At 43.0% G+C, this 70381-nt stretch overlaps 4 protein-coding genes across 4 annotated transcripts in view; 1 reads left to right on the top strand and 3 right to left on the bottom strand.

The window, feature by feature from the left end:
• Positions 1-2931: 2931 nt before the first annotated feature.
• On the bottom strand, positions 2932-23195 carry klhl8 (kelch-like family member 8). Its single transcript, XM_083657634.1, has 12 exons — positions 23110-23195; positions 15842-16067; positions 13101-13162; positions 12308-12473; positions 10284-10604; positions 8888-9074; positions 8052-8195; positions 7241-7352; positions 6076-6244; positions 5326-5485; positions 3803-4004; positions 2932-3069 (listed from the first exon to the last, which is right to left on the bottom strand). The coding sequence occupies exons 2-12, from the start codon at positions 16043-16045 to the stop codon at positions 2946-2948; spliced, it is 1851 nt and encodes a 616-aa protein (XP_083513760.1). The 5' UTR covers positions 16046-16067; positions 23110-23195; the 3' UTR covers positions 2932-2945.
• Positions 22727-48272, top strand: LOC310795324 (lymphocyte antigen 75; the record flags this gene model as incomplete). Its single annotated transcript, XM_083657374.1, has 39 exons — positions 22727-22766; positions 27722-27867; positions 28007-28119; positions 29030-29166; positions 29331-29493; positions 30536-30654; positions 30750-30885; positions 31033-31115; positions 31263-31382; positions 31499-31600; positions 31707-31865; positions 32080-32162; positions 32383-32530; positions 32632-32676; positions 33041-33208; positions 34425-34544; positions 34656-34766; positions 34858-34890; positions 35073-35210; positions 36014-36160; positions 36279-36413; positions 37604-37761; positions 37929-38073; positions 38426-38475; positions 38935-39068; positions 39195-39238; positions 39424-39597; positions 40218-40372; positions 41205-41320; positions 42125-42279; positions 42896-43101; positions 44245-44422; positions 44552-44776; positions 45800-45945; positions 46099-46156; positions 46933-46989; positions 47144-47263; positions 47504-47641; positions 48076-48272. The coding sequence occupies 39 exons, from the start codon at positions 22727-22729 to the stop codon at positions 48270-48272; spliced, it is 4902 nt and encodes a 1633-aa protein (XP_083513500.1).
• Positions 48273-55182: 6910 nt separating this feature from the next.
• On the bottom strand, positions 55183-60728 carry LOC310795325 (sodium-dependent organic anion transporter-like; the record flags this gene model as incomplete). The annotated part of the gene is made up of 6 exons (XM_083657375.1): positions 60460-60728; positions 59829-59947; positions 58529-58617; positions 58082-58257; positions 56347-56504; positions 55183-55340 (listed from the first exon to the last, which is right to left on the bottom strand). Exons 1-6 carry the CDS (start codon positions 60714-60716, stop codon positions 55183-55185), a joined length of 957 nt encoding a protein of 318 aa, XP_083513501.1. The 5' UTR covers positions 60717-60728.
• Positions 60729-63006: 2278 nt separating this feature from the next.
• sdad1 (SDA1 domain containing 1) overlaps positions 63007-70381 on the bottom strand; it is an 11735-nt gene continuing 4360 nt past the window's right edge. The window contains exons 7-12 of the mRNA XM_083657376.1: positions 69758-69779; positions 68310-68401; positions 67538-67728; positions 67231-67315; positions 64521-64682; positions 63007-63249 (exon numbers count right to left, since the gene is read on the bottom strand). Of these exons, the coding sequence (XP_083513502.1) occupies positions 63202-63249; positions 64521-64682; positions 67231-67315; positions 67538-67728; positions 68310-68401; positions 69758-69779 (600 nt within the window). The 3' untranslated portion in view covers positions 63007-63201. The remainder of the gene's footprint in view (positions 63250-64520; positions 64683-67230; positions 67316-67537; positions 67729-68309; positions 68402-69757; positions 69780-70381) is intronic.

The following is a 70381-nucleotide window of genomic DNA, read 5'->3' on the forward strand; positions in this document are numbered from 1 at the left end:
ACATTTCTACTGATTATAATTGAAAACGAGAGTTAATTTTAGGAAAAGTTCATGACAGGGTAGAAAATAATTCCAAACTACGGTAGATTATTGCGTTTAGTTTAGTTGTGTTAGTTTTTGGCTCCAAGATCAGATCTTTACTGACTGGAAGCTGACCTGCATAAAGCACTCAGAAAACACAGGACAAATATGGCTAGTGATCTTGATACATAACTTTATTATACCAATTCATACCAATATCATGTAAATGAACAGCACAGGATCAAAGCAGTCAAAAGGAGGAATTATAACACAAAATACAACCATATTACAAAAGCGTCTGGCACACAATGTGCTAACAAAACTGGCAAATAGATTCTGCTAAATTCTAAAAAAAAAAGGCAGATAATATCAATAACAAATCAAATTCTCCATTCAGGACAAAAATATACCGAGACTTCACAACTATTCTAGGAAAATAGTGCACACAGCAATGGATTAGATAATGTAGAAAAGAATAACACCAAAGATACACCAATTTCAATAAAAAATTTCCATATATTAAAAATATATCTGAACCATTTACCAGAGAAATCTCAGTCTACGCTCATTCACATCTGAAAGCACGCTTGATTAGGCTTTCTGACAGTCCAGCTATCGTCAAACACAAATTCTGAACTTGAAAAGCATTCCCTGCAAGCTTGGATAGACAGACCTCTGCAGAACCGATCTCTATACAACATTAAGCTTGGATAGACCTCTGCAGAACCCATCTCTATACAACATTGTCACTAGTGCAGCAGTGAAGAGGTGCACTGTATTGCGCTAAGTCTAATTGATGCAAGTCACTCAGGTGTATATAGCCTTGCTCAATTCTCTGAGGTCAAGGTGAGCAGACGACCTGGGATGCAGCGAGGGGGTTGGACCAGATTTCGCTCTCTTTCTGTTTGGCACTTGCAGCACTAACATTCCCCTGGGCCTGCCTAGGGCTGGGCATTCAATATCCATACCGGTACCTTGACTTCGATGCCGGTTCCTGAACGATACTCCCCCCCCCCCCGATATTTAATTCTTTCTGTAAAAAAAAAAAACAAGAAAAAAAAATGAAAATAAGTCCAAACTTCTCAATTTCAACATTTATTTATTTAGAAGATTATTTTGTAATCTCGCGCATTTAAGGACAACTTGAAAAAAACAAGAAGCTCATAGGAATTGGAATTTGACGCGTGAATCGATACCCGGTAGTATCGACGTAATTCGATACTACGAATTCGATACTCGACGTAAATTCGATACTCGGCGTAAGTTCGATACTCGACGTAAATTCGATACTCGGCGTAAGTTCGATAGATACCCAGCCCTGCCGTACCCTAACTAACGACTATCTGTCCCAAATCAGCCCAAAACGATTGTTCGAATGCAATTAGAGGCAACACCCGGCGATGCCGCTGCGGTGTGACCCAGCTCACCGCAGTTGGAACTGCAGATCAAATAATTCTGAAATCCATCTTCAAAAACTCTTAATAACGTGACCGATGCCTTTGCTTATCCTGACATGACACAGAATGAAAGGAAACGTCCGGGAAACGTAGATGAGGTCAAACGTCCCAGTTCAGATTGACTCGTGAAAATGTCCTAACTGCGCACGCTGCACTGCAAAAAAAGGTGTTGAGTGTTCCAGACCAGTATGAATATTTTTCAGGTTCTTGACGTGCCAAGCCATTTCTGGATAATGAAAACAACTATAGAGTCAAAGTGCAATCCAGAAACAGTCTCAAGCAAGAAGTCTTACAAAAAAACATTCACACTGGCCTACGGTTTATAATGTTAATAGTACAGTGCTGATTCGCAACTCACTTGTCCTACTTAAGAGGCCCGTATTGGATACGAGGCTCAGCTACCATTTTCCCTTCGAACAAAACAAAAGATCTGTCAAGGTGGTCAAATAAACGAAGCAAGAAAATACAGTACAAGATAATAAGTCTGAAATGCAAATATCACAAACAGAAGAGAACGTCTTAAATGCGTCGTTGAGGCTCCCAAAAGACTTCGGGTCTGTCGGATGTGCACATTATGAACTCAGTAATATCTGCATAATAATGTGTGCAGACTGAACGTCAACCTTGACATTCAGTTTGTATTGTGTGTTTTAACAAGTCTTTGCCACAGAGTTGACAATATGAATCACTCTGTTGTGACCGTGTGGTTTGGGTTCAGTGCTTGTGGATTGATTGGGTGCTCGGCAGATCAGACCTGGCGGTGTCTTGGGCGTGGCCTGGGAGCTGGAGATCAGACCTGGTGGTGACTCGGGCGTGGCCTGGGAGCTGGAGATCAGACCTGGTGGTGACTCGGGCGTGGCCTGGGAGCTGGAGATCAGACCTGGTGGTGACTCAGGCGTGGCCTGGGAGCTGGAGATCAGACCTGGTGGTGACTCGGGCATAGCCTAGGAGCTGGAGATCACACCTGGTGGTGACTCGGGCATGGCCTAGGAGCTGGAGATGAGACCTGGTGGTGACTCGTGCATGGCCTGGGAGCTGGAGATCAGACCTGGTAGTGATTCGTGCATAGCCTAGGAGCTGGAGATCAGACCTGGTGGTGACTCGGGCGTGGCCTGGGAGCTGGAGATCAGACCTGGTGGTGACTCAGGCATGGCCTGGGAGCTGGAGATCAGACCTGGTGGTGACTCGGGCATGGCCTGGGAGCTGGAGATCAGACCTGGTGGTGTCTCGGGCGTGGCCTGGGAGCTGGAGATCAGACCTGGTGGTGACTCGGGCATGGCCTGGGAGCTGGAGATCAGACCTGGTGGTGTCTCGGGCATAGCCTAGGAGCTGGAGATCAGACCTGGGTGTGACTCGGGCATAGCCTAGGAGCTGGAGATCAGACCTGGTGGTGACTCAGGCGTAGCCTAGGAGCTGGAGATCAGACCTGGTGGTGTCTCGGGCGTGGCCTGGGACCTGGAGTGTTGGTCACATGCAGTTGACCACGTTGCTGGAGCCCTGGCCCACATCCCTGATCTGGCTGACGTGAGAGGAGCAGACTGCCACCCCGGCGCCGGCCCGGCAGTGCGACACCGAGCCCACCAGCTCCCATCTGAAGAGACGACAAACAAAACATCACAAGGGTAAGATATAAACACAATGAGAGTCATCATCATAACGGTCTTCAAAAAATACAAAAGAAAGTAGAAAAGGTGGGAAAACCATATCATCAGTTATTTATTTGCTAAAACAAATATAAGAACTTCAAAGTAATAGATGAACACAGATTTGGTTTAGCAGCTACTCAGTTGCAATGTGTATCAGGCTTCCTCAGCCTACTTGTAAACGGAATAAAATAATGTAATGTTCCATTTCTAATGTTTTAAAAAGTGATGTCAGTTTGTTTCACTACAGAGGACAATGAGAGGAGAGCAACATGACAGTAACATGACAAGGGGGAGTGCAGGTTTGTTAGCGGTCGTTCTCGGCGCTTTTCAAACAAACTACTTTTGACCAGAAGTCCCCAGACGACTGGCAGGCGGATATCATCGATTGTCTGGGAGCCGAGACTAATATTTGGTAGCACTATTTCTAGCAAATCAATCGCTTGTTTTGTGCTTCATTCATAGCGTTTCCCACCTTTTCTTACTATGTTCTGTGAGCCATTGGGAACAGACTTTTCCGCTGACAACGGCAGACATCATTCAGAACCCGTTCAGAACGCGCAGTTTGTTCATCCCAAAATTAGTCTAGTTTGATTCCTTTGAACATGACGCATCATACAGTCTTCATGCATCTCCCTCTGCGGCTAACCTAACAGCTAACAGCTAACCTCTGCAGCTCACCTGTTCATTCGGGGCTCGAAGGCCTCCACTGTGTTCAGGTAGATGTTTCCATTGTGGCCCCCTACCGCAAAGACCCTCCCCATCACAGTGGCGACGCCCACTCCGCCGCGAGGCGTGGTCAGCTCCGACACGTACTCCCAGCGGTCCATTCGTGGGTCAAAGCGCTCGACGGAGCTCAGGGGCGAGTTGTCATCGAAACCACCTTTAGGAAAGACAGGAAAAGCAAATCGTTGAAAAAGAGCGGAGAGTTAGAGAACGAGTGAAGTGTGAGGAGGATTGTGAGAAGAAGGGGAAGGGCTCAATGGTGTTTTAAGAGGATTCTGAAATATATGTGCAGCAAAGGAAACAATGTCGTCCTCCGTCCGTCACAAAAAAGGGCCTTTCTGTGTGGTGTTTGCATGTTCTCCCCATGCCCCCTGGGGGTTTCCTTCACAAAGGAACCCCTCACATGCAATATCCTGGTCGCTGCCTCCTCTGGTCGTTCGGAGGGAGGGGGAACTCGTTGGAATAGCATGATACACCCATGTGTTATGTCCTACCGGTGAAGCTTCCCCTGTCAGGTGAAAAGAAGTGGCTGGCTAACTGCCCATGTCTCAGAGGAAGCATGGAGCCAGTTTCGGCTCTCCCCAGATCGGCAGAGGGTGGAGCAGCAACCAGGATAAATAAATTAAAATTAGCACTAATTGGGGATAAAGATTGGGAATGTCGTCCTCAGGTGTCAAATATGCCAGCATTCAACATTCAACTGCTTGGAGTAGGATTGTGGTACACTATTACGAATGGCACAGGCAGAAGATAAGGAAATACAGTCTTCCCTTATGCCCTGCTGACGAAGCAAAATGCCCCACCACCAGAGCACTCAACGGACCTTGAATGCCTCTTCAAATTCAAGTGGTACAATAAAGAAGTATCCTGTCCTCATGTCTTCTCTGTAATCAGTAACCAGATAGATATACATGAACTTCTGTCTTTCCTGATTCCTCTATTTGTGTATAAAGGTGGAGGTCGGAGGCATGCGAGCCGGCTGTCACAAACAATACCATCCAGTTAGGAGGAACAAACCCTAATAAAATACTACTGACACACTGGATCAATCAAAGTCTTGAAAATACTGCACAACTTGGCAGTTTATTTATTGTCTTTTTGTGTGATTCCTACTACAGATCCTTTCCAAAACATTCGAACATCATGGAAATACAATGGATGACCGTGGGCTTCAGCGGATTGTCAAGCAAAGACGAGTAAAACATTTGGAGGAGGTTTAGAGGGAGTGGACTGAGGCTGGAGTCATAACTGAGAAGTAACTGCTGATTTTCGAAATATTTCACTTTGTGTGTCATGAATCTATAATCTATGAAAGTTTCACTTTTTGAAAGGAATTATGGAAAAAAACTAACTTTTCCATGATATTCTAATTTTTTGGAAAGGATCTGTATATAAAGAAAATATATATTTTTTACAATAAGGATGTTGGGAATCCAAATGATGAATCCTCATCTGTCTAAATTGCACGTTCTTCTCACCCACTACATAGAGGCAGCCGTTGAGTTTGCTCACTCCATTTCCGGCCCGTCGTTGGCCCATCTCCTTCACCTCTGTCCACTTGTTGAGGTGCGGGTCAAAGCGCTCCACGCTGGACAGCGACGCCACGCCGTCATTGCCCCCGACCGCGTAGACGTAACTCTGGCAGGGAGAGAGGGTGTAAAGCAGGTAAAGTGCAGAGTATACAGCATAAAACAATCACAACAACAGCTGATGTATTCCTCTGTATAAACCACTCTGGTATGGTGACAGGGTTATAAAGAGAAGGAAAAATGAATGATCCCATAGAGAGGCAAAATGGAACGTCACTTCCTGCTTCAGCACTGTACCAGAGATTTTCATCCGCCATTTATTTTCCCATAGATATTTCGTAAAATGCTTATAAAATAGTTTTACTTTGTCAAACCAAACGGTTCAGCTAACGCTATAATCGGGAGAGACCATAGAACATTTCACTCGGACCAAAACTTAAAGAAACAACATCGATTTTTTTTTTTCTTTAAACCCGCATTTTTTTTAAACGTTTTGGTCCCAGTGAAATGTTATGCGATCTCTCCTGTTTCTAAATATATCTGTACCGTTTGGTTTGAACCAGTAAAACTATTTTTATACGCATTTTACGAAATGTGTATGGGAAAATAAATGGCGGATGAAAATCTCTGGTACAGTGCTGAAGCAGAAAGTAGGTTTGCCTCTCTATTCAGTGAATTGGCTGCCCTGACCAGTCTTACCCCTAATGCCACAGATCCCACCCCTCCTCTGGGTGTGTTCATGGCAGCTACAGCACTCCAGCGGTCACTTTCGATGTCATAACGCTCCACGTCGTTGAAGCACGAGTTGTCATCCAGACCTCCGATTGCGTAGATGGGACCACCAAGAGCTGCCAGGGCGATACCCCTCCTAAGACACGCACATGCATCCTTGCTCACAGCAGATCTTCTCAAAGCGTGGTAAATAGATACAGTAGCTCATAGCAGATCTTCTCAAAGCATGGTAAATAGATACAGTAGCTCATAGCAGATCTTCTCAAAGCGTGGTAAATAGATTCAGTAGCTCATAGCAGATCTCCTCAAAGCGTGGTAAATAGATACAGTAGCTCATAGCAGATCTTCTCAAAGCGTGGTCAATAGATACAGTTGCTCATAGCAGATCTTCTCAAAGCGTGGTCAATAGATACAGTAGCTCATAGCAGATCTTCTCAAATCTTGGTAAATAGATACAGTAGATCATAGCAGATCTTCTCAAAGCGTGGTCAATAGATACAGTAGCTCATAGCAGATCTTCTCAAATCTTGGTAAATAGATACAGTAGATCATAGCAGATCTTCTCAAAGCGTGGTCAATAGATACAGTAGCTCATAGCAGATCTTCTCAAAGCATGGTCAATAGATACAGTAGCTCATAGCAGATCTTCTCAAAGCGTGGTAAATAGATACAGTAGCTCATAGGAGATGTACAGTAGAGGTCGACAGTGTAATAGCTAAAATGATACACAGAGAAATGTGTCCCAAACGTAGCAATTTTACCTGTTCCTCCAAATTGGATGCCTTTCCCAGAGAATCTTTCAATGTAAAACTTTAACAACTGTCAAGAGTGTAAAACACATTTTCTTTCCCCGGTGTCTGAGCCTGTTCGTCTGTTTTGTCTTGTTTGTGTTCTATAAAAATTTAAAATATTTAAATAAAATATTTTAAAAAAAGAGTGTAAAACACAGCATCAAGGTTTTCTTGTCTCTCCGTATATTTGTTGTTTTTGCTCCATGAACCGGTTCCTTTCCATTTGCCATGTCCTGCACTAAACCACAGACTGATGAAATCCATCAAGTGCACTCTCTGCCACAAACAGGAATTGTAACAAAAGAGACCCGTTCATATTTAGCCTGTGCTTCTCTCAATACCTCTTGGTGTTCATGGAGGCCTTCATCATCCACTTGTTGGTGAGGGGGTCAAACATCTCCATGTTGCCTAAGTGTTCACTGCCATCATGGCCCCCGACAGCATACACCTTGCCTGCAGATACAAAACATCAAAATGCAGCAGTTTGTCAACAGCTCATTTTGGTAAAGCTACTTAGAACAGGAGTGCAGATATAAAGTTGAGGGTATATATATGATCGTGTGACCTGACTGCTGATTCTACAGGATCCATGATCCAGAACACCGTTGATTGCTGAACAAGCGCAAATAGCTTGAATTTTTTTTTCTTCCTTCTTCTTCTTTTGCAAAAAAATTGCAATGGATTTGCGAAGTTTTGTGGTTTTTTTGTGTGGTAAAATTGCAGGAACTGGCCAAAATTGCAAGTTGAGGAAACTGTTTTGCCACTTTTGCAGAGAAATCGCGGGGATTTCGGATAAATTGCAAGCCCCCGCAAATATTGCGTAGATTGGTTGAATTTGCATTCATTACTGCCATCGCAAAATTTCCTGGAGGGACTGACTTTTGGCGGTGCTTCAACAACACCGTTAAATTGTTTTCAACACAGAAAACGGTCCTACCCCTAACACTACCCTAACTACCTAACCCTCCGGTTGTATGAAATAGTTCAAAGTAGACAGGGAAGACTGGGAGAGGGTGACAACAACATGCGACAAAGGTTCGAAACCCAGGATGTCGCAGTTCTATGGTATGCCACCAGGACGGCCCTTTAAACCCATTTGTTTACCTTCCCAACCTGCTCCGACACTTTGTCACTGTCCACAACGCCTCTCACCTCCTACTGATATCACTCCCACGTGGCGTCGTCTGCTGTTCATCTCCGGGCCAAAGAACCAGCTGTTCTTGGTGATGGAGTAGCACTCGATGCTGCGAAATGGGTCGCCAGAACCACCTCGACCGCCCACGCAGAACAAAACACCTGAGGAAATAGTTGGAGAACAAAGAGGAGGCACAGTGAGAGAACACTCGCCATCATTTCTACCCGCACAACTTCACACTAGAAGAAAAAAAAGTACTTGCTTACTTGATAAAATTTGAGTGTATTGTTGAAAGTAGAGTTGTCAAAAGTATCGATAGTATCGAAAAGTATCAATACTAAAAATTTGAAACGGATACAATACTCATTTGCAACAGTTTTGATACAAGCAGTGCTTTCTTTTAATGAAAATCTGTTGCTTCAACAAGCTAAACGTGTTCTGATGGCTATAGAGCAGGGCTAATCTGCTGTCTAAATTCAAAGTTTGATCAGGTCTAGATTATGGAGAAGTGTGCGTCTGTCCGTCCATCTGACTAACTTTATTTTTATGCCTCTTGTTGTGTCGTCATCCTCCCCTTCCCGTGGTATCGAAAATGGTATCGAGTATTGATATTTTCCTAGGTATCGGTATCGAAGTAGAAATTATATTATTGTGAGATCCCTAATTGAAAGTGTACTGAACTCCGAAAAAGGAATTTGGTTTCATGAAAAGCCTTTATAGGTTATAGTTGTTCATGTAGTATGTTTTTCTATTATGAACTAGAGAAAAAATGCTGACCGTTACTGCAGATGCCATAATATCAAATGTTAGATGTTTGTTAGATGTTCAGAGAACTCCACCTCATGATTGTTACCTGCAGTGTGTTTCCTGGGTGTGGTCCGGACTGAATACTCAAAGTCTGGCACCACCTTGTTGCTGAGGTGGAGGTGGTAGTTCCTGGCTTCATCCAACAGGTCACGGCAGCTTAGATTACCTTTGATCATCTCCTCCTTGGCCACCGTTCCCGTCAAGAATTCTACTGGAAGCAGAGGGAGGCGCACCTGAAGGAGAGATGGACGTATATGACGCAATTGTATATGTGATTACATAATGGTCTAAACACGTAACGCTGTCTGAGATATACATACACACAGACAAAGCTATTAGCTAATCTTTAGCAGGGTTCCCAGACTTTCCCGGACATCAGGTTCAAGCACTTTTCCAAGACTTTCAAGGTTGTTTGGTGAAATTCAAGGACATAAAATTGTCATGTTTTGGTATAAATTAGAAATCACAGAGGTCTCATTTTTACTCATGTTCTTGTCAAGTCAATAAATTCTGATAAAATCAGTCATTTTAAACTGCTACTGTATGAGCACAAACACCAGGATGTGAAGTATGTATTGCTACCGAGGACAGCGTCCAGAGAACTGAGGCATACTGATGATGATTCAATCAAACTAAACCAAGTACCTTCAAGGCAGTGTAGATGATAATGGAGCAGCCGGCCTTTTTTTTTTTCTTTAGCCGGAAGTCGTGACACGACCACAAAACCGGGTCAAACGGGCGTGGCTACATAAGGTGAATAGGCCTCGCGGATTTTGATTTTTATCCCGGCTCTCCCCAAAATTTCAAAAAACCTTTATGGCATATTATTACAATACAACAATACTAATGTTGACAGTAATAGAAGATGCCAAATCATTCAAAACAATAAGCATTTTGCTTTTAGGTGCATTGTGCCACCGTGCAGCGCTGTTCCAAAACGTGTCAACGTGTGTCGTTGCCTGGGAAACGCACATCCATAATACAACTGTTCACATCGCATCCCATAATAGTATGATGATACTTGAACATAGATGCGAACAGGGTAGCTAAAAGTTTAGCGTCGCCAGCGAGGGCCTCCACCGTTGTGGTCGGGGTACGTTTAGAAATCCCTCCAGGCCTGAAAAATGTTCTAGGGGAAACACAGCAAGGCCATCTACTCTTTTTCAAAAGCTTAGAAGAACTTTTTTATTATTTTATTTTCAAATCCATGTACTTTCGATGACTTTCAAAGCCGATGGGAACCCTGCTTCAGGAAATCACAAAATCAGAATCATAAATAGACAAGTCAAGTCCAACTTCACGAGACCACATATACTGTTACTGTACAGGCACCCTCCACACACGCACGCACGCACGCGCACGCACACACACACACACACACACACAAAACACAAAGATTATCATTCGTCCTCCCAACCCTTGTAATGTATGTATTGTTGAACCTGAGACATGATCTGGTCCAGCCAGGCCTCATGGTGCTGGGGGTTTGCCTTCAGCCATTTGACGGCTGCGTTGTACACCTGTGTCTCTGAGTGGATGTTGAGCTCGGCGGAGGACAGCAGCGTGCGCAGGTGCTGCGGGGACACGCACGGGAAGTCCTCGCACTCCACCACCTCGCAGAAGTGCTCGCAGGCGTAGCGGTCGGCCATGTCCATCAGGTCCACGCGATTATGGCTCTCGGCGAAGGTGCGGACTGCCAGGCAATTGGTGGGGTGGAAGTGCGCCTTCATGTACTCACAGCAGGCCCTGGCTACCAACTCCACCTAAAGGATTCAGACAGCAAGGAAGGACTTTTACAGACTCTCTCAATGTATTCGAGAGGACATTATCCCTGTCATAGTCTCGCTGGCCAGCCTCCTCTCCCTTCCATCCGAGGAGTCTGGCGCCGCAGGTCTCCATAGTGCCCTTGGAAAATAGTTTCAAACAATCCAACTTGCCGTTTTCAGTGTGTAGCAAACGAGCTAGCGTGTAGGTTTCTGCCGTTAGCTTGCTAGCTAGTTAGCGTTGTTGTTTTCACTGAGGCAGGGCACTATTTACAGCGACAAACAGGGAGGAGGGAGCGGAAGCCGCTCTGATTGACATGGTCGGAGCCAATGACAGAGTTTGTAATAAGCCGGGAGCGGACATCCGGCTGCCACTGAAACAGTCGCTCCAATGGGAGAGCAGAGTAGAGCAGGGGAGGGTTTATCCCAGTTATGGAGACCTGCAGTGCCAGACTCCTCGGACAGAAGGGAGAGGAGGCTGGCCAGCGAGACTATCCCTGTCCAAATTGTCCTATCATTTATTATCACTAGATTATCAGGCCGCTACATGGCCTGATAATCTAGTTTGGTGTGTGTGTGTGTGTGTGTGTGTGTGTGTGTGTGTGTGTGTGTGTGTGTGTGTGATACGTGCCAACATTGGGCTGTGAAAAAGAAGGAGATTTTCTGCGGTATCGGTGAATGGCCTACCCTCAACGTCCCCCCGCCCCATATACACCACAAATTAATAGAATAAATACAAGGATGTAAGAAAATGACTTTTAATTAGTCTTAAATTATTCAGAGCTCACAGTAAAATATATAATAAAATAAACATAGAAAATGTAGGCTACAAAAGATGTGATCAAAAGTCAACATCTAAAACGACAACTTGCAAAACGCATGGTGTTGGCTGATGTGGCTAGCGGTTAGAAACGGGAAGCTCTCGCACCAAGTGGACTGAAATTTGGACCATATTTCTTCTCCTTAGGACCCGTTTCATCCCGTTTTTCAGTGGCAAAGCAAGCGGAGCCCCATCAGCCCATTGACTGTATCTAGCGGTCCTCACACGAGAGCTTGAGTCATTTGGTTTGTGGTGCCAGGTACCACGACCCACATCCTGGACATATTACAGGAACTGTGAAACACCCATTTGAGTTGCTGTATCACTATAGAGAGGCAAAGTGGAACGTCACTTCCTGCTTCAGCACTGTACCAGAGATTTTCATCCGCCAATTATTTTCCCAAAGACATTTCGGAAAATGCTTATAAATTAGTTTTACTTTGTCGAACCAAACGGTTCAGCTAACGCTATAATCGGGAGAGACCATAGAACATTTCACTCAGACCAAAACTTTAAAAAACAACATCGAAAAAATATGTTCTTTAATCCCGCATTTTTTTAACGTTTTGGTCCCAGTGAAATGTTATGCGATCGCTCCTGTTTCTAAATATATCTGTACAGTTTGGTTTGAACCAGTAAAACTATTTTTATAAGCATTCTACGAAATGTCTATGGGAAAATAAATGGCAGATGAAAATCTCTGGTACAGTGCTGAAGCAGGAAGTAGGCGGTCACTTTGCCTCTCTATGAAATCGGGAGATTAGCGGGAGAAATTACCAATCGGGAGCGCAGCGGGAGAAAGTTATAAAAGAAAATAAGGGAGACTCCCATGTAAATCGGTTGGCAGGTATGGTGTGTGCTTCTGACATGTGTGTTTCTTCACCTGAAGGATGCAGGCAGCATAAAGTAGCGGCTGAACATTGTCCACAGTCAGGGTGAGCCTGGAGGAGTAGGCAAACTGCACCAGGTCCTGGATGGCGTCACCGTCAAAGTCCTTGATCTCTATCAGCTCCTGCTTGGCCTCGGACATCTCGGACAGGAACATGGCCCTGGGAGGAGGAAGACACAGCCTCTCAGACAGGAACCAGGGGTGGACTTCAATGTTCTTCCACAAATAAGCTTTAGATGAACCATTTTTGAGATACAGTTCTGTAGCAAGGTTATAAATGACTTTGTCCTCCTACAGTTTTCAACAAACTAGATCAGCGATGGCCAATCGTGTGCCAGCCGGAGCGCCAAAGTGTATGTAGAATTTCATTCATTAGTTCACTCTCCTCTGGTCTGAAGGTGTGCTGCTCATCATGTAGTGTTTGATATGGATGAAACCTGTATACTCTTGACCCCCCTGTAACTGATTTGAGGCCAGAGGCCACTGCACTTAATTTCAGAAAACACAGCTCTCTAGACCAACAGAGTGCAACCAACCATTATGGAGACAGCTTTCAAACCACTAAGAAAAAAGTACTAAGGAAAGCTGCTATTATTATTAATATTAATAATATTATTAATAATAATAATAATAATAATAATAATAATAACAATAACAATAACAATAACAATAACAACAACAATAACTATAACAATCATAATCATAATATTAATAATAATAATAATAATAGTAGTAATAGTAATAATAATATTATTATTATTGGTTCAAGAAATAAAACTATTTTTACCTGAAGTACGGGATGACACAGGCGAGCACCAGCTTGTGACATGGTATCAGCCTACTGCCCACCTACAAAGAACAAAGAGGAACAAAGTAAGTAAGAAAAGTATGAAGCAAGCCACACAAGTATATTAATAAGCTCACATGCATTCATTCCCATAGTCTAGCGCTGTTAAGACAGGACTTCAAAGGAATAGAAAGTCATCGGTAGCGAGCACACTCAAAATAGATTAAAAACTCACTGGGTGCAGGGCAAGCAAAGAGTTCAGTAGTGAGAGAAAAAGCCAGCACATCAAAAATGTCATTTCACAGGTTTTAATAGTTCCTCAAAACCGGGCAGCCGCAACAACGAACTTCCTCAGCGTTGTGCTGTGTCAGGAAAAAATGGCGGCTATATACAATCATGCCGGAAGTACAATCAATTATTAAATAAAACATTTTGACTAAAACACAATATGCCTCACCAGTAGAAGCAAGGATCTAATTGTAAAGAAGCAGTTAGAAAAACAATTAGAAAAACAATACATTTGTAAAAATCACAAGTCATGAAAAGTTACCGTACATTAAACAGTTGTATTAAAAGTGATATACAGTAACTGTAGCGTCAGGTGAATAGGACCAAATTTTTATACTTTTTACTACAAGTATGATTTACCAACCTCTCTTATAGTAATTATACTAAATAGAGGTTATTGCTCTAATTTAAAGTACCGTAAATTCCGCACTATAAGCCGCACCGGAGTATAAGCCGCACCTGCAAAGTTGACTGTTTTTTACATATATAAGCCGCACCGGACTATAAGCCGCGGGTGTTTTAATGGTATTTTTTTGTGTTTTTTTTTTTTGTGTGTTTTAATGTTTAATTACCATATGTAAGGGTTCATGCACAGAGGGGATTGTCGGGAAAGAGATGGCTGTTTGAGGAAGCTCCCATTTATTAACATTTCAACAAAACAACATAACACAACACCACCTGTGTTGTGTTATGTTATGTTATGTTGTTAAAAGAGGGCAAGAGAGGAAATTAAAACAGAAGTGGATTTATAGTTAGAAAGAGTGCTAAAAAAGAGAGATTTTTTTTTTTTTTTTTTTGAAAAAATCCATAGATAAGCCGCACCGTTATATAAGCCGCAGGGGCCAAAAAAGCCCAAAAAACGGGAAAAAAGCCGCGGCTTATAGTCCGGAATTTACGGTAATATGGGATCTCATTACAGAGTCTGTGCATGTGAAATTGATCTAGTGCTGCGTTGCTGTCTTGAAAGTAGAGCACCAAGTGTTGGAGGATTGTTTGTTTATTTTGGATCTGAAAGTAAAATGGTGAGATTATTTGTTTAGTTCTGAAAGGTCAGGGCATTAGAGTGTGAAAGTGGAGTGGAGTGGTGAGGCCATGGATCTTATCAGCTCTATTGTAGAGAGCCAAAGTGGAACGTCACTTCCTGCTTCAGCACTGTACCAGAGATTTTCATCCGCCATTTATTTTCTCATAGACATTTCGTAAAATGCTTATAGAAATAGCTTTACTTGTTCAAACAGATATATTTAGAAACAGGAGAGATGGCATAACATTTCACTCGTAAAAAGAAAATGCGGATTTAAAGAACATATTACATACTATGTTGTTGTTTTAAGTTTTGGTCCGAGTGAAATGTTCTATGGTCTCTCCCGATTCTAAATATAGCTGAACCGTTTGGTTTGACCAAGTAAAACTATTTTTATAAGCATTTTGTTATTGTAAGTGGCTTTGGATAAAAGCGTCTGCCAAATGACGTAATGTAATGTAATGTAATGAATGGAAATGCATACATTGTTTTCTTGACATTGACAGTTAGATGATTAGATTTCAACCAGTCATGCAGATAATGAAGATTGGGAGTTCTGAGTTTATAACATAAATAATTAGTGTCGTCATATAGCAGAAAATTAGAGTATCTACACACATTGGGAAGGTCATTGATATACAGAAGAAAGAGTAGAAGAGCCAAAAATGCTGCCTTGTGGAACTCCCATATTGGCTTTACAAAAATCAATAAATTGGCTCCAGTGACATGAGCTGTGATGAGTGAGATATTAGGGGTGGGGGAAAAATCGATTCACCTAAGTATCGCAATTTTTAATGTCACGATTTTTTGAATTGATCTTTTATTCCAGAATCGATAATCGCAAAAAAAAAAAAACTGCTGGCCTGACTGCAGTCAGGCCACTCACTGAACAGCAGGCCAGACGCCGCCTACTGGTTTACTAGTGGTTTTATTACTTTATTATTAGTCTGAAGTAATAATTACACTTCAGGGTTAAAGTGGGTGCATCTCATTGTAAAATTGGACTTCAAACGGCCCAAATTGGGCTTCAAACGGCCCAAATTTCACGCGCGTCGGCCCATATCGGCCTGGCCTGCTTGGTATCTAATGCCCGGCCTGAATTATGATCCAGGTCCGCCTCTGTTTTTAACTATATCGCCCAGCCCTACTCATGATATAATATACAGTCTCTAGTGTATGATTCAACTTTTCCCATGTTCTAATCTAGTGTAAAAAAGCAAACAAACTGAAAAAAGAAAAGAAAAAAATAAACAAAAATCGCAATAAATCGTAATATCGAATCGCAATAATCGTAGAATCGCAATACTTAAGAATCGCAATATAAATCGAATCGGCACCCAAGAATCGTGATAGTATCGAATCGGGAGATAAGTGAATCGCCACAGCCCTATGAGATATGTATTCTTGTGTCCAGACGGAGTGGCCCTACCTTCAGCGTGACGTCACACAGCTCCCCTACTTCATAGAAATGCCTGAGGGAGTTGTGGAAGTCCTTCCAAGCCTCATGGGCCTCGAAGACAAAGGAGCCATCGGGCTCACAGTCGGCCTTAATGGAGGAGGCCCTGTTTCCGGGCCGCTTCTCCTTGGGCTTGGGCTGCTTGGCATGGTCTGGCACCCCATCCCCTGGTGCCATAGCTGTCTACGGGAGCCAACACCTTCACAGAGAGAGGAGAAAGGAGAAGAGGAAGGAACATGAGGGTGAGGGAAGGAATCAGCTAGATCAGGGATGTCAAAGATAGGTTGCAGGTTTCATCCAGCCCGCGAGATGTTTTGGAATATTAAAAAAAAATATATATATATATATATATATATATATATATATATATATATATATATATATATATATATATATATATATAATTAAATTTGCACCCCATTATCATGAACTACGTGTGGCTAATAAGCAAGCTAAGAGTTCATTAATAAGTTAATTAACCTGCACTACAAGGAAGTATGTCAGTTGGTCATCAGGTGTAAACAAAGCCGCCATGATGCCACGCTGGAATTGAATCGCACGTTCGGCTACCTACCAAAAAACAAAGGAATCAACAAGATGCTGTCGAAAAAGAGAAAGGTTGACACGGAATGCAGGCAGTTTCAAGAGAAATGGAAAGAGCAGTATTTCTTTTGTGAAGTAAATGGGTAAATGAGTCGAATTGATTTTAGTAAAAAAAAAAATCCGGCCCCCATGAGGTCTCAGTTGAACAAATCCGGCCCTCTACCTAATATGAGTCTGACACCCCTGAGCTAGATAAAGCGGTTTAGAGACGCCCCCTTATTCACCTTGTAGCCCCGCCCACTTGACCCGTTTGCGTTGCGACTTCCTGTTCAAAACGCCGGCTGTTGCACACCTGGTCAAACCAGAGATCGTCTCTCTGGTCAAAGCTATTAGTGACTCACTGGAAACAGGCTGTGGAAATAGATCAGCTCTGCCACAGGAAGTGTAAACACAATCGGCTCCGATTGTGTTTACACTTCCTGTTAAGTCTCTCAAGCCAGACTGTCTCTTCTACATAAGGTGAATAGAGTGGAATCAGCAGCCGGAATTTTAAAGGGACAGGTCAACTTGCCATATTGCCTATATTAAAACTAGAATGTACATGGCTTTATTTTCAATCTGCATTCAGTACAAACTGTGGTAGAGGCGTCACTGCTAATAGCTTAGCGCTACAGTCTATGGGATTTTTGCCTACTCCCGTTCAGTCGCCCAAAATGCACATTCCAACAGCGCTAAAAACACTCACATGTACATGTTGTGACTCGTGTGCTCACCACCACGTGATGAAATAATAATCCAAAGTTACGTTAAACGGTCATTTTCGTAGCAGATCCACACACCTAGACCTAAACAAAGAGTAACCGAACTAACAGGAGTATACCCGAAGTGACTTCCTTGTTTGCCATATGGCACATGCGCTGTGTGCAGTGGGCATGCGTCAAGCATGCAGCAGTTGAGGACTCTACCACCCTTTGTACTGCACACAGGTTGAAAATAAAACCATGTACGTTCTAGTTTTAATAGAGGCAATATGGCAAACTAACAAAAAGTGTGCCTATCCCTTTAAGTGCCATCGATCCCATTATGCACTAACCACTCACATCCAAAGCCCAGACTGTCGAAAGTAGAAGTTGCAACTCAGAGAGGTGCAAAACTGCAAATAATGCACAATTCTAAAGATATTCTAAAAGGTAAATCCCCCTTCTGGAAGATCCAGAAGAAGAGAGGGGGGATACCGCGTGTACCAGCAGAGCAAGTCTGGTCACTATTCCATCCACACCCCACCCCCTTCAGTGTCACTTCCCCTTTCCACCCTCAGTAGTACATGGAGCCTTATGCAGGGTGGGGGGGGGGGAATTAGGTCAGGCACATTTCCTCAAGCTACTGTAGCTCACTGCTGAAAATGCAAAGCAACCCAACCCATACAAGGGCCTACAGAACAGTATATCCTACCTATGGGCCTACAGAACAGTAGATCCTACCTATGGGCCTACAGAACAGTAGATCCTACCTACGGGCCTACAGAACAGTATATCCTACCTATGGTTGAGCGAGGAGAAGTCTCTGTCATCCGCGGTTGATGTTGCTGCACTTGAGAGAAGTGAGGGACTCAAAGCACAGACAGAAGCACAGAAGCCACAGCTCCACCCACACCTTACAGATGCAACTGTCTCTCTCTTTAAAGCTGCCGTTCTGCCCCTGAATAGGCTCAGTGTGTCGGCCCCTCATCACTAGTCCCTGCAGCTAGAAGGGCACAAGACATTAAGGCCGATCACACGCACGGGTGGTCCAGGGTTCCCTTCTCGCTTTTGTGTACTCGTCGTCAGTACAGTTCATAGGCTGATGGTGGCTATGGTTTGTTAGCTTCCTCAGAACATATTAGAGACTTTGTGATATCTACTACTTGATCCAAAAGTAGAATAAATCAGGATCAACTGTGGCACGTGCATTGTCGTAAGATGGCAAAATCCTCCTCAGACATGGTTGTATTATTTATAAAGACTAACTAGAGTGACTACGTTTACATGCACATAATATTTTCCGGTTTTTGCCCGTATTCGGAGAAAGACAATATTCCGACTGAATGAATAATCCACTAATATTCCCGTTTACATGCAGCCGTAGCTCGCCCCTCCACAACATGTCAGGGAGGGGGAGAGAGAGTGAGATGCATGCAGGTAGCAACAGCGGAGTTTTTCTGTTGAGAATAAACAGAGCAGCCCTGACTCTATTTTTACCACGATCATCTGGTCCATTTCTAGGGATGGGGCCGATCCGATCCAATATCGGTATATATTGGCACTAATTCACGAATCGGATCGGAATCGGATTTTTTTTTTGTAATTCCAGCACGGGCCGTAATTTGCCCATGTATAATAGTATCCTTCTTTGCCTGGTATATTTTCTTAATTTTGTCTGCTTTTTGCAAGGTATATTTAAAAAAAATCTTTAAAGCAGCTACGAGCAACTTTTTCGATTGTTATTAAACAGTATAATTACAATATTGATGCATCACATCTTACCTATAATAGTAGCTGAGACCAAAGCCGAGATTCACACAGCAGCATTCCGGCTACGCGGAAGTGAAACCCGGAAATGAAACGCAGCTGCCTGCCTACCCCGTTCGCGCTGCCTAGCAACATAACATAAACAATGTGAAAGCCACGCATACTCTCGCGAACATCTCTCGTTATATTCTAACAGGTTTTTTGGAAGTTATTTTGTGGTTATGGCCGAAGTGGCTGCTGCAAACCGTTTCATTTCACTTCCTGATCTTCCCTGGCCACAGACAGACTAACACTGGCCGATTCACTCGGGGTTCAAGCGAGACTACTCTGCGTTGGTCTCGTCGACTATTAGAGGTAAGATGTGATGCATTGATATTAAATTTATACTGTTTAATAACAATCGAAAAAGTTGCTCGTAGCTGCTTTAATTGGCCAAATCTTTGCCTATACTGTTTTTTTTACCTCGCATGCATTTTGGACTTCCGTGGACGGCGCCACTCTCTCTTTCACTCTGGGTTAGGCATGTTTCTCATCTCCTCCCGATCACAAATGTGGGCTTTTCTTTTCGCATGCCAGAGATGGTGGATGATTATATCGCCTCTTCGCTTCTAGCACGCATCAGCTGACCGCAAACAGGCAGCAAGATGCGTCGCAAACCACTGGAAAAACCCTGATTGAGACGCATATTCCGAATGCGGTGTATATACATGAACAAAAAATCCTCCTAAAACCCGAATAATACTGGAATATCCCACACGCCTTAATCAGAAAATGCTAAATTCAGAAAAAGGCCAAATTTGGAAAATGCAGCTGGAATATGCTGTTTACATGACCCTTATCAAATATCAAAGTCATTTTCCGCATAATAGTGGAATATTGTGTGCATGTAAATGTAGTCAGTGGCAATCAACAATAGACCCTTTTCACGGGGGCCATTTTGTGTCGAAAAGGCAGAATCAACACAGGTGCAAGCAAAACACTAATGGGGGTTTCCAAATTCCAATCATGGACGTTGGAAACCCTCATTAGTGTTTTGCTTGCACCTGTGTTTACCCTGCCTTTTCGACACAAAATGCCCCCCGTGAGAAGGGTCTATTCAACAACAGAGCTTTATGGCACCTACCTACCGACCCAAGTATAGCCTATACCTTGCCAAACTGAAAAGAATTGCAAATACATGTAGCAAGCAACCTTTAACGTAACTCATGCAACCGACAGTTCTTTTTTTTCCCCAGTGCAGCTGTTTGTTTCACTCTGAGTGCACCGTACACCAGGGACTTCCACTAGGCAAGCTGCATGCCCCATTAGGCGAGGAGGAAGTACACAGACGGCCATGGGAAGCTACTTTAGTCATGTCCAATTATTTCATCCACTTCCAAGAGGAGGCAACAATCATGCTTTTTCAGTTGATATAAAAAAAACATCCAGCAGTCGAATGCGAAGTCGATGAGCTTTGTGACAACAGTGGGCATTATCCCACCACCAGTGTACTGTACACACTTAGGGCCTGTGTCCATCTAGCGTCTTTTCATCAGCTCCGGCGTCTTTTTTCAGTTGTTTCCAATGAGGAGCGAGCGTATGCGGGCCGCACACGGACATCTAGAGAAAGTGCGCTGCGCCCAGCGTCTATTTTCACAGCGCTCCGGCGTTTTTGTGCGCCCGACTCCCAGCGCTCCCAGCTGAAAATATTTTAACTTTTCAGAAAGACGCTGATGTCGGGGTGCTGCTTTTCTGGCAACTTAATCATGGAGAAACTATCACAACAGAGACAGAAAGGCTCAATTGTGGGAGCAGATTGGCTAGACACTTGATATTTCTGGTGAGTGTTGAGCTAAATCACTGTATGTGTGTTGTTTGCTAATGTTAGCTGTCAGCTATCAAGCTACTACCGCACTGAACTAACGTTCAAGTGACGTCATGCTGATTCGTCCTATTGAGAATATTAAGCTCAGGATTCAACATAATATTTGCCCCCCACTTGGCCAGTAGATGCAAGTTTTACTGGCCCCTTGTATATTATTATCACTGGCCTGTATAACAAAGTGTAACCAACACTAGGTGTTTCTTTTATGACTGAATGGTACAAGTAGTGATTCCCTGTATCACTATCTACTGTGGCGGGCTGCCACGGACCGGTACATCATGCTATGCCATGCTAAAAATATTTTCAAAATAATTAGGCTCCCATTTTTGGTTTAAATCAGTTGGTAGAATAAACTGCTGTTAGAACCAGTGTTTCTAGGCACTGCTGAAATGTCACAGACAGAGCAACAGAAGAACACAGACACACTGCCGCGTATAATATTTTTCTATAATTCAGTAATTTAAGATGTGTGTGTTTCTCCCCCAGCACATGCTTCGGCTGTAAAGAAAGAAAAGAAAAAAGGGGGGGGGGGGGAACGACACTGAAGTCTGAGTAACGTTAATTGGGCTAGTAGTTTCAGTAGATGATTGAGACGAGGAGGGGGCGTCCGGAAAACGATGACATCTTCTAAAACGTACTATAGTAGCCAATCAACTTGCCCTGCATAAACTTGCACTGGCCGGTAACACTGGCCCCGGGCCAATGGTTATGTTGAATCCTGCTGCTGCATCTCCAAAGTAAAGAGTCTAGTTCAAGAACTAGTATTCTTTCTTTTTCTTCTTTCAGCAGCACAGTGCCTTTGGCAAGAGGAGAAGAAGAACTGGAAACTATAAATGTGACTTCAATAAAACTCATGACCTGCCATGTATCAAGATAGAAGCAAGGAAAATAACAAAACATAACTGTTCAATTGCAGATTATGTTGACATGATTCAACTACTACGAACTACCACGAACGGTCAGGACTGCAGAGCAAATCATCGGTGCCAACCTGCCATCATCACTGACCCATCTCACACCCTGGCCATGTGTGAACTCCTCCCGTCCGGCAGGCGCTACAGAGCACTGTACGCCAAAACCAACAGACACAAAAACCGTTTCTAACCAAACAGGCCATCACTCTGATTAACACTTAAACCAGCCACTTGAACACTTGGCTAATGCTTACTATGGAATAACTGTGCAGTGTGTGCACACACACAGACACACAGACACATGCACACACGCACACACACACACACACACAGGATTTTATGTATTTTCTGGGAAATAAATGTGCAATACCTGAATCAAATCTTCGTTCATATTGAACAGTATAACTGTGCAATATCTGGCGGCTTATTTAAGTAAGTAAAAGTTTATTTCTAAAGCACCCCTCCCAGCACGAGTGCACAGAGTGCTGTACATAATATGTCAGTCAAAACATTTAGGCCTATATGGCACTAGGGCATAATAGTAACATAGCATAACAAAACAGCAAAAGTAGGATAAAAACAATATACAAACATAAAACCAAGTGCAAGAGGACAGTGAGGTGATGATCGGCCTAAGAATTTATACATTTACTGTACATGTTTTATGCGTATTTAAAACAAACACTTTACACCACACTGCATGTATAATAGTAGTTACTGTAAATGTTGCTAATGTCTAAATGTGCCCTTTTGCCCTGCCTATTTTTAACTTGTGCATTACCTTTATTTCTTTTTTGTACGTGAGTACTATGAGAGCAAAGCAAACCGGAGTCCAATTCCTCCTTATATTGTGTATTGTGTATACTAGCTAACCATACATACTACAAAAAATATTGCCATCAACAATGCTAACTAGCTAATGCAACATCTCCTGCTTCCTAGTGTGATGCTAAGTTGGTTAACGCTACTAATAGCTACTATTGTAGCTGCCTGGTGGATATGAGTAGTGTGTGGGCATGAAACATGCACCATGCAACCACACGTCAACAGTCTGCGAAGCAAGGCAAGGCGTGAGTACACAACATTCAGTAACAACAGCAACACCATTTGTCTCGTTACCATTTAACGTTACACAAAGTGCACGTATTTCTCCCCTTCCAAAAAATACCGACGTTATATGACAGTGAATGGGCAAAACAATTCTTAACGGGAACTGTTAGCCGTTTGCTAATAGCACCCTGCAGGCAGGCTAGCACACTGCACAGCCATAACGTTGACTTTAGCTAACGTTAGCTGGCAACCCGCACAGGAACAGCCATTCATTTAGCGTTAATACCAAAAACACAGTGATACCAGTAACGGCGAAATGTCGGCTAATGGTTGCGATAGATGAAAGACGATTCATGCAGTTACCTCATCTCGCAGCAAATACTTGAAATGTATGCTACTTTCATTCACAGTCAGGCACTCATCTCGGTGGCTCAGGAGACCAGTGGCTGCTCTGGCAGCACGTTTGTTGTGATTCCCGATGCTTTGTGGGTAATGTAGTTTCACAGCATTCACAGCTGTTCACCTGCTTGACCCGGCTTGACCACTACTGAACAATATAGCATTAAATGAGTATAAAAAATTACAATACTTCCAAACATCTAAGATGAGCTGATGACGAACAACAATAATAAATAAATTAGACACAAGGCAAGCTTTTGAGGGCTTGGAGCCAGATGGTTGTAGCATTACCACACACGCAGCACAATATTTTAACTTTTTGTGTTATCAGATTGAGCCTTTAATATAAAAACAATACTGCTACAGTTGAAGTTGAATTATAGAACGTTTTCCCACAGAAGATGTCAAAGTCAGGACACTCACTCATTCAGTTACTCACTCAATCACTCATGGACGTTTAGTGAAGGGTGATTTAAGATTATTTCAGTTGTATCCTTTTGGCACTGAAAAGCTCTCACTGAGACCTTTCAATTCATATAAAATAGGCTACTCATATTCGACCAAAATCACACTCTGACTCCAAGTCCTCAATTTAGGCTAGTCTAAATCAGCCACATTGCACCCTGTAGGCGTATGCCATGCTGAAACAACTGGTATCTTAGCAAGTTTGATGGATTCGAAGTCCGAACTGTGAATATTTAGTCATAAACCCACTTCTCATTGAGTTGTTGATTAAGGAAACAGGTACAAATTAATAAGTCACAGTCTGCATTATTATTAAATATTAAACAGAATTGATATGAAGCAAAACAATGAGTGGTAACTGAAATCGCCAGTTTATTCTTAAGAGTTTTCTCCTTTGGTGAGCAACAGGAGTTTATTTGAGTCTGCAAAAAGTGCAGGTCTAATCTTGGCCCACACCTTGACTAAATTCTTGGTAGTATCAATGGTTCTCTAATTTTATGTTTCTCCCATCTCATTGAACAGTATAGTTTCAGTAAATATCATTGACAGGTGCAATGCAAGGCACTAAACTGTGAAGAAATGTGCAGTGTAAGGAAATGTGCCACTGCAATTACAAATGTCATCTGACTGCCATTGCGTTAACTATATTGGTCAATAAAATCTCTATCCAGAAATTATACATTAACACCTTCATGTCCTGACTGTGTTCCACATGTATAGCCATGTTGTGTCTGCATATTTCTGTTGTAGTCTTGTAATGAGGCCTACTATGCAATACATTTCACTGTTGTAACTTTATACTATGATTGTTCTTACTCTTTGTGTGAAGCACCTTGATATTTTGTTGTATTTTAAAGTGTGATATAAATCAAATCCATTATTATTATTATTATTATTATTATTATTATTATTATTATTATTATTATTATTATTACTAGAAATCTCACACGCTGTGTGCACTCGGTTTCTAGGGTGGAGACTCTTGAGAGACCATGTGCCATGGGCGCAACATGTTATGTAGCTATATGTTTATATAGTACAGAATGACAGCAGCTATTTATAGACGATGTCGTCTGTTATTCCCTCCTCATCACCTTCAATAAGTACTTTCATGCTGCTGGCTTGCTTTCTCCTGGAGAAGGCTGTGTAGAGCTGGCCATGAGCAAACACACTGGCCGAGGTAGATGCCAACTCGCTCATTCTCTTGTGTCTCAAATGTACACTTTGACCTTTGTTGGTGGTAACTGAGAAAGCCAGTCTGATTGGGAACTGCCATCTGACAAAGGTGAAGGGAAGCTCATCATTTCTGTCATGGTGAGGAATTCTTGGCAGGAAGATCCTTTCACCTTGTTTGTCCCTACAGAAATCTCACATTCAACCACCTTGTCCAACATCTGCACCACCATCATCCAGGTGCCATTCTTGAGAGTAGGCCTACTGTCAGGACCTGCTTGTAGGTTCCTAAGCAGCATGATTGGCGCTCCTACTTTCAGTTTGCAGCAGAGGAATGCACTCTACCAAGTGCCCTCTAGTTTGATATGAACTTTATAGAAACATATTGAGCCTTCTAAGAAAATAATCATGTGTTGTTAGAATGTTTGGATCTGTTTTGCCTTGTCAAATGACATTAGACATTTTCTGATTGTATGAAACGAAATCATCTTTGAATTTGCAGTCGGTGAACACTGACTGAAAAACAGACCACTGCCACTGTTTGTCATTAGTGAAGTTTTGTTCCTTAAAAGAGTCAGTTGTAAATAATTTAGTAAATCAGTCAAGTGTTTGTAATGTATGTTTTTACTGCTGCCAGTCTTTGGACTCTGTGCTGATGCTGAAAAAAAGCTATAGGTATAGATAGTCTATAGGAGAATATGTTCATACCTGTGTCAGCTGGGAGTAACTACAGATCACACAGGCCCAGGGGACAGTGGAGAAAAGACTTCCATCTATTAGGATGCAGAGTGATACTGAACCTTGAGAGCTGAACACAGAAGTTACCTGATGGAGAGAGGACGAGCAATGCTTCTGCAACTTCTCACCCTCTGCACTCTTCTCGCTTGTGGTCTGGCTTATTTATTTATTTATTTATTTATTTATTTATGTATTTATTTATTTATTTATGTATTTATTTATTTATTGATGTATTGATTGATTGCTTGATTGATTGATTGATTGATTGATTGATTGATTGATTGCAGTGTTTGTGATACTCTATTGAGCCCTGAGAGGGAAATTTGACATTATAATAATATACTACTGTATAATAAACTGATTTTACGGCAGCACTTTCCTGAAACACATTATAGAATGCTTTACGGTACATAGACAAGATGAGATAAAACAATAGCACCACAAATGGTAGATAGAATCACGATAAATAAAGCAAAAAAAGAAAAGAAAAGGTGAGATGAAAAAACTTAGCTAAAGAGGAATTAATGACAGAAAAGTTAGTGTGTAAAAATTGGTTTTGAGCAGTGACTTAAATGTTGCCTGCCACAGTGTAGTGTCATCTATAGAGTGTAAAACAGAGGAGGAGCTGAATGAAATGACTCCCTCTGTGTGATTTAATCATAAAAACATTATTTGCTGAAGCGTTGTCCAGGCCTGGGATAGAGGTCACTTACTGTATTGCATGGTGTGAATCAGGATATATTCTTTTGACATACAGTAAAATAATGAGAGAAAGGAAACGTATATAATTTCCTCCCCCACTGTGGGAATTGACTCTACAGTAAATGGGATATTTAATTCTACAATAATCAGAGCAACATGTTCAAGCATGGATATCTCAGAAGAAACTTAGGCCTAGTCTGTTGTTCCTCACAGCAAGGGAAAAAACAGCATACCCTAAGGTGACCAGACGTCCCCGATTTTCAGGGACAGTCCCCGTTTTTGTAGGACATTTTTGGTGACCTATCCCTGCCTGGAGCTGTCCCCGAAAATGTTTTTTCTCTACTCCTCGTCCGCAGCCGACATTGCTGTCTTTCAGAGGCTCATTTTAGAGTGAAGATAATTATATCATATGAAACTAGAAGGCCTAAGCTTTAGGTCTGACTAAGGCATCTATTGGTCCCAACCATGTCATGTTACAGATGTTACTCATTTAGTGCAATCTCCAAATGTCAAAAGTTTTTGATATCAAATCACAGTGTGAATCTTCTATCGTGTTCCTCAAGGTCTTGTGATGTCTGTGGTATTTTGGAGGGATATCGTTCAGCCTGCACCATAGTTTATTATAATACCATGGTCAAAATACATGAAACCAGATGTCCCCCTTTTTAATTGATAAAATCAAGGGATATTTTATGATATATTGGCTGCAGAACTGGAAATGTCCCCGATTTTCATTTCAGAAATCTTGTCACCTGACCATAAGACATTGCTGACATTGCTCTTGCTTTGTGTTGTGCTCATTGCTTCATCTGACTGCTTCTTTGTTATGCTTGTTCACACTGGCCAGATCTGTGTGAGAAGTTTACTTTCATCTGCCTTCCAGTCATGATATAGGCCGTGTTCTGGAGCCAGGATAAAAAATAACAATAAATCCAGCTATCAAGTTTAGAAAGTCTTTACTACCTACCTGACCCTGTAAAAAAAAAAAAATCATAATCATAATAATCATCATCGTCATAAGTAAAAATAACGTAACATGCCTCGTGTTGTATGCTATTGCATTGCGTTAGATGTGTAGACAATGGTGAGGTGTTCAATTTTGCTAAAACACTGTTTTCCGGTGGTCTCTGACCTGTGATGTGTGCACAACATGTGATGCTGTCGTGTCTGTGAAAGCTGTTAAAGTCAAACATTAGCACAACAAGTCCATTGGTAGGAGGTGTTGACACACCTGGACTGTGGATCTGTCATGGGACTTTTATGACGGATCTGAATTCAAATGAAACATTTGTAATGATCAAGCTGATTTAATTCTTCTATTCTCCCCTGATTCAAAGATGTTATAACCGTTTATTATGATTTGTCATATTATATTTGTATTATGGCGTGTGATTATCTGTGTATCGATTCTACAGCTTGAGCAGAGCTCCTCAAAAGCGACACGTTTTATGATGGAGAACAGATTCAGACCACATTTGATGTCATGTTGTGTTTTCAGCCCATAGCCAGTGTGAACAAGGCTGGAGGCCGTATGAGGACAGATGTTACTTCTTCTCGACGGATAAGAAGTCATGGATGGAGGCTCATGCAGACTGTTTGGCAAAGAGCAGCGACCTGATGAGCATTCAGGACATTAATGAGAGGGTGAGACAACAACAAATACAACAACAACAACAACAACAACAACAACAATAAAACACTCTGGTAACATGATGTGCCTGTTGTGCACCAAACTGTTATCATCCAGAACCTGGACTAATTTGTTTCTACTCTATCTTTCTAGCAATGGGTGAGCACTCAACTTGGCACAGCCATCTTTTGGATTGGCCTGACTGACGGGGTTACAGAAGGTTTCTGGGAGTGGACTGATGGAACCACGTATTATGAATACTTAGCGTATGTAAAACTGTTACTATTCAAATATTGGAAAGGCATTACAAAGTGGAACCTGAAATAATAATCTGCCTAAACTTTAGTTACTCTACATTGCAGAATTGACCTCTCCTCTCCTCTCCTCTCCTCTCCTCTTCTCTCCTCCTCTCCTCTCCTCTCCTCTCCTCTCCTCTCCTCTCCTCTCCCCTCCTCTCCTCTCCTCTCCTCTCCTCCACTCTCCTCCCCTCCCCTCTCCCCTCCCCTCTCCTCTCCTCCCCTCTCCTCTCCTCTCCTCTCCTCCCCTCTCCTCTCCTCTCCTCCCCTCCTCTCTCCTCTCCTCTCCTCTCCTCTCCCCTCCCCTCCTCTCCTCTCCTCTCCTCTCCTCTCCTCTCCTCTCCTCTTCTCTCCTCTCCTCTCCTCTCCCCTCCCCTCCCCTCCTCTCCTCCCCTCCTCTCCCCCCCCTCCCCTCCTCTCCTCTCCTCTCCTCCCCTCTCCTCTCCTCTCTCCTCTCCTCTCCTCTCCTCTCCTCCCCTCCTCTCCTCTCCTCTCCTCTCTTCTCCTCTCCTCTCCTCCCCTCCTCTCCTCTCCTCTCCTCTCCTCTCCTCCCCTCCTCTCCCCCCCCCCTCTCCTCTCCTCTCCTCTCCTCTCCTCCCCTCTCCTCTCCTCTCCTCTCCTCTCCTCTCCTCTCCTCCCCTCCCCTCCCCTCTCCTCTCCTCTCCTCTCCTCTCCTCTCCTCTCCTCTCCTCTCCTCTCCCCTCTCATCTCCTCTCCTCCCCTCTCCTCCCCTCCTCTCCTCCTCTCCTCTCCTCCCCTCTCCTCTCCTCTCCTCTCCTCTCCTCTCCTCTCCTCCCCTCCTCTCCTCTCCTCTCCTCCCCTCCTCTCCCCCCCCTCCTCTCCTCTCCTCTCCTCTCCCCCCCTCTCCTCAATCCTTCAGATTCTGGAGATCAGGCCAGCCTGATAACTGGGGTGCTGAACCCGGGGAGGACTGTGGGCAGGTTCAGGGCAGCTCAGGACGCTGGAATGATGAAAACTGCAATATTAAGAGGCAATATATCTGCAAACGTCCCAACCGTACGTCCACCATGTTGTTTTCCCCTTTAATCTTATGCTCCTCAAATAACACTTTAATCATAAAACAATGCATCATAATGTATTAAGTAGTGAAGAACATCAAGTGGTGAGGTGCATCCTGGTCATATTGAATGAACACGTCATCCTTCTTTACCTCTCCTCAGCCAACCCTCCCACCCGATGTGACGTAGCCAATGGCTGGGACCAGTACGGCTCCAACTGCTACAAGCTGAAGGCGGACACCAGGAAGAGCTGGTTGTTAGCCAGGTCCGACTGTGTGAGGGAGGGAGGAGATCTGCTGTCCATCGCCTCAGCGAGGGAAGAACTGTACGTCACAGGGAGACTGGATCCCTCGTTCTTCGACCTCTGGATTGGATTTTCCACACTGGTGAGAGTCGACTCAGTCGAGAGTGAAATGACAGTGAGAGTGAAAGCCTGGTTGATTTTTCGTCCATTATTATTTTATTAGGTAGTATTCTTTATTGCTATTCACCTTATGTAGCCCCGCCCACTTTACCCAGTTGTGTTATGACTTCCTGTTCAAAACACCGTCTGTTTTACCTGCTCACTAGTACTGTACTGTCACAGGAAGTGTCAACACAATAGGAAGTAACTGGCTGACCCCTGTGTTGGAACATAAGGTTGTGTTGTCATAAAGGTTTGCTCCATTATATGCCACATGATATTGTTGTATATCAGTGTTAAATACATCAAAAATAAAGATAAACTCTATTGTTTCTACAGAAATGCAACAAGATATCATGTCAAGTTGAAGCCGGCAACACACAGTTTACCTGGTCTGATGGTCTTACAGCCTCCCCCCCGTACCTAAACTGGGGCGTGGGTCAACCTAGCCCAGTGTAAGAAAAATAGCACCTCTCAATTCAATAGAGAGGCAAAGTGACCGCTTACTTCCTGCTTCAGCACTGTACCAGAGATTTTCATCCGCCATTTATTTTCCCATAGACATTTTGTAAAATGCTTATAAAAATTGTTTTACTTGTTCAAACCAAACGGTTCAGATATATTTAGGAACAGGAAACATTTCACTCGGATCAAAACGTAAAAAAAACTTGCGGATTTAAAGAAAATATTTTTTCAATGTGTTTTTTTTTGTTGGTCCGAGTGGAATGTTCTATCTCTCCCGATTCTAAATATAGCTGAACCGTTTGGTTTGACCAAGTAAAACTAGTATTTTTATAAGCATTTTACGAAATGTATATGGGAAAATAAACGGCAGATACAAATCTCTGGTACAGTGCTGAAGCAGGAAGTAGGCGGTCACCTCTCTATAGAAAAATAATACAAAAAAAACTCTCAATGGATAAATCTTTGTAATAATATAAATATATAATGTCTTCTCCATCAGTGATGCACAGTCAGGCACATGTTCTGCAATCATCAAGGAGGCAGGAGATGACTATGGGAAATGGAAAGCCCACGTGTGCCGGTATGAGCGTCCCTACATGTGTAAACGACCACTCAACAGTAAGCGCCATCGCCATTGGATAGAAACATGTCTTGCCTCAGTCTTGACCGTCTCTATTCGCTCATAGTAACAATAAGGATTGTTTCACTTCTAGCCATCTGCCCTGCTGGTTGGGCGAGCTTTGGTGGGAGCTGTTACTGGTCGGTCAGTAACACCAATCTGCTGACTACCTGGTACCAGGCTCAGACCAAGTGCTCAGACTTGGGGGCCAACTTGCTCATTATAAACAGGTACAGTAGTGAAGAACAAAATGTATTTTGCATTTTGCACACAAGGGTTTTTGCACTTATGCGTCAGTATATCTTTCATATTTTAATTACACAAAAAGTGCTGCTCTCTGATTATCTGTCACATTTTGTCCTATTCCATGTGTGCAGTCAGGAGGAACAGTACTACATCAACGGGTGGCTCCCAGACTTCAGTCAAGTAGACATTCCTGACATCTGGATTGGTTTATCAGGTGCTGGAACTATTGTGCATTTTGATGCTCGATATGAAACACATGATCAATTCAGTTAAATTGCCATTTTTACTGTTATACAAAGCCCTTGTTATATGTATAATAAATGTTGTGGAATACGCATTTCCTGGTTTGTGATGTCAACAGATAAGGACCAGGATAATAATTTCAAATGGGTGGACAAGTCCGACGTCACTTTTACCAACTGGGGCTCTGGTTGGCCCCAAAACACTGCAAACACCTGGGACTGTGGGCAGATCTTCACAGGTAAGCATAGATGTCTACCATTATAGACCTGAGAAGACAGTTCCATACTTTCAAACAAGGCTGCATTGCGAGACTAGCTCAATTTAACTTTATTATCTTCACTTTTTCTCCTCAAGGAAATTACCAAGGCAAATGGGAAACAACCAACTGCTTCAAGAGCCTGGGTTACATTTGTGAGATGACCGGTGGCCAGAACGTGAAACCTACTGCCGCTCCCGGTCAGTGAGACTAACGATCACTCTTTCACCTACTGTCTACTTACACCTGTGTTAATTAGCATTATTACTAGATCTCATTTACTAGATTTAAACGTCTTTGCTCCAGATTCCCACTGTGACCCTGGATATTTGTTGTATGGAGATTTCTGCTATCACTTTGAGACTGAGGACGTGATGAACTGGCAAGATGCTGAGAGCTACTGTGTCAACCAGCAGGGTCACCTGGCCAGCTTCCAAACTCAGGAGGACCTCAGCTTCCTGTCCGGTGACTAGATCATTCTCTAACTCACCTGTAGGAAAGAATCTATTATTCTGCGAGGATGATCACGTGATTTTAAATCTATTGTTTGAGTTGGAAGGTAGTGAATGTTAAATCAGACCTGTGTCATTCTTGTCTGGTCCTGTGTCAAAAAGATACTGTGAGAAAGTAACTGAATAGCAGATCCCCCCTCTCCCTAACAATGGTCTTTTGCCTGCAGCTCACTTGCCAGGGGAAGGCTGGGTGGGTTTGAATGACATCAACAGGGAAAACCAGTTTGTATATACAGATGGTTCTGCTGCTGTAAGTCACTATTCTATAACATGTTGTGTGATCACTGTTAAATATAACATCACTCAGTTTGACAAATTTGTTTACAAATAAGAAATTCACAAATATTTGAAAATATCAGGACATCTATTGGTAAAGATAAGTGTGTCCTTTCCTCAACATTTCATAATGCAAACAGTATGGGTAGACGTTGCCAGTAAATACGTTCTTGACAGTTTTCTCTGGGTCTCAGGACTTCCTTCCATGGGCGCCGAACCAGCCAGACAACTGGCAGGGTGACGAGGACTGTGTGCTTCTCAGAGGGATGAACCACCAGTCTGGACCTGGCATGATCAATGATGACTTCTGCACCGCCACAAGGGACTTTATCTGCAAAAAAGGTCTGATTCCCTCATGTAAATCTGATAAGTTTTGCTGATCTTGTAGTTCTGATTGTTTGAAGTTATCTTTTTCATATTCCTTTGTTTTTGCCTCTCCACAGCCAAGGGGCAGGGACCTCCTCCCCAACCCCCAACCTCTGGACCAGGTAATCTTACTACTGGTACATTGCAAAGCATTTCATTATTTGGAGTTCAACCAGCTGCATCTAATTAACTTAATCCAACGTGGGTTGCAGCAGATTATCTGTGTGTGTATCTACCCATGTGTGCATTGATGTGCTTGTTATTTGTGTGTAGTAGCAGATTATCTGTGTGTATCTACCATGTGTGCATTGATGTGCTTGTTACTTGTGTGTAGTAGCAGATTATATGTGCGTGTGTGTGTGTGTGTGTGTGTGCGTGTGTGTGTGTGTGTGTGTGTGTGTGTGTGTGTGTGTGTGTGTGTGTGTGTGTGTGTGTGTGTGTGTGTATCTACCATGTGTGCATTGATGTGCTTGTTATTCGTTATAGGCTGGAATGACAAATGTGGTTCTTGGACGGCCGACCCATTCAATGACTACTGCTACCTGTTCAACTACCTGTCCATGAGGACGTGGACAGAGGCTCGGGCTGACTGTGTCAACCAGGGAGGAGACCTTCTGAGCATCACTGATCCCTTTGAACAGGCCTTCATACAGGGTGCACAGTTTACATTTATACATTAATGCAATTTCCAAATAACTGCATTATTCAAGGATGGGATTCTTCACTTTTTTTTCTGGAACAATTTTTATTTTAAAAAGAATAAAACTGCAGGGCTCTAGTTTCAGTGATTTATTGCACCAAAAGTCAGAGTGACGTTTCGAGCACCGAGCTCTTCATCAGACTGACATTGTGATTTTATTCATTATTTCTCCATGGTTTTTGATTTTGTCCCAATCATCTCGGTACAGTATGTGCAGTGTACTGACAATAAACATACTATACTTTAAATACTTTTAAGTTTGAAGCTACAGGACAGTATGCTCAGCTTCAGTCTGTCTTTTACTAACTTCTTCTGTCGTGTCCACAGCTGCTACACCCCAGTACTCCCACACGGTCTCGTGATTTTACCACGGTGCTGGGCCAGAGGCCCTGCCGGGGTCATAAGATAGACAAGTCACTCACTCACTCACTCACTCACTCACTCAATCATGGACGTTTAGTGAGTTTAGTGGGCCATAGCTATGGATAGGAAGATGGTCGGGATTCGAGGAGTTGGTAGGAATAGTGGTTAGGGGGATATGGGTTATGTTTGGGGGGGGAGGGTCCATAGGGATAGGAAGGTGATAGAGAGTTGGGATTCGAGGGGTGGGTAGGATTAGTACAGGGATACTCAACTTGCTTTGCCCGGGGGCCACTTTCGTGAAATGATAGAAGGCCAGGGGCCAGTTAATAAACAAACAATATACATTTTTCTGTAGCGGATTGTAGGTTTTTGGGGTGTCAGCCGGAGTTTAGTCTGACAATGTTGTGCACACCGGATAGTTAGTTTGGTTAAGTTAGTTAGGTTAAGTACATACATAAGTGCCTGGGTAGCGAGCAGAAGGCAGTATTTGACAATTTAGCAGATAAATCATAGATTATTGAAAGATATTCCATATTCCAGACTGAAATGCTATAACAGAAGTGGAGTATTGGCCAGAATGACATGAATATTTGGACACTTATTCAGCGGGTATCTTGGATGTGCGTCATGTGTGTCAGGCGCACTGTAAAAAAAAAAAAAAAAAAAATTGCAATTCCATCGCGGGCCACATGCACCGCAAATTGAGTATCACTGGATTAGTGGCTAGGGGAAAAGTGACGCCATAGTCTAAAAGGTTTGCGCTTGTTTAAAAGGGTGCTGTAAATAAACTTGCCCTTTCCTCCTCAGGCATGGTCCAGCAGGCCCCTACAGGGATCTCCCTGTGGATGGGTGGCCATGACTCTGTCACTGAGGGGGGCTGGGAGTGGACTGACGGCTCTCCTTTCAGATACATCCGCTGGAATGCAGGTACAGCTTGTTCATTTCAAATCACCATCATGATTTCTGCAAAGAAATGCAGTGGAATCTTGAGAAACATGACAACCTGATCCCGTTTCTCTGCGTTTTCTTTCTTCACAGGCAACCCAGACAACTACTATGGTGAAGACTGTCTGTCCATCCTTATCAACAACGGCTACTGGAATGATGACAACTGTGAATACAACAGAGGATACGTCTGCGAACGGAGGGGTACAATTGTGCTGGATGGATTGTCATTGTTGCAAATACAAGACAATATTTATAGTGTTTGGTGACACCATAATTCTATTTCCTCTTTCAGGGAGGACTCCTGTCCCCCCTCCGCCTCACGACGGTATGTATGAAGGTTCACTTTTTTTAAATGGTTTTTACAGTTAGTAGCTCCTTTCCTTCCTACATTTTCGAAACCACAAAAGCACACATTTACATTTGCAATAGATATGCGATGCAATGAGAAACTCACAGCTTTATGGTGGATTAGATTCATGTGACTCATGTGACTCTTCTCCTGTTCAGGCTTCATGACGGCGCTGGTGTGCCAGGATTCCAGCGCTGTTCTTTATTGTCCAGAGGAAAGTGTCATCAACATCCAGTCTGCTTTCTATGGAAGAAATGCTGATGACATCTGTCCCAACCTGGATGGATCAGGAGGAGGTACTCAACTCAAAGTCATGCTTTAAAATCACACCAAGTAGACGAGGTGGAGAGAGAAGGTCCAGCTAGGATTTTGCAGCATTTCATGATAGCTGACCTCAGCTAAGAGAGTGTGGGACTTCTGTGCTCTATCGGTCCATCTCAGCTGTTGGTACATGGGGACCAGAGCCATGTAGATAGAAGAGTCCCGACATCTCCATTCACTCCAATGGACCAGTTTTTTACTCTCAAGACTTCCAGGAAGTAAGGTCCTGGATTAAGCAGCACTGTTGAGTTGCAGCAAAATAGTCCATTTGTGTTGTACTCTGAAAGGGTTTTTCCCCCCTTGAATCAAATTGTACATTATCAGCTTTATTTTAGCATTCAAAAATAGCGTGAGACCAATTCCTGGCTGTTCATTGGCTAATGAGTCTCGCATTTTGGTCCTCCGCTGATGCCACTCTCTCTCTAGAGGACACTAGTGGGGACGTGAGTGGCCCCATGGTCAGACAGGAAGTGGATCCTATTAAAAACGGAAATCTATGGCTATGGCCAGCATTTGGGGAAATCTTTGTCCTTTTTTTCAGGAACGTCCACATCCGTCTCAAATCAAGTACTAAGCTGCCTGACTATGAGTGTGATAATTAAACTGCTTCTGTTAATCTTCACCTGTCATTCTCATGTGTTGGTGTGTATCAATGCACGTTCTCTTTCACCAAAGTACGATATAAAATACAGTATATAATCATATAAAATAAATATGATGAAGTAACTATTGTTGATTGCCATTATTGCGTACTTAAAACATAATTACTATTCTGTAGGAAGCTGCACAGTGGATGGTGTCCTACCAGCTGCTAGAAAGTCATGTGACAAGAAACGCTTCTGCTTCCTGTATGCCGGCATGGAGGACGATCCCTGTCCCACTGTTTCCAAGTACATGCAGGTGACCTACAGCTGTGAACAGAAGGGTGGGTGCTCCTTGTTCTTCAATAACCCCCCTCTTTCCGAGACTAACATGAACTGTTCCTAAACCACTCAGATCACCAGTTTAGTCTAAAACACTGTGTGATGTGCCTTCTCCTGCAGTGTGCCTGCAGGGCCTGGGTGTAGAGGATGGGAACATCACAGACTCTCAGCTCTCCGCTTCCTCCTCCCAGGGTGGCTTCACCGCCAGCAAAGCCCGTTTGAATGGCAACTCCTGCTGGAAGCCCTCCGGCAGCCGTACGTACCAACAGGGCCAGATCTAGAGGGGGTCAAGGGTGGGCTATGCCCACCCAAAAATGAATCTTGCCCACCCAAAAAAAAAAAAAAAAATCTCAGGCGACCCTTTTTGAATTCCAGGCGACCCCACTTAGGGTCGCGACCCGAAGGTTGGAGACCACTGGGTTAGTTAGTTTAGGGCACCTACTGTAACCGTTGTTGTTATAGCTTTTATTTGATTTGAGAAATAAGCTCATCCAATGAAAAGAATATTATGGAGTTGATTATTTTAAACTATGGATGAAGGATTGTTATTTATTTTTTAGGGTAACGAAGTCAATCTGCTTTCAAAGTTTTAATTTCAGTTTGAGTTTGAATAAGACTAAAAGTTTTGTAAATATAGGTTTGAAGGCTAAATGGCAAATAGTTTTTAGCTATGGTTAAGTCTCACTGCACTAGTCTTTAATTTGATTTGAGAAATAAGGTCATCCAATGAAAATAACTGTTATGGAGTTGATTATTGAAATTATAGATGAAGGATGTTTTTAAGTTTATGGTAAATCAATCTGCTTTCAAAGTTGTTTTCTTTTCACTTTTTCTTTTCACTTTTGTGAATATAATAACAGTTTTGTAAATAGTTAGTTAGTTTGTATGTACATAGTTAGTTTGCAAATAGTTTTAATAATAGGAGTTTTGTAAACATTGGCCTGTCCCCTGAGTGAAAGTTCATACTTAGGTTACCCACAGCACAATGTGGACACCTAGTGGAACAGTTTAGTGTTAGAATATAATGCAACTTAATCCCCATCCCCAAACCGAGAATCTTTGGGCAACCTACCGCCAAAGATGTAACAGACTAAAAACGGACCTGGTACCAGCTACTGTATGGCATACTAGCTTGTCGGCAATAATGTTCCAAAGTTAGGCACATTTTTGCGATTTTTTTTCAATTGCCCACCCAGTAACCTCACCCTAGATACGGGCCTGCGTACCAAACAGGCAACCATATCAGACCTAATAGTACAGTACTTTTAACCATGGAGACTGAGAAAGAAAGAGTTTAGATTTTGGTGAAAATAAAATAAGTACATTGCTATCTGGTGAGAGTTTTAATTAATCTGTTCTAAGCTAATTTGTGATGACTGCTGCGAATGTTTCGTATCCTATCTTTATCCCAATCCTGACCCTGTATCCACTATCACCTCCTCCAGCAAGCTCAAGCTGGATCCAGGTGAGCCTGGGGGAGACCAGGAAGGTGACCGGCGTAGTGATCCAGGGTTGTCCTCAGAATGACCACTGGGTCACCACGTTTAAGCTCCAGCACAGCATGGACGGATCAGCCTGGACTGACTACACTGCAGATGGGGCGGTGAGTCAACAGAGACTACAAACTGTCCAGGTTGTAGCCACTCTTACCTAGACAGCAAGTCCTCACTGGTTCTAGTCCGTGTTACAAAAGGAGAAGACCGGTGAGATTATGAAGGAAAAAGCACCTCGTTGAAACGCGTTGTTGTTGAATTTCCTTGGTTTTCCTAGTTTTTTCCAGGCTCGACGGACAGGAGCACTCCAGAGACTCAGCTCCTGGGTACACCAGTGTCAGCTAACTTCGTCCGGATCCTTCCCCTAGAGTACAACAGTCAGGCGGGCCTTCGCTTCGACATCTTGGGGTGCACACCGGACTGTGAGCAAACAACGTCACTGATCTGATAAGACTCAGCTAGTCATGCAAAAATATTCCCATCATCCAATTATGAAATCATATTATATATTTAAATTCTGTTGTGATAATATGCTGCGCCTCACATACAAACAAAACTTAAAATATAAACCTTGCTTCCACAGATGCAATCACATGCGCTCACAAGCCCAACTTCAACCATGCCATCGATCGTATGACGTGAGTCAGACTTGAACATAACATTCCTGCACATGTAATGCATCCCATAATATATTGTATTCTGTGATCATTGTGTTCATCCTACTTTCTGATGCTATTGGTGCTAACGTGTCTTTCAGTGTCCATTGTCCGGCAGGCTGTGCCAGAGCTAGATACACTGTGTTTGGCACCACAGTGTATCGTGGGGTATGTGAATATATCACCTAATCTGTGTCACAACTCCCATACAATGTGCAAGAAATATATATGGTGTATATATGTACTGTATGTCTCTTTCTCTCTCTGTCTCTCTCTCTCTCTGTTTGTCTCTCTCTATTCTTTTTGCTACTTTTGTTTTTGCTTCCGTCTCTCCTCTCCTCCTCCTCTAAATCTCATGTAAATCCAACGTAAATTCATATTTATCATCCACAGAACACTTCACCACTCATGTACATATTGTATATATTGACTCGATTTGATTAGATTTGATTGCACTTGCAACTTTGCGATTGTCTTTAGTTATCTTCCTACTTCTTATCTCTGTATATTGATGTGACCGATACGCTGCATACAGACACTAAGACAAATTCCTCGTATGTAACTTGCATACTGTGGCAATAAAAGTGATTCTGATTCTGATTCTGATTCTGATTCTGATTCTAACAGGACTCCAACATCTGTGCAGCAGCTATCCATGCAGGTGTGGTCTCCAACGAGCATGGAGGAGACTGTACTCTGCTGAAGACAGCAGGACAGGACTTCTATCCAGGCTCAGAGAGGAATGGCATCACCTCTAGACAGTAAGTGGGCGTGGCCCAGTCCTGCACTATTGTATGGAAGTGAATCATACATGTCAACTTTATGAACAGTTTGAATGCAGAAGATGCAGTGAGAGGCTGATTCAATAACGAGGATCATTTCCACAGGTTTGATGGAAGCTATTCGATATCGTACACGTTTGCAGATGGAGGTGAGTTGAGATGTATTTTAATGATAACATGCTCTATATTGATCTCATTCCTCTAAGCAAAACTCTCCTATAAAACTAAAAGGGGATGACTTTTGTTGTTGTGTAATTAACATAAATAGATTTATCTGCATGTTACATTATTTACATAATAATTGTAAACTCTGTCTTATCTCTTTCCCCTACAGAGCTGAGGTGTTCAGGGCTTGACTGGTATGAGTTTGGAGATTTCTGCTACAAGCCTTTTGGAGAGAAGAAGACCTGGCATGATGCTCAGGACGCCTGTAGGGGTGTGGGTGCTGAACTGGTGTCCATCATGTCAATGACTGAACAGAGCTGGCTGGAGAGCTACCTGTACCTGGGTACGGATTTAGACCCTCACTCCCCTAACAGTTAACAGACTCACACAGGGACACATTCAGGAATACCGAATACCCTAAGCCTCCTAACCTCGACCCTGTCAGCTTTTATTAGTTGTTCATGAAATATAATTTGTGTCAAATTATTGAGCAAAAATGTACTAGCATATTTAACTGAAAACACACACATCGGGGAAGTTAGTGAATAGCAGTTAATTCACTTGGTTAAAATGGACAACAAGCACATGAGGATGGCAAGCACATAAAAAGATGGTTAAAAGAAAGGCATGGTGCAAAAAAAAAACAGCATATTGTATTTGACATGCTTTCATTGCTATACTTGAGTTATGTTTCCTTCTATGAAGTGAAAAATATATCTCGTTCTTTCATAAATGACATAGGAATCGGTCTCGTCTAACATAATGAAACATTGATAAACTTAACTTAAAATTTAACATGTAGTTCATTACTTTTTGAGTTCATTTATCTAAAAAAAAAATCATTACAGCATTTTTTTGTTACTAAAGGAATTGCATTTGTTGTATAAGCTTTTCCTAGCTAGAGAGATATGATGAGATGATTAGAATGATAAGGTAGACATCTTTTCGGATTCTCCTCTACAGCCACCACTGACGTGTGGACTAGTATGAATGACCTGGTGGTGCCTGGTATGTACACCTGGTCTGATGAGCACATGGTTACCTTCACCTACTGGGCACCAGGTGAGCCCAACAACCACCTGGGCTTCAGTGAGGACTGTGTGGAGATGTATCATCGGGTAAGACACACAGACACTTTGCTAATGGCTGTTAATGGCTCGATCGGACGAATGGTTCTCGAGATAAACCATTTTTTGTGTTGCCAGTAGGTGGTACTATGACTATACGGATGTCCAAATTTGTACGAAATTCCGCACTGCACTCTGTCGGGTGCCCAGCAGCGCAGCCGGCAAGTTTGAAGTTGATCGGACGAACGGTTCTCGGGATAAACCGCTTTTTGTGTTGCCAGTAGGTGGCGCTATGACTATGCGTGTGTCTGAATTGCATGGAATTCGGCACCGCACTCCGTCGGGTTCCCAGCAGCGCAACCACTAAGTTTGAAGTCGATCGGATAAACGGTTCTCGAGACAATAACTGCTTTTTGTGTTGCCAGTAGGTGGCGCTATGACTATGCGCATGTCCGAATCGCACGCAATTCGGCAATGCCCGCCGTCAGGTGCCCCTAAGTGCACTCCCCGAGTTTGCACATACATGTACATACATACATACATACATACATACAGCATCGTCTTTATTGGATAGATGATATTAAAGGTACTTTCTTCTCTGTTCCAGACTGGCAGATGGAATGATGTGTCCTGTACAGAACTAAATACCTACATATGCAAAACGCCCAAAGCTCATTATCCACTCCCCTCTGTACAGCCCACTGTGTACGGATGCCCTCAGGTACGACAATCTGCTCATTTACAAAGACTTTTTCATAAATGCCTTCTTGGATTATGCACTCTTGTTTGTACCAAAGCTTAGACTCATGTTGTGATGCTTATGCCTCTGTTATGATAGTGTGATAGTGCACTAAAATAGACCCACCTCTCTGATGTGTGTCAGGGCTGGGATGCGTATGCGTACGCATGCTACTGGATGGAGGAGACACCCAGGACCTGGGCTGAAGCTAAGGCCTTCTGTGAGCAGCAGGACGGCTTCATTCTGCACATTGGAGACATGTGAGTTTGACAAGACCGGAGTTATTCAACGAACGCACTTGTATGTCATGTATATACAGTGGAATTGACAATAAAATTGACCTTGACCTCGACCTTGACCTTGTTATGCATCTCTCCCGGGTTGTTGTGACCCAGATCCTATCTGAATTGTCATGAGCAGGGATGAACCCGTGTTGACTGACTTGGGTGTGAATTGACAATAGACGGGTTGATCGTGGGTCAAGTCACCCTGGCCCGACCCTGGTCTGAAAGTAGTAAGAGAGAAGCTGAATGAATAGTGGTGCAGTTCTAGCATTTGACTGAATCCATTATTAAGAGTCTTGGTATGGTATGGCAGTTTGGATTCGTTGAACAGCCTTACGCAAGAGCTCTACTACCAGCGTTGGATTGCGTTGCCATCAGCATTCATCCCTGCTCCACAGAGAGTGTTGACTTTTGAATTGATTCAGTAGACAACAACAATCAGTTCAACTTATTCCAATGCAGGAGAACGCGTGTGCCAAATGTTCCCCGCTTGGACGGCGGCCATTGGACGCAAAGCAACACGAGCAGTGGAGCATCTTTAACCCATTGATACCTGATGCAGCATTTGTGTGTGTGTATAACTTTAAGACCGTCTTAAAGTTATACACACACAAATGAGGGATATACACGCAAATGCTGCATCAGGTATCAATGGGTTAAGCACTGGTAAAGGAATCCTTCCTTGGATGGCTGACGTCTGATGGCTGTAGTAGAGCAGGGCCGTTCGATGTCCGTCTACTTCACTGAAAAACTTTCAAACTGACCTGTGTTTCGCCGCAGTTACGAGCAGTCCCATTTCACCGTGGTGCTGTCACAAAAGACTGGGATGTGGTGGAATGGCCTGCGTGCCAGAGGAGCGGATGGTGGAGGGGTGGACTACATCTGGGACAACGGCTCTCCTCTCACCTTCACTCACTGGGACAGAAACCAGCCAGGTACAACCCCTCAGCCTCACCTACCAACAATGATGTAGTACAGACAGTGTTGGGGGTATATTCATTACAAAAGTAACATATTACATATTACATATATTACTTTTAGCAGTAACTCAGTAATATAACTTATTACTTCTAGGATTTCAGTAATATTATACCAGTTACTTTGTCAAGTAACTCAAGTTACAAATTGAGTTACATTTTATTCAATCAAAGCACATATTTAAATAAAGATACAAAAATGTCCTAATCAAACTGTTTTTATGCCAAAAAAACACACTATAGATGACAATAACAAAGGAAAATAATACAATTTTGAATTTTGAAATGTTTACACTGACTTCAAGGAGGTTGAAATTATTTTTCGGGATGGTTCCGGGGCGGCGATGTCATTCTGCTGCTGCTGTTGTTTTGGTAAAAGTAATGCAAAAGTAGTGTAATAAGTAACGAGTTACAATACACAGAAAGTAATATTGTAAAGTACCTTACTACTTTCAAATGAAAGTAACTAGTAATATGTAGTATATTACATTTTGAAAGTAACTTGCCCAACACTGAGTACGGAATATACATGCAGGTGCTGTTTCTAACCCTGATCGCCTTTTTTTATTCCTAGATAATCAGCTGGGTACTTGCGTAGCGATGACGTCGGGTGTCGGCGGTGGTTTCTGGGATGACAAGCCGTGCTCGGAGCAGTTCTCCTTTATCTGTGAGAAACCCAGGCCCGACATCACCCCGCCCACCAAGCCCCCGACTCCTCCTCCTGTGCAGGGCTGCGCTGAGGGTTGGACCGGTCAGCCCCACTTCAGGAACTGTTACAGGGTATTCTTCTATAGCAGTGTGACAATGTAACAGCTCTGTGATCCACTGGACAGGCCGTCATCCATGTTAATGTCATTTTTGTCAGAATACAACTGCGCAATCTGAGTAATATCACAGCAATGTGCAGAAATAGTGACATCTTACACATAAATTAATTACATTTTTCTTAGACACCGTCGGCCTGACAGCATTCATATTTGGCACGGGTCCCGGCAGGGGTCCCGCGCAGAAAGTGACAGGGCCGGATTTTTTTATTAGGTCATTAGGGCCGATTAAATGGGCAAAAAAAATGCCGAATTCGTGGTCAAAATGAGTGAACACAGGTTCAGCACCATGGAGAGAGCTTCATTCGTTAGCTACTGATAGAGCGCACACACGCAGACTCTCTCTGTATTGTGTGTAAGTGTATTGCGGAGCCAGTGTGTGAAGTCCACTGTGAGGAAAACTGAGCTGAAAACGAATACGTGGATTGTTGACTTGTTGGCCGGTGGATCTCGAGGCCATTTACACCTGGCGCTAACATGCGTTTTCTGTGATCAGATTGCAATCAGATTGTGTTTTATCACCAAAACGCATTGAAGAAGGATTTGCAATCTGATCGGCCAAACCACCTCCGGAGGTGGTCAGGGATGCATTGTGTACACATTGAACACAAGTGTAAATGCAATGTGTCCTCTCAATCTGCATACAGCAACTTTATGCGGATTGAGAGGACAACCATTTCTGCCATCAGATTGCAATCGGATGGCAGAAAACGCATGTTAACGCCAGGTGTTAAAGGGGTGCTAAAGGGGCGGCTTTAGCTCAGGAGGTAGAGCGGGTCGGCCAATGACGCAAGGGTTGGCGGTTCGATCCCCGCTCCCTCCCAGCTGCTGTCGCTGTGTCCTTGGGCAAGACACTTAACCCTCCTTGCTCCCGATGGTGTGTAGGGGCAGCCTGCCGCCATCGGTGTATGAATGGGTGAATGTAGACTATCTACTGATTGTAAAGCGCTTTGGATAAAAGCGCTATATAAATGCAGGCCATTTACCATTTAGGTGTAAATGGAATCAGGTTAATGTGGTCAAGCACAATCTGATTGCAATCGGATGGCAGAAAACGCATGTTAACGCCAGGTGTAAATGGCCTCTGTGTGTGTCGCAGCTCTTCCACAACGTGGACTTCTCCGTGAAGAAGAGCTGGGTGGCGGCGATGGAGGACTGCGTCTCCAGAGGGGGCGATCTGGCCAGCATCCACGGACATACGGAAGAAGACTTCCTCTCTCTCTACACCAAGGGCTCCACCCAGTGGATCGGCCTCAAACACAACCCTATAGAGGGAGGTGGGTATCATTTGTGTGTATAAAAGTCATTCAACATTCAAATTCAATACATTACCGTCGCCATGGTTATTCAGTATTCCTCAGTGTGTCTTGCATTTCATTATTTATAATAATCACATACCACCCCAGGCTATTCTTGGAGCGATGGCACACCTGTGTCCCACACCAACTGGGGCCACGGGGAGCCCAACAACCACGAGGGCCGCGAGGAGTGTGTGGAGATGGTGAGCAGCACCAACGGCAGCATCTCCTGGTGGAATGATATCAACTGTGACGCTCACCAGGACTGGATCTGCATGATCGCCAAGGGAAGAACCCCCATTCTGCCCCCTGTGCCCCCGCCACCCGTCCCAGGTAACTCATTCCCACAAGTGCCACTCCCCTCTCTCTCTACAGAGCGGAGAGCAGGCATGTAGTGTCGTTGTCCTGGTTACACAGCAGGTGTGATAGTAAATTATTGATTGAGTGCTGCTTATTATAATTTACTATCACACAGGTTTGAACCATAGACTGTAAGAAGAGATCAACGGAGCGAGTGTTACTTCACCCATAGAGACACTGCATGAAATAGGCCACGCCCATCACGGGGAAAAAGCTCCGTCGTTCATTTCCACACACCAGCGTCATTTTCCTTGAATTAAACGTAGCTAAAAGCTGTTGTGTGGTGGGCTGCGCAGAAAACAAATGTAAAAAATCGCCAGTTATTTTTTTTTTGTAACGCCAGGATTGGACGGGAGTTTGTGTTTTCCCCCATTTTGGGCGTGGCTTCTGAATGATGACGCGCTCCGCAGTGTCTCTATTGGTTTGTGGACTCCCGGAATTGGCATTTTGGCAGCCGCCATCTTGGTTCTCGCACAGATAGCGCGAGACTGCGCGAGACCCATTGGTCCATGATCGGCAGACAGGCGCCCTGTCAATCATGCCCAAAACATTTTCTTTTTTTTCTCTTTTTCATCCATTTTACTCTTAATGGGTAAGGTATATACCACCCTTCTACACACACACACACACACACACACACACACACACACACACACACACACACACACACACACACACACACACACACACAGCTGTCATGAAAGGTGACATTAGCTATAGAGACCAAAACCGTGTGTCTATTTCTGCTGGAAGTCGGGCATTTTAACATGGGGGTCTATGGGGAATGACTCCCTTTTGCAGCCAGCCTCAAGTGGTCATTCGAGGAACTGCAGTCTTTGGTACTCCAAGAATACACCAAGAATACAGTGATGAGAGGTCACTGTAGCATACACAGTGATGAGAGATCACTGTAGAATACACAGTGATGAGATCATATGATTGACAAGGCTTTTCTCATCTCTCAAACCTCAGCTCCTGACTGTGGCGTTAACCCAGGCTGGAGGAAAAACGATGGCATCTGCTACTACTACAATGACACTGACATCGTGGACTTCCACACAGCCTGGCATCGGTGCTACGCAGAGAAAGCCACGCTTGTCTCCATCCTAAGCCAAGATGAACAGGCATACATTAGCACCATGGTACACACATTTTTACTTTACAATTTAATTTAATTTTATAGAACACATTCTCCTTTAAATGCTTCAAAATAGGAGACGAAATATTCAAATGTTGTTGGAAACTGCAGTACCTCTCAGTGCTATTTCAGTTGGGTGTTTGTGTTGTTTCTCCAGGTGGGGACGGGCCAGGTAGCTGCAGCCTGGATCGGCATGCTAATGCATGGTCTGACAGGTGGAGAGTACATGTACGCCCATTTCTTTTCTTTTTTTCCAATATTTTATTTTTCAATTTTCAGAACAAAAGTGAAACAAACTCAGATACACACACAAAAAACAAAAACAAAAACAAAAAAACAACACATACCGACATTACAACACAGTGCTACCAGACGTGTAAGGTGCTTAGGTGCTTGTAAAAAATAAAAAAAATAAAAAAATTAAGGAGTCCATTAAAGTAGCTGGACGAGTCACTCATTTCTAACCTCGTCAAAGTAAGCCAGGAACGGGTCCCAAATAGTCGAGAACTTCCGAAGTGAGTTCGCCCTCATGTACCTGAGTCTCTCCATGCGCACAACCGAAACCATGTCCGTCAGCCACAACTGAAAAGATGGTGGAGAGTGAGACTTCCACTCCTTCAGAATGAGTCTCTTGGCGACAGTCGTCCCCTGCGTCAGAGACTGCTGCACAGCCGTAGGGAGGAGTAGAGAACATTCAGAACAGCCGAAGATGGCGTGTACCGCCTCCGGCTGAAGGGCTATTCCATAGGCCTTAGAGTACCCAGTCAAATATTTTGGCCCAGAATCCGGATAGTGAAGAACAACACCAAAAAGCGTGTGACAGTGTGCCCTCTATGTACGTCCATTTCTAACTGATTTGAATTTGAATGAAACTTAAGCCTGTACTGTATGAACCATGTAGAAGGTCTCTCTCTCTCTCTCTCTCTCTCTCACACACACACACACAGGTGGGTGGACTCTTCCCCTATCACATATACTCACTGGGGTCCAGGTGAGCCCAACAATGCCAACGGGGAGGAACTGTGTGTACAGATGAACAGATATCGAGGTACTGAAATTCTACGCGTCATACAAGTCAAGTGAATAACGACCTCTGTCTTTCTCTAACAACCTACAGTGTTACTATGTTACTATTACTGTGTCTATTTACTGAATGAACCCTCTGGCAATTAGTACTGACAAAGAGACTCTGGCTTGTTAAGGTGGTTGGAACGATGCCAACTGTGGTCGGGCTGGAGCGGGTTACGTGTGTAAGAAGTTCCCCGGAGAAGACCACACCCCTCCTCCGCCCACCCAGCCCTGGGAGGGCAACTGCCCTGAAGGTGACACACACACACACACACACACACACACACACACACACACACACACACACACACACACACACACACACACACACACACACACACACACACACACACACACACACACACACACACACACACAGAAAATCAGTCAAGCTTAGTAATATTCTGTCGATCTGTAACTGCACCAACGTTTATACATGTTACTTCTAGTCACCCATGAAACATAATGTTCCCATTCTTTCTTTCTTTCTTTAGGTTGGCTGCGTTTCAACAATAAGTGCTTCCTGTTCAAAGGGCACAAAGATGGCCTCACAGCCAACTGGTCCTTCGCCCGGAGTTGGTGCAAATCCCAAGCTGGAGAGTTGGCGGTTATCGATGACCAATACGAGAATGGTACGTTAAGCTTGGAGATGGCGATCTCTTAACTGTGAAAGAGTTCTGTGGATCCAGTTTAAAGAGGCATATAGAGGCCATTTACACCTGATGTTAACATGCGTTTTCTGCCATCAATCTGATTGCAATCTGATCGCAGAATTGGTTGTCCTCTCAATCCGCATGAAGTTGCTGTATCCAGATTGAGAGGACACATTGCATTTACACTTGTGTTCAATGTGGACACAATGCATCCCTGACCACCTCCGTAGGTGGTTTGGCCGATCAGATTGCAATCGTTCTTCAATGCGTTTTGGGGGCGTTTACACCTGGCATTTCAAGTGATAAAACACAATCTGATTGCAATCTGGTCACAGAAAACGCACGTTAGCGCCAGGTGTAAACGGCCTCATATTCTCTCTATATATTCTCTATATATTCTCTCTCCTGTCCAGACTTTGTGTCTAGTTACCTGAGGGACCTGGAGCTCCCCACGTGGATCGGCCTTTCAGACATCTTGATAGAGAACCAGTACGCCTGGAGTGACGGCTACAGCCCAGTGCTGTACACCAACTGGAACACCAATGAGCCCAACAATGCGGGTGGAACGGTGAGGATACCGGACTCTCATTGGTTACCACACTTTGATTGAATGTGATGATCCTACGGTCATATTATTAGGAGCAAAACAGATGTGAAGTGGTGCAGTGGTTTGTGCTCATAAACAGGATTTGAATACATGACCGCACAAAAATCCCAAGCTAGCTTCAAGCTATTTTTCCACCCTCAACAGGAACACTGCGTCACGATGACACACACGTACCTGGTGAGCGGGATGTGGAATGACGACGCCTGTAGCCAGGAGAGGAGCTTTGTCTGCTCCAGGAAGAAATGTCAGTTCCCTCTTAAAACGGCCACTCGTTATGCTCAATCAAGCACTTTATTAGACACACCTGTACTGTACACCTGCTTATTCAAATGATCCATTCAGCCAATCATGTGGCAGCAGCTGATACCTATCCAGCAGAGCAATTTAGAGAGAGAGTGGGGTCAGTGGAGGACCAAAATGCGTGACTCATTAGCCAATGAACAGCCAGGAAGGGGTCTCGTGCTACTTTTGAATGCTAAAATAAAGCTGATAATGTACAATTTGATTCAAGAAAAAACAAACCAACTTCAAAGTACAACACAAACTGTCTATTTTGCTGCAACTTGACAGTGCTGCTTAATCCAGGACCTTACTTCCTGGAACTCTTGAGAGTAAGAAACTGGTCCATTGGGGTGAATGGAGATGTCGGGACTCTTCTATATATATATGGCTCTGGGTGTTCCTGATAAAGTGCTTGGTGAGTGTATGCAAATCCCTGTTTAGGCCCTATTCATAGACATTTCCCCTTCTGTATGTGACAGCGAGCAGCGTCGACCCTCCACCCGCGACCAAGAGCCCCTGCCCAGACGGCTACGTTTCCTGGTACAAGAACTGCTACAGACTGGTGGAGGATCCGGCGACCTGGGAGGCGGCTCAGGTGGCCTGTGAGCAGCAGGGGGGCGACCTGACCAGCATCGACACGAGCTACGAGCAGGCCTTCGTCGCTGGAGCGGTCCTGCAGGGCAAGGCCGACGCCTGGATCGGCCTCAGGCGCAGGGTGCGCGGGCAGGCCGGGTTCTGCATGATCGTCACTATAATGAAACAGATGCTAATTTGAAAGCTATTGTTCATAAGAACACAGTGTCCCTGAAGCAAAACTAATTGTTAAATGATAACAAAAAAGTATGATGAAGGCATTATATTCTAAGGACGATATCTTTCTAGAATTCACATTTTACAAAAAAATGTAGAGTAAGTTTGAACATTGCATAATGCATTTGCTAAAGATTATTACTAACTAGGCAACACTATATTAGCTGACAATGGTTGATTATAGCATCCAAGCTTATATTATGATCTTGTAATGCAGGATGACAGCAGTTCTTACACATGGACTGATGGCTGGCCAGTGTTTTTCACAAGATGGGGTCCAGGGGAGCCCACCAACAACCAAGATGAGGGCTGTGTGGCCATGCACGCTTCACTGAGGTTCCATGGAACCTGGAACGACACTAAATGTGACCAAGCCAAACCCTACATCTGCAAGATCTCCTCAGGTATAACACACACTGAACTCTGATTTTGTTTATTCCCACTCACCCCCCTTCCTGAATGGAGTTGAATTTTAAATAGCGATCCATCAAGTTGACACACTTTAAATGTATGTGTTCTTTTTTTATTCTGTTGAATCCAAAAATCAAAGCCACGATCATTAGGTTTGCTTGTTTAACATAATACTCTTATCACCTCTCAGAGACACCCCCACCCACGCCCGCCCCTGGTGACGGGAAATGTCTGCCAATGTGGGTGCCCTACGGCCGCCATTGTTACATTGTGTACAACGGCAATAAGGGCTTCTCTTGGCCAGACGCCCGACACTACTGCCAGGCGGCCAAGGCAGACCTGGTGTCCGTCCACAGCAGAGCTGAGGTGGAGTTTCTCAGGAACTTCAACTACACCAAATATCACCACGTCTGGCTTGGCCTCACCCGGGACCGAGACTGTGAGTGTTAGAAATGGATGGAGGAGCGGCGTGTTCTGTCATTTAGTTATCTTGGACCAAAAGAGCGTGTGTGATTTATGAAATAGAGGCTTGGGGTGGACTTGGAATAACACGTGTACTCAAACTTTGCTGCTCCCACATTTCATTATTGAACAGTCTGCCTGGACCTCCTAGTGGACTGGTACTGGGTAGTTAAGCATAACAATTGTGCATTTTGTGATAACCGCTTGGAAAATTTCCGCTTGGAAAAGATGGCCACCTGAAAAAATAACCCCTTAGAAAATTTGATTTTATTATTAGTATAATAAATATATATATATATATATATATATATATATATATATATATATATATATATATATTTTATGTATTTATTTATTATTATTATTATTATATATAAATATATATATATTTTTTTTTTTTGTGTATGCAGCTTCCTCTCTCTTCTGACTCCAGTGCAGCATTAGAACTCCTCATAAAAATGTATGATTTGACACCATGATCATCCATATCAGACTAGTCTACACAACTTTATTGCAGTTACACTTTGCATAGGCTGCCAGTCTGTGGCTGCAAAAAGTGGTCCTTTTTTTGGTCTAAACTTTTTGGGGTGTGTTAGGAACTTGGTTTAGCGTCAGGCCGCAACATGAAGGTGACACGAGAGCAAGGTTTTAAGAGGCAAAAATGTGTCATTTATTTTACATAACGAATAAATATTACAACATTTAAGATGGGAGTTTCACAAATGTAGATGAACGAAGCCTTGACTTCAGGGAGAACTAATGCCAAAACTATAAAGAAACAAAGGAAAGAAACAAACTAATTAATCAATCCCACTAGATAATCCCTACAAGAAAGTAAATAACCAAAAGACATCCCTAACTAAAGAAACAAACCACAACAAAAATGGCAGTTAACCCCTACTGCTTCTTAGAAGACAATTACGCCAAGGAACTCCAGCAACAACAGTACAATTCACAGCTAAACACTAAGGCCATGTTCACATTACAGCCAAATCTGATTTGCTGATAAAGTCATTAATCATCATTATCTTGATTGGTTTCCCAAATCTGATTTGGGAGTGTGTCCGCACTGCCACAAATCTGATTCTCAAGTCGGATCTGTGTGTCCAGACCTAAACAGCCTATCTGCATGGGTTGCTATGGTAACGACGTGGGTGTCAGTAAATACGTACGTTGGTGACGTGGTTTTCCTGCACAGAAGCATTTGATGACAAGTTGCGAGTGGCGTTCAAATCAGATTTGGTGGATCTGCGCGTCCGCACTCAAGTCAGATCAGTCGAAAGCAGATTGGAAACTACCTCCATATGTGGTTTGGGACAAGTGACACAAATCAGACTTGGAGCGTCCAGACTCATAAAACCAATCTGGATAAAGTCATTAATAGGTCACTAAAGTTCACAAATCAGATTTGGCCTCCTAGTCTACATGGGTGTTGAGGAGTGGGGCGCATGACCCCTGCACAGATGCAGCCCTCTCGCCACCATCTTGCTGATTCCAGGGAGTTATAAAGGGAGTGTGAGCTGCGGGATCGACCAATCCGCAGCCACCACTGACCAATCACTGCTGATTGCCATCACCTGTTCAGAACAAAGATCCACTCACAACAAGAACTCTCACTCAGCAGCACACATCCACACCTCATGCAAACAGGGAAATTAAACAGAAAATACAATACACATATGGCCTAGGGCCGTAACAGGTGCCTTTGGCTAGAAGTGTACCAAGTGATATGCTTTTATCGTAAAATGCACAATTGTGCATCATGATGAATTGCATCATTAATAGAAATGATCACTAACCGCTTTCTGTAACGTAGCTAACTAATGACACAATGTGTCTGTTTCTAACGTTTCTTCTTCCAGTTGGCTGGGGCTGGACAGACAAGACGTCTGTAGGCTTCGTGAACTGGGCTCCCGGTGAGCCCAACACAGCCTTCCACCCCGGGGAGGTTCCTCAGGAGAACTGTGTGGAGATGTACCACGACGGACGCTGGAATGACAACAACTGCTTGGAGAAGAGAGGCTTTGCATGTCGCCACCGCCAGTGTAAGACTCGTTTTGAACAGAAATATACGGGACTGTGGACTGATTCTGCAGCCTCCATTACTATTGAACTGTTTTTATTACTTTCATATTGTTTTTCCAGTGTATAAAAGTGCTTAAGATATGATAAGCAAACTAACAGCCATTCTACAATTATTATTTTAGACTATACTACAGATGAAGGTGGTGATATTGTGATCCCCACTGACGCCCCAGCAGTGAACAGTAAGTGTGACACGATATCCTAACATTGTGTGCATAACCTTCATGTTAGCATTACACTTTTTAGTATTTCATGACTAATTGTTGCCTGAACTTCCAGTTTGAAATAACTCATACTGTAATGCCATTGTAAACGACTGTACAACTGCTGACATTTGTGAACCCTTGATGAGCTATAGTATAGAAATGGTTGGAAATCAAATCAGTTCTACAGGCTCAGAATATGCCGGTCCTGACATATCTGGTGCTGCTCTGTTTGTCCAGATGGAGGGCTGATAGCTGGTGCCGTCATCGGAGCCGTTGTGATCATCACCCTGATACTTGGACTACTATACTATCTATTCAGTGTTCGAGAAATTAAGCTCAGTGGCCTGAGCCTGCCAACAAGAACAACCAGTAAGGTTGATGTGGTAAGTTATCCATCAGACTATGGTACTATACATTAAATAGATGATGTGGTAAGTTATCCATCAGACTATGGTACTATACATTAAATCAAGATTCAAGATTCAATACTTTATTGCCATGTCAACAGAGTTGATTGGAATTTGTTTCAGTGCAGCTCTAAAAAACAGACATAAAACAGACATAACAAATCACAGATTCAGACACAAAAGAGAATAAAAAAAGTGAAAAAAAACTACATAAAATATGAGAGGCTGAAATAGATAAATAAAGTGCACAGTATTACAAGCAGCATTTGTTCATAAAAGCAGTTTCGAGCTGCCTATAGATGATGTGGTAAGTTATCCATCAGACTATGGTACTATACATTAAACAGATGATGTGTTAAGTTATCCATCAGACTATGGTACTATACATTAAACAGATGATGTGTTAAGTTATCCATCAGACTATGATACTATACATTAAATAGATGATTGTATAAAATACTTTGTTCAGCTGTGTTTTTAGGTTTGTTTTATTATGTGGCGTTCTTCTGTTGCAGCCTGTTTTCACCAACCCCAACTTCGAGGCAGGAGAATCGGACACGTAAACCACCAGTCAACTTTTGTATATCAACTCAACCTTATTTGAAATTGAACAAGTCATATCAACAAATGTCTGCTCTAACAGATGTCTTCTGATTTTTTTTTTCTTAAGAAATCAGTGATACTGTGGTTTTGATGAGGTTTGGTGAGGTTTTTTCAGATTAAAGACTCTGTATTGTATTCTTGTATTCGTGTGACAATAAAAGACGGGCTTGTCCGTTACGAGAGTTTTTTTTATTGTTGTATATATTTGTAATACACTGATTATAAAGCAAGATGTATTATACTATTATTATTAAAAGATAAACCTTATGGCTACCTCATCTACGTTTCCAGGACGTTTCTTTAATTCTGTGTCAAGGCATCCGTTTTTTGAAGATGGATTTCAGAATTATTTTATCGGCAGTTCCAACTGCGGTGAGCTGGATCACACCCGACATATATAATAACTTTAAATTATAAAAACTTTAAATTACTTTAAATTACTTTACATTGTATACTAGGAAGAGGTGGGGGGGATTTCTGCACAATTTGTGTGCTTCCGTTATTACAACTAGTGCAATTTATCAATCTGGTTTATCATTTTTACACCAAAGCAGAATTTATTTGCCAACTTTGTTAGCACATGTGCCAGTGGCTTTTGTAAAATGGCTGTATTTTGAATTAATGTGACTGCTTTGATCCTGTGCTGTTCATTTACATGATATTGGTATACATTGGCATAAAAAAGTTATGTATCAAGATCACTAGCCATAGTTGTCCTGTTTTCTGATAACTTTATGCAGGTTGGCTTCCAGTCAGTAGCTAAACAAACATAACCATCAAGTTTGGAATTATCTTCTACTCCCTGGGATGAACTTTTCCTAAATTTAACTTTCATTTAAATGATAAACAGTTAGTAGAAATATGCACTAGGCTGCTCTGTGTATTCAAAACGTTCCCTACAAACAAGGCTATAGGTATCACAACTGCGATTTATAGTGTTGGGAGTTGATCTGATTTTGATGCTGACCAATAAACTGTATAAATTATCACTTGATGATTTCAAATATACCTTTATTGTTTTGTAACTAATGTACTAAAGTTAAAAAGTAACAATTCAAGGCATAGTGGTTGTATAAAGTTTATAGGCGGTTGACATGTGATTGTTCGTTGTAAACTGCCTCTTCTGGACTTTGACATTTTGTTTTCTGTCAAATGTGACGTCCAGTTGCCCAATGATGTGTCATTAAGGTAAGCAATAATTATGTCGGAAGCTGCCTGTGGTTTTCAGACCCTGATGGTTTGTTTTGTTCAAGAATGCGAAATGTAAGCCTACATTTTATACCGCAGTAATATGGCCTGGTAAATGGTAAATGGCCTGCATTTATAGAGCGCTTTTATCCAAAGCGCTTTACAATCAGTAGGTACATTAACCCATTCATACACCGATGGCGGCAGGTTACCACGCAGGGTGCTGGCACACCATCGGGAGCAATTTGGGGTTCAGTGTCTTGCCCAAGGACACTTCAACATGCAGACTGGAGGAGCCGGGAATCAAACCACCGACCTCTTTTATCCAAAGCGATTAGTGGACGACCCGCTCTACCTCCTGAGCTACAGCCGCCCCTGTAATACACACCACAATAACACACTTGGTCCTCATACAACCAACTTTGACTATGCATTGGTTTGATTGCGGTATGTATTGGGCTATGGCTTTCGACCTTGAGTGGGAATAGGCCGGTGGTCATTTTCAAACCCCATGTTGATTTCACCATTTCCTTCGTTGACACTGGGTGTGCTCTGTCGCTCGGGTCCAGAAGCATCGGTTACTCTCCGTAGGTAGGTCTTTTTAAAAATCTGATATGCTGGGACAAATGAAAAACAAGCCACTGTCAGTTGTTAGGTTCCACACAGAGAGATGTTTACGTCAAAAGAAAAATAATTAAGTATAACATTTTATGGTTTGTTTTAACCTAACTAGCTGCCAAAAATGCTGAGAATTGGCACACAGAGAAGAATGCATTGAATGCCAGAAGGTTTATACATCTTAAGCCCATCTCATATATTACTGCAGCCAAATCTGACAAACACAGCAAATGATTTCACTGAACACATGTTTTCATCATAAAGAACATCTCAATCTGGTTAATGAATGAGAACACAACCGTCTACTAGATGGGTAAATATACCCTGCTGAACCTCTGAATGGGCATTGACACGCTAATGCTGACTCTGTGCTGCTAGTGGGTGGCTGGATGTAATACACACACCACACCTATAACATTCCTACAGTATTCCTATAATAATACTCTATCATATAGTATTCATATAATATTCCTCCTAGTACTCCTATAGTATTCCTCTAATATTTCTATAGGGCAGGGGTGGCCAAACTATGACCCGCGGGCCAACTGCGGCCCAAATTAAAATGGCCCGTTTCCCCACCATTTTTTGTTGGGAAAAGTACCCTGGCCCTGTCCATTTTGCACTGGTTTTTGAACATTTTAATACTGAATTTTGGTGAAATGATCTCTGTCTTAACCTGTTGATGCAGAAATTTAAAATAAATTTGAAAAGATACAGAAATGCCCCTTGTAATAGGTGAGTGAGCACATCAATAAACTACTATGTGTCATACATTTATTTAGGTAGAAATATAATAATATTGTTTGGCCCTCGACTCCTTATATTTTTGTGTATGTGTTGGCCACCCCTGCGTAGTGGCTTGCCTGTGTCTGCGAATGCACAATAGTCAGTAATGTTGACTGTGTGCCACTAGGGGGCAGCATTGACAATGAATGGGACTGACACATGTGTGGCACTACATCACTGGTGGTGGGGGACAACATGTTTACTATTTGCTTGTTTCACCTGTGACCAGCAGGAGGCCAGTGAGCAGCTGGAAGGAGCCGTATATAAGGGGAAAGAGGATGACGAGAGCCAGCTGCTCTGGAGGGAAGGAAAGCTGCAGGATGGTGACGCAGATCTGCACATTCTGGGCTCCTGTCTCCATGGCAATGGTCCGGCATCTGTAATCATCAGAGAGATTGAGTGAAGGGAGCAGCAGAGAGACATATTTAAAGGTCCAGGACAAATATTAATGATTTTCCACCTGTGGGGGTCTAAGCTTGTACATGCCAGCATGGCTTTATCCAGTGGTGGAATGTAACTAAGTACTCGAGTACTGTACTCAAGTACAATTTAGAGGCACTTGTACTTTACTGAGTGTTTACATTTCATTTCATGCTACTGTACTTCACACTTCCACTCCACTACATTTCAGGGGGAAATGTTGTACTTGTTACTAGTCAGCAGTGTTGGGCAAGTTACTTTCAAAATGTAATATACTATTACTAGTTACTTTCATTTGAAAGTAATAAGTTACTTTACAATATTACTGTCTGTGTAGAGTAACTCGTTACTTATTACAATACTTTTGCATTACTTTTACCAAAACCAACAGCAGCAGCAGAATGACATCGCCACCCCGGAACCGTCCCGAAAAATAATTTCAACCGTCTTGAAGTCAGTGTAAACAATCCAAAATTCTAAATGGTATTCTTTCCCTTTGTTATTGTCATCTATAGTGGTTATTTGCATAAAAACACACAGTTTGATTAGGAAATGATTGTATCTTTTTTTAAATATGTGCTTTGATTTAATCAAATGTAACTCAATTTGTAACTTGAGTTACTTGACAAAGTAACTGGTATAATATTACTGAAATCCTATAAGTAATCAGTTATATTACTGAGTTACTGCTAAAAGTAATATATTACATGTAATATGTTACTTTTGTAATGAGTTACCCCCAACACTGCTAGTCAGTAGTCACCATTGACTTCAGTACAGTACAACTGAAGTCAGTGGTGACGGGTTTTCTCTGGAGTTGTGCTGGCAACCTCCCTGCGTGTTATATGGACAAACTCCACCTGTGTTTCAACTGGCATGAGGGTGGGTAGATGATGACGGGCAGTGTTGGGGGTAACTCATTACAAAAGTAACATATTTTATGTAATATATTACTTTTAGCAGTAACTCAGTAATATAACTTATTACTTATAGGATTTCAGTAATATTATACCAGTTACTTTGTCAAGTAACTCAAGTTACAAATTGAGTTACATTTTATTAAATCAAAGCACATATTTAAAAAAGATACAATCATTTCCTAATCAAACTGTGTGTTTTTATGCAAAAACCCCCACTATAGATGACAATAACAAAGGAAAAGAATAACATTTAGAATTTTGGATGGTTTACACTGACTTCAAGGCGATTTAAATTATTTTTCGGGATGGTTGCGGGGCGGCAATGTCATTCTGCTGCTGCTGTTGTTTTGGTAAAAGTAATGCAAAAGTAGTGTAATAAGTAACAAGTTACCGGTACTCTACACCGAAAGTAATATTGTAAAGTAACTTATTACTTTCAAATGAAAGTAACTAGTAATATGTAGTATATTACATTTTGAAAGTACCTTGCCCAACACTGATGACAGGTGAACTCTTCCTTGCACATGCCCTCCTGAGATATTAGAGAGAGAGGGTATAGGGAACTTGGGAAGGACATAAATCTAGACTTTTCACATCCAACTTTCCCTTCTCACCTCTGCCAAGGCTGCCTTAGGATGACGGCCATGAAGAAGCCAGCGCTGCAGCCGATGAGAGGGAAGACAGAGCCTATGATGATGAGGGAGCTATCTACATGCCAAGAGCCTGGATACAGCAGAAGACTGGCCACACCCACCACCACCGCCAGGACGACTCCAACTACAGAGCCAGCCTGTGAGAACGCAAACAGCACAGCCATATGGTTCATTACGGTACTACAGTACTGACAAATGTGAAACTATGTTGCCACTACTATATCTGTTAGTGTCTGGGCTATTATCTGAGAGGGCCTGATTGGGGAGAATTATGAAAGTTTTAAAAGTGACTTCAAATAATCTGACAGGGGGGATTTAAAACCTTAAGAGACTTAAATAAGCGATGAGAAATACAAAGTAATGTCAGAAATATTAAGTCTATAACAGTGGAAAAAAGGATAGGCCTACCCTCAGGATGATTTTTGCAATTTTAGGCCACTTGTACTTGACAGCGACACCACAGGCCACAGGCACAATCAAGGTGATGAGAGTAATGCCTACAACACATAATACAGGTGTTAAAAACCATCATAAATAATAATTGTAAACAATCCTCAGGGACTTCTACAGAGGCACCATTGAAAGCCTGCTGACCGGCTGCTTCACCGCCTGGTACGGGAACTGTACCGCCATGGACCGCAGGGCGCTACGGAGGGTGAGGCGCGCGGCCCAGCACGTAACAAGATGTGAGTTGCCAGAACTGCATGAACTGTATAATCAGCGGTGCCTCAGGAGGTCCCTGAAGATCATCAAAGACACAAACCATCCCCACAACAGCCTGTTCTCCCTGCTACCCTCAGGGAGGAGATACAGGGTTCCAAAAGCACGCACAAATCACTTGAGGAACAGTTTCTTCCCGCAGGCCACGAGACTCCTTAACATACACAAATAGTGTAGTAGTCGTACCGTACCGTACTGCAGCTGCTACCATTATGTATGCCTAATGTTTAATTGTATGTTTAATAAGGTACATGCTATTTGCACCTGTATGTCAAATACGTCGAATTTAAAATGTCTGAACACGTCTAACGTATGCACAATGCCTAATGTTAATTGTATGTTTGATAAGGTACATGCTATTTGCACCTGCATGTCAAATACGTCGAATTTAAAATGTCTGAACACGTCTAACGTATGCACATGACATGTGCACCTATGTGCAATGAATAAGCCACTGACTTGTCTTATCGCTATTCTGCCTTATTACCTATTGCTGCTTAGTATTGCTTATTGATGCCTATTTCTTATTGCCTATTGCTCACTGCTTGTTGCCTATTTGTACTATGTCGTAAACGGAGTCCACAGCACAAGAATTTCACACGTGATACTTGTACCATGGAGTGACAATAAAAATCTTGAATCTTGAATCTTGAATATATAATGCACTCAATGCATGTTGAATTTATGACATCAGGTGTTGACATCAGGGGTCTCTTGTTTTCCAATAGATTTGTAGCCTGGTTAAAACCATCTGGATCCGTGAACTCATATTCTGTTTCGTTTGGGTCCCGCAGAACGAGACAGAATGTGAGTTCTGTTCATGTGACCAGATGGTTTACCGGGCTAATAGATTTGAACAGTGGCATACAGCAAATCTACACCTGAATCAGACCAGTGGAACATAGCGCTGATAGCAGAATACAATCATTCACACATCTTTTAAACTTAAGACTACAGAAAGCAGTTAAGGAAAGTCTAGTTTTCTTACCGATGTTTAAATATGGTATGTTGATGTGTGCTGTGTCCACCCAGCGGTGAGTGTACATGTAGAGGCAGAGCGGCATCATGCCCAGACCAAGCACCGTGGAACAGCTCGTCATGGTGATGCTACAGCAAGAGAGGGAAGCAGACGGCATTCATACAGATGGGCCTCACCTCACCTCCCTGTCATTTTGTGGATTTGGATTGTAGACAAGTCCACCATGATCTACCTTCTTCCTATCTACCTTCTTATTTGGAGTTTGAGTTTTGTTTGAGGTAGATGTTGTGTTTTGAACTCTTTTTATAATAACATTTTAAAATTGATCTTTCAAAAAAAATTGCATCTTTACAAGAAAGGACTGGACTAAATGCCCTTCATAAAATATTACAATAATAAAAAAGTGAAACCATAATTCTCTCGTGTATTGAGATTGGATTTGTGGATATAGGTCTCTCTCGGTCTCTCACACACAATCTGCACAAGACTGGAAATCTTCCAACAGAATTTGTCATAGTTGCAGCGAAGAACATGTAGTAGATGTAGACACGAATTCAGAGAAAACAAGTAGTTACAACACAGGAATCTGTTGAGGATAATGCAACAAATAAGGATAAAGCAATTAGAGCATCCTCAGTACCTGAGGTCCATGTCCCCATCCAGCCAGTATGTGATGATGTTGGAGATGGCCCCTCCTGGACAGCAGCCCATGGCGACGACTGCTACTGCCTGGACAGGCGGGACACTCATCCCACTGGCTAGCAGATACGCTGTGAGGGGCATGAGGCCAAACTGGCAGATCAGCCCCACCAGGACGCCCCAGGGCTGCCGCAGGTGGAACCACAGCTTGCGCACCTCAACCGTGCACCCCAGGGAGAAGACCACCATGGCCAGCATGATGGTCAGTACCACACTCAGGGACTTGGAGAGTCCATCATCAAGCCCCCCTAGCCCAGCAGCTAGAGATCCGTTCCCTGTGGTCTCTCCACTGCTGTTGTTCACCATGGTCCGTAACGGGGGTTACTGTCGACAAGACTGGAGCGGAGGCGCAGCTTATGAACAAGCAAGGCAGGCAACTGCCCCAGGCCATTAGGGCCCCACCGAGGGCTAACAAACTTTACTCCACAGCAGTGACCGCAATCCCCATTAAAAAAACTATGAACGATTTGAAACGACATTGAAACCTCCCTAATGGGACCCCATGTCATTCCCGGATTGATTTGATAACATACTTCTCTGAAATTTAAAGAGAAACGACATTCCCGAGAATATACGTGAATCATAATTAAGTGTGTCACTGTGAAGTGTTAACCATTCCTTGCAAATGCATGATTCATCTACATTCTGATTGACTGAAAATGAAAGTGAATGAAGAAATTAACTGAAAATCAAAAAATAGAAAAAAAGAGGACGAGGAAAAAGGAAGCAAGACAGTGGAGCAGATGCTGATTAAGCAGATGACTGAATGTTGCTTAGTATAGCCTGCCTTGGAGGAGATACTTCAGTGAGCAATCATATTCATTTTGTTTGTTTACCTGGCTAGCTAAGCTAACACTTGAGTTATGAATGCTATGAAAGTAGGGCACAAAAGAAAAACAATGGTAATCTATTGAGTGGCTGGTAAATTTTGAACATTCACTAGCCATTTATTGCCAGTGGACAAAAAAGCGAATTAGGCGAACATTTAAAAGTTGAACTTGAGGAATTCTAATTCTAGTTATGTAATATGACAATGTTGAAGTTATTTGGTTATTTATTTAGGAATTATTGTTCTTTATAATTTGGCAATGACAAGGTTTTACATGTTCTTTATATTTTGAAAATCACAATGTTTTTGATGTTCTTTATATTTAGACAATTCTGCTCATTTGTAATAAAATAAAAAAGTTTAGACTTCATACATTTTTGTTGTTGGTGTCAGATTATTTATAACATAATGGTGATGAGCACTGGTTGGAGGGCTGTAATGGCAAAAAATGCCTGTTGTTTGAAACAATTAATCAGTCGCTCGTTGAAATGAACAAAGGAGGATTTATTTCCAAGTAATGGTCTGTCTGTATACTGAGTCACACTCGATTGGAAGTTTCAGAAGCAGTGCCCCAAAAGCTACAGTAACTCATATCTATTTCTTATAAGGAGGAGTGGCTGGCCCCCCACCCTCCGGAGTCTGCTGTAAAGTTCCATCACCTCACCAGGGAGGATTCAACTCTCACTCTGGTCAAGCAGACCTGGACCTTCTCTCCCTCACATGCCTGAAGGCCTTTGAAGCTCACCAAGCAGAGATGATTCATCTTAATGATTTTTTATAATGATGTTTTGGAACCACAGCATATCTCAGATGGGGAAGGCCGCTCACCAACACTGAACACAGACAATAATGATCAACAATCAATCGATCAATCAATCAATAATTTTCACTCACAGGGCCCCAACAGACTGAGCTGAAAGCGAACACGAAGATCCTCTGTCCACTCCTCAGCTCCCCCTCTTCCCAACAGTTCAACCTGCCTTACTTGAAGGTAATAAATACATGAGAGCTCTATGGAATGTTTGTTGCCACTGGAGACTGATCCGATTATAGTTCTTCAGGGTTCTGTTCCCCCCCCAAGGGTTAATATGAAAGCCTGGTTTGGGAAACTTTGACAAACTTGGACAAAATTGCTGAGGAGTGTCTTCACCTTTGATCAAACAAGTTAAAAGATACTCCAGGTTTAGAACGGGCAATGGAAAGCACCCACATCTAACGTTTTTCTAAAGCTGATGTGAGCCTACTAGTTGATAGAACCCACTAAAAATAGCATTTCCATGCCATTGGCTATACGAGAGGGCTCCTAACAAGCAACATGTTTTCATATCAAGATAATACATCTAAGAATTATGATCAAAGGCAACATAAATATGCTAATAATTAATAATAATGCAGGTCTATAACAACTGAATAGTGATTAGTCAAAACTAAACCTGTAAACTTAGAATTTTTATGGCACTGCAGACAATGCATAACCTCTCGCCAAAAGATACCCAAATGTTGCTGATAATGTGTGAAAAATGACAAACATAAGAGCAAAGCATGTTCCCCAAGATGTCTCTCACCCTGCAATCTGCAGTGATCAAACATACAAGTTCCTGAGCGGGCAGCAGAACTAAAGTCTAGAAAAAACTCAAATTCGCATCGTTATCAAGCTGATTATTTATTTCAGTGCAACAATATTACATCAATGATTTTGACAAGATTTTACAAGCCACTTTCAAGATGTACGTCTTTTGACACGGACAAAGATTAAGCTGGCAATAGCCATCAAACATCATAATTACAGTAAGGCAAACATGATGTCATTATCTCCAGATAACACATAAGATAAGACATTGTAGACATTATGTCCTACTTATACTGCTTCTTCCTCTTTATGAGTGCGTCTCGCAGAGCAATCTGGATGAGAAAGACAACACAAAATATTTTAAGCAATGAAATATCCGTCTCCCTCTGTAAATTTGCGGAACCGCCAGCCCGGGTAATAATATTTTTATGAATAAAACCCGGTGTCCTGAGCCAAAGGATATTTGGTCATGTGTCACTCTCACTCACTCCCCCTGACAGCTGCCGTGCGATTTGAACCAAGCTATCATCTGCCCCGGATGTGTTTCAGAAGAAGAAGCGAGAAGAAGAGAAAACCACAGAAGAAGAACATAAGCACATCCGGGGCAGGTCAGAGTTGACTCCGTCTGTTGTGTTGTGTAGCATAGCAGCCTAGCTTAGCATATAGATATGATCTGATTTCAAGATTATGGACGATTCAATTCAGTTGCCGCTCGTATCGATATATCGATAGTATATCGATTACAAACAGCAGCGGGAGATGAAGCGGGAGGTGTTTTCTATGTGATGGACACTCGGACAGCAAACAGAGCAGGCCGTCGGCAGCACGGAGGTTCGTTACATAGCTAATTCATGTTCTCATAATTATATAACAACCATAATGAACCGCGGCGTGACAGAAAATATGTTGTTTACAGAGTGCATTATGCATGCCCCGTTTTCGCCCGTTATAGAGACACTGCGGAGCGCGTCATCATTCAGAAACCACGCACAAAACGGGGGAAAACACAAACTCCCGTCCAATCCTGGCGTTCTGCTATGGTGCATGGTCGGGTGTTGCACAAAAAGATTGTATATACGGAAGATGACCACTCCAACTTACTTCATTGACAGCAACACCACATTTCTCTTCTCGCCAATTCGCAATGGCTTCCTTGTTTTGCTCGGGAGTACAAAAAAACTTTAACTGGCGATTTTTTACATTTGTTGTCTGCGCAGCCCCACCACACAACAGCTTTTAGCTATGTTTAATTCAAGGAAAATGATGCTGGTGTGTGGAAATGAACGGAGCTTTTCCCCCGTGATGGGCGTGGCCTATTTCATGCAGTGTCTCTATAGCCTGTTCCAGGACTCTACTTGGAAGAGAATATCTTCTTTGGGCATCCGAATGAAACCAAAGTTATTTGGGTGAGTAAAACATCATATTTTAAGCTGGAAATAAGGTCTGGGGTGTAAAAAACCGGAATTCACCTTTAATACTGTATTCATACATTAGTAATACAGGGCAGCTACCCCCCCTCCCACCTCCCGTTCAGATGCGTACCTCTGTCCTGTCGATGACACAAATCATGCTGATGCCTATACTTTTGACAGATGTGCTTTACCTGTTTCTCTCTGAAGGAGCGTTTGCCCTTGGTCCTGACACTTTGACTGTGCCTCATCATCATGAAGTTCTTCGTCCTCTTCTTCTCCTTGTTGCTGGTGCTGGCGTGTGGGTTCAGTTTAGTGTGCTTCCTGATAAAGTCCTTCCGGTCGGTCCGCCCAGCCTGGAGGATGAAAGACATCAGTAGTACTCAATGTCTGCAAAACGCACAAATCGCCCATGACGGACTCTTGAGAGACATTCGTGTTTCAACTGTATTGGGCAGTGGTGCTCAATTTGGGGCACGCGGGCCAAGTTTGGCCCGTGCTCTGTTTGTTTTGGCCCGCCACAGATTTTGAAGGGAAAAAAAAAAAAAAAAAAAAAATCTCCTCCCAGATTTTTTTTATCCAGAATGCAACTCGGGCAAGTTATCAGATATCTGCACTGATTGCAAAGGGTGGACGAGCTTTTTCATGTGGTGACTTTGTGAAACAGTGTCTGAATGTGGCTGCGGATACTGTGTTCACTCCTGAGATTGCATCCCTGCAAATTGTCATGGCAAATTGTTTACAAAAGATGGACAATAAAGCTGATTTTCAAAGTACCTTGAGGATTTTTCAAGTTGTGAATTAAGTCAAATTTCTCTCTTGATTACAAAGGTGGAAAATACAACTGTTTTTAACTGGGTGTTTACTGATTAAATGTTTAAGCTCCCCACAAATGCAGATGTTTCTTTAAATATATATAACCAATTGCAAATTATTACAATTACCAAACAGATAAAAAGTAGATTATTATATTGAAATGTTATTTTAGATTTAGAATGTTAATTTTCTATAAAACACAATACATTTTGATGTAATTCCACAACGTTTATTTTTGGCCCTCGGCCCTCCACCCAGATTGAGTTTTGGCCCTTCATGGGAAAGAATTTGGGCACCCCTGGTATTGGGCAATCTGGCTCTTTCCATACACAGGTACACCACAGATACAGGTACACCACAGTACAGCCATTCCCATAATGCCACAGCCCTAGGGGTGCTCCGATCCGGCTAAGCCACGATCCGATCCGATTCCGATTCCTGGGGTCACGATCCGATTCCAGAATCGATTCTCGATTCCAACGATTCTCGATTCCAGAATCGAGAATCGATTCTCAATTATGTAGTTTTATATTGCAATAACACACAAAGGTAAATATAAGACAAAAAATGACAAATGTATTAATGCTGAACTTCAAATTCAACTTCTGTATTACAGTCAGGGCCTAAATTCATTTTGCAAACTAGGGGGGAATTCCCCCCTTATGTTCTTCAGATAAGATGGATTTATAGGCTGGGGGGGATCTGAAGACTTTTGGGGGGAATACATTAACCAGAGTTCTTAAGTGCAAGAGGTGTTGGCACCGTGGCAGTACAGTACACAAATGACATGAACATTTGGACACTTATTCAGCCGGTATCTTGCATGTTGCGTTCAGGTGCACTGTAAAAAATAATTTTTTTTTTTTTTTACAATTTTAAGAATCGATTCTTGGGAGTTTGGAATCGATCCAGGAATCGTGGCATTAAGAATCGCGATCCTTTCAGAATCGATTTTTTGGAGCACCCCTACACAGCCCAATATGAAATAGGAAACTCTCGTTATTTAGCCCCCTTCCCGACAAGCTAGCATGACGTGGTTGGTACCACTGAATGCCTTGGGTCATCTAGTTTCATATGATACCAGAAACTTCACTCTTTCTTTTAAACTAAGACTCTAAAGGGGACATTCAGACCAAAAGCATTTTTGGAGCTGCCAGCATCTTTCTGCAATTCATTCTCTATGTAAGGACACGCTAAACGTGCTCCTCTTTTAATGAACGCACCTGGCGTTTCAGCGCTGGTGGCGTCTGTTGTTTTTGGAGGAGCGCTGTGGAGCGTTTTAATTTAAAGCTGAAAAAAGTTGAACATTAGAGGAAAAGCGCCCTGCTCGTCTTTTTCACTCATCCTACCTTTTCTCCTCCTGGGGGATTTTCAACCTCCGCTGCTGCCAGAATTGGCAATAATCTGGCTTTCATGTTGACAGTGAACAACATCAAACAGACAAAACTAGCTGGCTACTAGCTGGACGGCACGGTGGCTCAGTGGTTAAGCAAGAAGGTCCCGGGTTCGAACCCCGGTCCGTCCCAGGTCCTTTCTGTGTGGAGTTTGCATGTTCTCCCCGTGTCCGTGTGGGTTTTCTCCGGGTGCTCCGGTTTCCCCCGACCATCAAGAAAGACATGTATGTTAGGGTTAATACTCCTGTCGGTGCCCCTGACCAAGGTACTGGCAAAAGAACTGGAGTTGGTCCCCGGGCGCTGCACAGTGGCTGCCCACTGCTCCTAGTTCTAGGAAGGTTCCTAGTAGAGGATGGGTCAAATGCAGAGGATGAATTTCCCCAAGGGGATAAATAAAGGATAACTTAACTTAACTTAACTACCGTCCGTGTGGTCATTGTGTTCTGATCTGTACTGCACGCGACTACAGGGGAAAACAAACGGAGCACCAAAAAAAACGCTCTGTGCGCTGTGTTTTGTGCACAGTGGAAGCGCTCTCAACATGATTTTCATAGCGTTCTGATTGAAAAAAATGCTTTTTGTGTGAATGTCCCCTAAGACGATAATGCCTCTCACGGCCCACCTGCAGTACCTTCACCTTCCACAGCGGAATTGTTCAAATTGCCCAACAATAAGGGTACGTTTTTTTTTTTACCTGTGCTGTTGCCAGTCGTGATTCCTTGTCCGCTTTTGGTTTCTTGTGCAGTTTCTCGATATTCCTCAAAGTCAGTATCTCCCCTCTGAAAAGTTTGGCACCATAAATCAAATGTAGACAGACAAATCATCATCTATCTATATCAGAAAACTAAACATCACCGCAATGACAAACTTAAAACATCCAGTGGAATAGACCTGCGCGAAATGCTTATGTTAAAAAAATAAGATAGTGTTTCACAAAACAAAATTAACAAATGACTCTTGGACAATGCTTCAATCCTTAGGTCCAGATGGCCCCCGCTAACCTGTTGTCGTCCTCATCGTCGACGTCCACGACCTTCCTCTTCTGGCCCTTGCCTGGCGCGCCGTGGACCTCCTTGGCCATCTGGGCCACACGGATCTTCTTAAAGTCGTCCTGGGTGAGGAGCCTGCTGCCACTGACCGCCGCTGCCTTGACCTTCCTCTCCTCAGCTGGCATGCTCTGGAGCTTCTCCGCCTAAGACGAGCACAGAAAGTCCTTACATTCAAGTCCTCTGTTACATGTTATATATCATGTCCACATAAACCATTCAGATCATTTACTGTGTTCTTTAATCACCTGTCGGAACACTTATATCAGGCTTTAGAACACGGCTCTCTTGAATACTCGATTCTGATTGGTCAATCAACAATATTCACCGGTCATTATTTCTCGACAACCGACCGCTGCTCTGCCACACCTGGATTAATCAGTTGATAAGAGCTTTTTGTCAGCAAGACACTACTAATTAGGCCAACCAGTTGCATCTGTGGTGTCTTGTGTGCCAATTACGAATGAAACCGCTTTGTCGCTGAAAACGCTATTAAAAAATCTATTTGAATAATTATTTTTGTCAGATTATTGAATGATTTAGTTGTAGGCCGTGTTCTAAGCGGGATAATGTATATTGAGGCGGTGATTACTGGAAATAATGACCTTCAGGTGAACGATTAAGCCCTCCGCTGGCGCGTCGGGCTCAATCCACCTGTCGGTCATTATTTCCCCCGTAATCACCGCCTCAATATACATTATCCCTTACGTATACATTTCATTCTCACCATTTCTCCTGCTTCTTCGTCAGAGGAATGGTGAACATTTACCCACTCGCCGTCTTCATCTTCATCACCCATACTGGCACTCTCCCAGCCACCTGTTACAGGATAGAAAAAAAAACCCACATAGATATCAGCCTAACATGAGTGTCCGTGTAGCGCAGCAGTAGATTCCCTGCCTACCAACAGTGTCAACAGAGTCGCAGGTTCGAGCCCCGTGCTAACTCTGGCTTGGCCGGGCGTCTGAACAGGCACAATTGGCCGTGTCTGTGGGTGGGACAGCCGGATTAACACATTCAGTGCCAGCGACGCCATATGGCGTCATTAGAAATTTACCGTACAGTGCCAGCGACGCCAAATGGCGTCATAACTCGATTTTTTTTTTTGACGGGGGGGTGTCGATCTATGCCTCTTACATCGCCTCTTACAATATTCAGAGGTATTGAATGTGTCTAACCTATTTTACAGAACCCTTAGGTGGCGACAGCGCTCTCCAGATGAGAGAACGTGGAGTGAAACACACAGAAGAAGTCATTGGGGGGAAGGAAATCGCATCGCATCCGTCCGTATGCAGCGGCTTCATTGAAGCAACGTTTAGCTGTGCCCCTGCAGCAGCCAATCTGCTATCACAATTGAGCACCTCGATGTCCGCTGCAACAGCCTCCGTGTCCGCTGCAACACATGATCAGCCGTGGATTTGTTATTATTCTCAACTCGAAGCATGGGAGCTGGTACACGCGGCTGTAAAAAAGCAGGATCTAGCTGACTTTTTCAGTGCTGAGCACAGGCAGAGAAAACGAGAAAACAGCAGAGCAGAGAGACACTCCTCCCACAACGGGGGGGGGGGGGGGGGGAGGAGGAGGGGGGGAGGTGGGCACGCAGAGCCAAGTACACAACACAGACCCAGACAGCAGGACAGGGTTGGCAAACGCAAGCCAGAATATCCGATGCCCACCAGCAGCAAAAGATCAGCAAGAAGCTGCAACCAGCAGCGCATGCAGGCGCCAGCGCTGCTGGTTTCAGCTAAAAATATTATTCTTCCAAACAAAATTCCCTTGCCTTCACTGTTTTATTGAAGGAAATTATTTTTGAGGTGTGACTACATCAGAAAATTAGCTTCAGAGTCAGTGATGTGCTTGAAATGTTTAATTTCACAAAAGGCTCATTATCTCAGCTCGTAGAAAAAAAGCTCTGTTTTTCGTTCGATCAAGCTATCTTCTCCGGCTCATAACTAAAGAACGGAAAATGGGATCAATAAACTTTTTTTTGCAGGTGATAGAAGAGAGTCTCATCGTTATTTGTGCGTGTTCAGTGTTTACATAGTAATTATTAAAGAAATTATATGACTGTTTTAAAATGCATTGCGGCCTATGTGGCACAGCAAGCAACCTTTTGCCCAAGGGCCGTGGCACTGAAAGTGTTAAGGGAACGTGTCCTGGTCGCTGCACTAGTGCCTCCTCTGGTCGGTCGGGGAATCTGTTCAGGGAGCAGGGGAACGAATAGCGTTATGATCCTCCTGTTTGACAGTGAAACTCCTTGTTGTCAGGTGCAAAGAAGCAGCTGGTGACGACTACACACATGTATCAGAGGAAGCATGCTAGTCTACAACTCCTCCCAGATCGGCAGAGGGGGTGGAGCCATGACCCGGGAAAGCTAGTGTCCTCTAGAGAGAGAGTGGCGTCAGCAGAGGACCAAAATGCGAGACTCATTAGCCAATGAACAGCCAGGAATGGGTCTCGCGCTACTTTTGCATGCTAAAATAAAGCTGATAATGTACAATTTGATTCAAGGGGGGGGAAACCCTTTCAGAGTACAACACAAACTGTCTATTTTGCTGCAACTCGACAGTGCTGCTAAATCCAGGACTTTACTTCCTGGAACTCTTGAGAATAAAAAACTGGTCCATTGGAGTGAATGGAGATGTCGGGACTCTTCTATCTATTGGCCAAGCAGGTTTGGTAGAAAAACAGAGGGGGAAAAATAGCCTAACATTATACATCAATTATCTCAGGGATTAAAGCAAAAAAAAAAAAAATCTTCGGACTGAAAAATTTTCCAGACCTATTTTAGCTTTTTAA

Source organism: Poromitra crassiceps (genome assembly GCF_964638095.1).
Source record: "Poromitra crassiceps genome assembly, chromosome: 21".
NCBI lineage: Eukaryota > Metazoa > Chordata > Actinopteri > Beryciformes > Melamphaidae > Poromitra > Poromitra crassiceps.

Excerpts from the sequence above, each read along its gene's own strand:
- klhl8 (XM_083657634.1), bottom strand. The coding sequence starts at position 16,045 with ATGGCACCAGGGGATGGGGTGCCAGACCATGCCAAGCAGCCCAAGCCC. Across the intron at positions 12,474-13,100 it reads TGTGTCATCCCGTACTTCAG|GGCCATGTTCCTGTCCGAGA; the intron begins GTAAAAATAGTT and ends TCCTCCTCCCAG. Across the intron at positions 9,075-10,283 it reads TGGACCAGATCATGTCTCAG|GTGCGCCTCCCTCTGCTTCC; the intron begins GTTCAACAATAC and ends TCTCTCCTTCAG.